Source organism: Juglans regia, chromosome 10, assembly GCF_001411555.2.
Source record: "Juglans regia cultivar Chandler chromosome 10, Walnut 2.0, whole genome shotgun sequence".
NCBI classification, from domain to species: domain Eukaryota; kingdom Viridiplantae; phylum Streptophyta; class Magnoliopsida; order Fagales; family Juglandaceae; genus Juglans; species Juglans regia.
Window position 1 is genome coordinate 12,660,328 of NC_049910.1, and position 72,089 is coordinate 12,732,416.

At 37.0% G+C, this 72,089-nt stretch overlaps 4 protein-coding genes and 1 non-coding gene across 5 annotated transcripts; all 5 read right to left on the reverse strand.

Moving 5' to 3' along the window:
* Window positions 1-11,789: 11,789 nt before the first annotated feature.
* LOC109011651 (2-alkenal reductase (NADP(+)-dependent)-like) lies at window positions 11,790-16,868 on the reverse strand. Its single transcript, XM_035694542.1, has 6 exons — window positions 16,336-16,868; window positions 14,170-14,353; window positions 13,872-14,038; window positions 12,720-12,802; window positions 12,484-12,610; window positions 11,790-12,350 (listed from the first exon to the last, which is right to left on the reverse strand). Exons 1-6 carry the CDS (start codon window positions 16,570-16,572, stop codon window positions 12,099-12,101), a joined length of 1,050 nt encoding a protein of 349 aa, XP_035550435.1. The 5' UTR covers window positions 16,573-16,868; the 3' UTR covers window positions 11,790-12,098.
* A 4,829-nt stretch (window positions 16,869-21,697) lies between these two features.
* LOC109011622 (NADPH-dependent oxidoreductase 2-alkenal reductase-like) lies at window positions 21,698-22,234 on the reverse strand. Its single transcript, XM_035694543.1, has 2 exons — window positions 22,114-22,234; window positions 21,698-21,980 (listed from the first exon to the last, which is right to left on the reverse strand). The coding sequence occupies exons 1-2, from the start codon at window positions 22,189-22,191 to the stop codon at window positions 21,729-21,731; spliced, it is 330 nt and encodes a 109-aa protein (XP_035550436.1). The 5' UTR covers window positions 22,192-22,234; the 3' UTR covers window positions 21,698-21,728.
* Window positions 22,235-35,489: 13,255 nt separating this feature from the next.
* LOC109011620 (2-alkenal reductase (NADP(+)-dependent)-like) lies at window positions 35,490-39,651 on the reverse strand. Its single transcript, XM_018992904.2, has 6 exons — window positions 39,299-39,651; window positions 38,157-38,337; window positions 37,900-38,066; window positions 36,391-36,473; window positions 36,155-36,281; window positions 35,490-36,021 (listed from the first exon to the last, which is right to left on the reverse strand). The coding sequence occupies exons 1-6, from the start codon at window positions 39,551-39,553 to the stop codon at window positions 35,767-35,769; spliced, it is 1,068 nt and encodes a 355-aa protein (XP_018848449.1). The 5' UTR covers window positions 39,554-39,651; the 3' UTR covers window positions 35,490-35,766.
* Window positions 39,652-42,605: 2,954 nt separating this feature from the next.
* Window positions 42,606-42,679, reverse strand: TRNAN-GUU. Its single transcript has one exon. It is a non-coding gene; the product is annotated as a tRNA-Asn (tRNA).
* A 23,829-nt stretch (window positions 42,680-66,508) lies between these two features.
* On the reverse strand, window positions 66,509-68,526 carry LOC109011619 (autophagy-related protein 8C-like). Its single transcript, XM_018992903.2, has 6 exons — window positions 68,495-68,526; window positions 68,340-68,387; window positions 67,438-67,493; window positions 67,309-67,361; window positions 66,722-66,840; window positions 66,509-66,637 (listed from the first exon to the last, which is right to left on the reverse strand). The coding sequence occupies exons 2-6, from the start codon at window positions 68,374-68,376 to the stop codon at window positions 66,543-66,545; spliced, it is 360 nt and encodes a 119-aa protein (XP_018848448.1). The 5' UTR covers window positions 68,377-68,387; window positions 68,495-68,526; the 3' UTR covers window positions 66,509-66,542.
* Window positions 68,527-72,089: the final 3,563 nt, after the last annotated feature.

The window sequence follows — 72,089 nt, forward strand, 5'->3', positions numbered from 1 at the left end:
AATGCATAAAAACATTACGAGTTTTAAAATGAACTCAATTAAGTCAAATCGAGTTTATACGAATTTTGTTTACGAATATAAATTAAGTCGAGGAACTTATACAAATTTGGATTCGAGCCAATATTAGTGTTTACGGATATTTTATTTATTTAACTAACTGAGTTCAAATCGAGTATATAAAAGCCAATCTCAAGTTGTTCATGAACTACTCTATCCATTAGCAGTCCTAATTAAGCGGATAAAAATGTTCTAATTTCTAAGTGTGGGTTTATTTAAGTTTAGATTAAAAGCAATGAACACGCAAATTCTTTTACAATTCATTTTACAATCGATTGATGGGACAATGTCAATTCAACACAATATTAAATTAGGTATTTATTTAGTGTCAAATATGATTTTTTTGATGAATGATCTCATCTCAAGATGGCCATCTTGAGACCATAATGCTGATTAAGAAAAACAAATTTCTCAATCTAATATAAAAAATTTGTAAGACAAGTTTAAAAATAAAATGTGTTATAAATTAAAATTTATCATGCAACCGGTATAAATCTTTTGTTCTCCACACCAGCTTACAAATAAAAGAACTCACTAATTAATGCTATAGACTATATTCTCTTGTAATTTTATTTTGATTTTATTTTTACCTTTCTTCAATATTTTGTATTACCACACCTTTAATTTAAGATTAAGCTTGAAAAAAGAGACATTATATATAAGAGCCCACAATATTAAAACATCAACACTAAGAATGTCATTATTTGATTCTTGCAAAACTCAAACAGAAAATAATGAATACCTAAGACATGATTGTGGGATGGTCAAGAAACAAGAAAAATTTTACACACTATCCACACACCACACTTCATACATAATTTTTTTTCCTCTCTTAGTAAATATGTGGTATAGGAATGATGAGTAAAAAAATTTAATTAATTTAATAGAAATAAAATTAAAAAATTAAAAATAAATGTAATGTATAAGGTATAAAATAATAAATAGTAAACCTCCAAATCCTAAGTAAATAGATGGATTACTTAGTCTCCAGGTTCCAGGCCTTTTTGGCCTTTTGCAATTATTTTAAGGATGTTTCTTGGAAATCCTAAGTAAATAGATGGATTACTCTAGTCTCTAGGTTCATGTGCCACCAACTTGTACTAGGTTGATTTATTCAATCGGTTCATGTGCCACCAACTTGTACTAGGTTGATTTATTCAATCTCACTCCAATACGCCAACAGATTTGATTGTTGCACCTAATCCTAATAACTATTAGCACAACCCAACAACCTTGATTTGTGGGATTTAATGGAGAGATAATTATTGAAGAAACAAGGATAAGAAAACTTGCAAATCATGCAATGTTGATGGAGAGATGTTGAAGGATAAGGAATCTCAAGTGGCAACGGATTCAATCCAAAATGGTAATTTAAAGAAGATAAGGATCTCCTAGGAAGGAGATGAGCATATCTCAGATTCAACTAAAAATCATCCACCGACAATATTTGAATTTCAAAGTTAATAACAAGAGAAAATCATGGATATCTCAGACTTGAAGCTGCCAGCACAGATTCGGATATCATGCAATCTTTTAGGATTTTTTACGTTATTTTTCATGCGATTTTTCTTATAACAAATTATTCATATTTAATAGTTGACGTTACTCTTCTATGAAATGAATTGTAGTCGAGTGTTCACGTTGAATAACAGAGCTACAGTATTTCCTTTACTATTTTTTTCATTTTCTCATCTTAGTATCAAGAGCTCGGCACAACCCAACAGCCATTTGCGACTATGACTTCACTATCTCTCAATGTTGGAAATTTCATTATACTCAAACTCAGTCCCACAAACTATCCCTTGTGGCGTGAACAAGCCTTGGCACTTGCTGAAAGCCAAGAACTGCTCGGCCACCTTACCAATGAAGATCCTTCCCCACCTAAATACACCACACTAGACATCAATAATACTTCAACTGCAGACACTTCTGCACCTAGGCTGACCGAAGCCTACATTACTTGGCGCAAGACCGATCGCCTTCTCTGAGGATGGATAATCGGTACACTCTCTGAAGAAACACTTGGTCTCGTCGTGAGCCTTGACACGACAAATGCAGTTTGGGAAGCTCAGAAAAGGGCCTATGCAGAAGATTCACAAGAACGTGAATTCACACTCAGATAACAAGTGACATACCTTCGGAAAGAAGATGACAAAACAATTGGAGAACATATTCGAACCTTCAAAGTTTATGTGACTTCTAGCTGCAATTGGGAAACCAGTCCCAGACAAAGAAAATGTATTTTGTCTCCTCACTAGTCTAACTCCTCAATATGAAACTTTTACCACTACTATGCTTAAACCACCAACACCATCATACTCTGAGCTAGTCTCAAAACTTCAAAGCCTTGAGCAACGACCCAATTGGTTCTCAAATCATACAAATGTCACCAACTCTTTCACTCCTCAAATGGCGTTCTACGGCCAACAACAACGCCAACTTCAACAATCCTCCTCAGGATATCAAGGCAACAAACACTTCAAATGGAAGGGGATTTCAAGCGCAACAACCAAAGGACCTAAATCGAGGCTACTCCAACTCCACGTCAAGCACTCAACAAAGACGCCATCCACCACTTGGTGAACGACAAATGACACTTGCTGAAAGATACCTTTACAGAGAAGAAAAATGCCAATATTGTGGCATGGTGGGACACATTGCAAAGATATGTTGGTGGGTGCCAAAAAAACCAACTCAACATGAAAACATACCACAAGCTCTGGCAGCACTCACCCTAGATAACACCATCACTGAAACTGAATGGACCTCCGACACAGGAGCCTCAAACCACATGACAAGTAAGCCAGGTATGTTAACTAATATTCAAAAATACTCTGGTGCAGATTCGGTTCTCATTGGTGATGGTTCTTCTCTACCAATTTTCGGTATTGGAGATTCAAGCATAAAACAAAGAGATAAAATCTTACCTCTTAATAATGTCTTGCTAGTTCCTCATTTGAAAACAAATTTGCTTTCGGTAAGTCAACTAACAAGTCAGTTTCCAATTAGATATGAATTTACTAATGTTGATTTTTGTATTAAGGATCGAAAAACAGGACAACCAGTGATCACAAGGAGGCGCAAGGGTGATGTTTATGTTCTACCCAATTCACCGGAGCTCTATTTTTCTCATCGTTTCAAATTTGGCTCCATAGAAATTTGGCATCAACGCTTAGGACATCCATAATCTTCTGCTTTACATTTTCTAAAAAATAAAGGCTTAATTGATGTTATTGGCAATATGAAACCCGATCATATATGTGATAGCTATCAACTAGGGAAGCTTAGTAGATTACCATTTTCTTGTTCTCAGCATTCAAGTTCTAGTATATTTGAAAATTTTCATTGTGATTTGTGGGGACCCACTCCTATTTTATCAATTGGAAGATTTCGATATTATGCTTGTTTAGTTGATGATTTTTTAAAATATACTTGGATTATTTCCCTGCAACATAAATCTGATTTTGGGAATGCTTATCTCGCCTTTGAACAATATGCTCATCGACAGTTTAATAAAAAAATCAAGATTTTTCACTCAGATGGGGGAGGAGAATTCATAAACTCTAAGTTATCTTCTCACTTTCTTTCCACTCGAGTCGTTCATCAAGTCTCATGCCCATATACTCCAGAACAAATAGGTATGGTTGAAAGGCGACATAGGATAATAAGAGAACTTGGAATGACTATGCTATTCCATAGCGATGCTCCTTTATTTTTATGGGTAGAAGCCTCTACCACGGTTGTCTACTTAATAAATTGGTTACCTTCATCTACTCTTCACTCTGAAACTCCATACTTTAAATTGCATGGCACTCACCAAGATTACACCTCACTTCATGTCTTTGGTTCTAAATGTTTTCCTTATACGTGGGATACATGGCAACACAAATTTGATCCAAAAACAATTCTATGTCTTCGTTGGATATAGTGATAAACATAAAAGATACAAATGCTTTCATCCTACTAGTAGGAAGTTTTTTATTTCTCGCCATGTGGTCTTTGAAGAATTATTTTTCCCTTATAAAACCACACGGAACCAAAGTATTGCACCACCAACATCACATGTAATGAGCATCTTTGATTCATGGTTACCTAACATTACCACGTCTTCTACTGCAGGAACTGGACAACAAATATCCTCACCACCATGCTCAAGTCCCTTACCTACAACATCTTTGCAAAACTCAACAGCCTTGAGTACAAATTCCATCCCCGAAACAACTGGAAGTCAGCAACTTCTATCTTAAACAGAGGCACAACAGTAGCCACAACACTCAAATCACTTACTACCTCAAATGCACACTGAAACAATTAATCAACCTATACATATACCTCATTCATGAATTGAAAACAACATACAACACACAACAGCTCAAGCTCAAATACCACACCAGCAACGCTCAACTCACCCACTACCTAAAATGCCCACCGAAACAAATCACCAACCCATACACATACCTCCTTCAGAAACTGAACAAACTGACATACACACACCACCCAGCCAACTCAAGTTCAAACATCACAGTAGCCCTTATGTAGGGGTGGGCTCCGACTCCGACGGAGTCGGAGTTGTCATTTCCGACCTCCGACTCCGACAAAAGTCGGAGCCAAAATTCCCCTCCGACTCCGACTCCGAACGTAGTCGGAGTCCGATTCCGATCGGAGGTCGGAGCTCCGACCTCCGATAGGAACTCCGAACGGAGGTCGGAGCTCCGACCTCCGTTCGGAGTTCTGAACTCAATTTCAGATTTTTTTTTTATTATTATTATTTAAATTTTGTTGTTCAATTTCGTTTCAGATAGTGGGCAACATATATATATTTTTTTTAAAAGTGAACCATCTACAAATATTTGGTTTATTCAAGAGTTTTCAATAATTTAAATATTCGTTCTGATTTTGTTACTGAATTTTGATTATATATTTAATTTGTTTTATGTCCGCCTGAAATTTAGCATTAAAAGTGCTCATAACTCATGAGTTGAAAATTACACAAATTTAAAATTTTATAGAAAAGAATGATGGTACGAATTTGTATAATTCGATTAATTTCAGTTGGATAATAAATTATAAACTTTTGAGAGAGGATGGATAAGTACTAATAGAAATTATAGAATAAAGAGTACTTATCCCACGTCTTTGCTCGGGATATAAGTACATAAATATAACTATATAAATAATTTAAAAAGTAAATAACATGTATGATGCAGCCATAAGTTATAACAGTCTCATTTATAACGTAATAACAATATGACTCAGTCTTGAAATATAACTACATAAAAATTAAACACGGGTTTCACTCAAACCCCAATGTTCCATTGGTCACGCCTGAAATAAAGATAGAAAGTAGCAATCAATAGATGAAAAAAAATTGATAATAAAAAAATGAATACGGTAAAAGAATAATTTGATTCTTACCAAGAAAGGAGGTTCTCTCAACTCCATCCCAACTCTCAAGTAGCGTCCGTTCCAAACTCTCAATCATCGGTAATTATGTTAGGGTTCACAATTAGATCTATAAAATCATAAAAAGTAGAAGTTAGAAACATTAAAAATAATTAAATCATCATTTAAAAGCATATAAACTTACCCGATTCAAGCCTATAGCTCTCGGCATCAACGCCAACGGTATCTAGTCCAATGGGCGTTTCACTTATCCAATTCTGTGTGCAAACGAGGGCCTCCACGGTTGACGGTGACAATGAACTCCGATAAGCATCCAACACGCGACCTCCAGTGCTAAATGCCGACTCTGAGGCAACCGTAGTGACAGGAATGGCTAGCACATCTCGGGCCACACGGGAAAGGACTGGATACTTGGTGGAATTAACTTTCCACCAAGTTAATAACTGAAATACATCACTAGGTGCCTCGACAGCTTCCATAAAATATCGTTCAACCTCAGATGTACAATGCATAATATTCCTTGTTGACATGAGTTGATGATACTGCCGTATAATACGATTGCCTCTAACCCCTACAGATGGGTCAGTATCACCTGAGGAAACTGTCGATCCTGTCGGCCTCGAATGTGAGGAGCTACCAACTGCGGATGAAGGCTGAGCACTAGTACTGTAGTGATGATATAAGTCATCAACATCACTTTTTAGCAATCTAATAAACTCTCCAGCCTTCACTGCCCCGAGGACGGAATTTACCCAAAATTCTAGAACGGCCAACTTAACTCGGGGGTCAAGGATCACAGCCACAAATAGCAATCTATTTATCTTCTCAATATTCCCCCAATATTTATCATATTTGATCTTCATCCTCGTAGCCATATCAGATAACAATCCAGCAGAGTCAGTACAACTATTTTCCAACTGGAAGTGAAGCTCCGAGAGCTCACTGAAAAATGAGTTCGCAGTCGTATATTTGGATCCAGATAGTCGCATGGTTATCTCATAAAAAGTTCTTAAAAATTCAACAAAATAACTCACACTGGTCCAATCATGTGCGTCTGGCGCACCGAGCCCCTGTCCTACTGGCTCCAACAAAGCATACCTCAGGCCCCCATCCTCGACCTCCATCCGCTCGAATGCTTTTTGGTACTTCTGTGCCACATCCAACATCATGTATGTAGAATTCCATCGAGTCGGAACGTCCAAGCACAGCATACTAGAACATTCAATCTTCAAATCTTCTGCTATTGCCTTAAACTTGGCAAGCCTTTGAGGGGAACCCCTCACATATCGTACAATGTTGCGGACTCGGGTTATGGAATCATGAACCTCTTTTAATCCCTCAACAACTATGAGGTTAATGATATGAGCACAGCATCGAACGTGAATAAACTCGTGGGCCCGAATGACATCATCTCTCACCGTCGTGTTCCGCTTAAACCAATCAATTGCTGTTTCATTCGCACTGGCATTGTCAACTGTAATACACAGCACTTTTCGAATTCCCCAGTCCTTTAAACAATCATCCATCTTCGCCCCAATGGATGCACCTTTATGATCCACAATTTCTTTAAAACCAATAATTTTTTTATGCAAAATCCACTCACTGTCAATGTAGTGTGCTGTGATACACATGTAGCAGACGTTCTGTATGGAAGTCCATGTGTCAGTCGTAAAAGACACTCTCTGGCCAGTGGTAATAAACATCTTCCTCATCTCCTCCTTGTCCTTCACATGCCTCTTCATACAATCTCGCATCACTGTATACCGTGATGGAATGGGAAATCGTGGCTCAACAAAATTTAGAAACTTTCGAAAGCCTCTTTTCTCGACTGTGGTAAATGGCATCTCATCAGTAATTATCATCTCTGCAAGCATGTCCCTCAACATCTTCTCACTGTATTGAGGGATGACCAATTTCTTAGTCTGTGTACCATCAGTGGCTGTAGAAGTTTGGTAACTGAGGTTCGTCTGATCAGTGGCTTGCAATCCCTTTGCTATCTTATATCGTTGGCAACCATTTAGATGTGCTATTAACACACTGGTACCTTGCTTCTTCGAATGGCATCCACAAAGTGATCCACAGTAATGGCATCTTGCCACTGGGTTCGCAATTTCACTAGGAATTTTGGTGAAATGCTCCCATGTCCACGACCTCTTTTTAGAAGGTCGTGGTGGTTGATCTTGCTCAATGGGCATCTCCTCCTCCTCGTTGAACATATCTTCATCCTCTATATCAACTGGGAGTGGGAGTCGACTACTCGCACAAGATGTAGCTGCTCTAGATGTAGCTGCCCTAGATGTGGCTCTAAGGGTGGAAGTACCCACCGGTGTAGGAGTTGTAGCATTGGCATCCGCCACATCCCCTTGTGGACGATCATCTCCACTATGTCTAGGATCCATATCACAATCAATGAAGCTGAAAAAATTAAATTAGAAGCAAAAAATTAGTTTAAAAATAAACTAGGCTATTGTATTATACAATAGGACATGTATTATTGTATCATAATAATACATGTATCGATGTATTATTACATTGAGGTTCGGTTGATGTGCGCTTGACTCAGACGAACCCATCTGGATGGGTTCGCTCGACGTGCGCTCGAGCAGAAGCCATACAGAGAGGTTCGCTCGACGTGCGCTCGACGTAGTGCTCGAGCAGAACCCATCCAGAAAGGTTCGCTCGATGTGCGCTCGAAGTGGCGCTCGAGCAGAACTCATCCAGAAAGGTTCGCTCGATGTGCGCTCGAAGTGGCGCTCGAGCAGAACTCTTCCAGAGAGGTTCGCTCGATGTGCGCTCGACGTGGAGCTCGAGCAGAATCAATCCAGAGAGGTTCGCTCGACATGCGCTCGACGTGGCGCTCGAGCATAATCCATACCAAGAGGATTGCTCGACCTGCGCTCAACGTCGCGCTCGAGCAGAATCCATACAGAGAGTTTCGCTCGACGTAGCGCTCGAGCAGAACTCTTCCAGAGAGGTTCGCTTGACTTCCGCTCGACATATCGCTCGAGCCAATGTTCAATACAACGTGCGCTCGACTTGCGCTCGACACCTCGCTCGAGCGCAAGTCTTCAAAACAATGTAAAATTCATGTTTTTGAGCGCCGTGTTGGGGACTATATTGAATATTCAATACACAAGAATCACAACTGCTGGCTCCAATTCATAAGAGACGTGCTTGAATTAAATTTAGGGCTCACCGTAGGTGGAAGCTGAACAGAGGGACGGCGGCAGGGAGGAGCAACGACGAACGGTGTTCTGAAGAACGCGAAGACGGAGGGTTCACACTTCACTGGTTCAGTCACTGGGACGGGAGACGCGAGAGAGAAGTGAAGGAGGAAGAAGAAGTGAAGAAGGAAGAAGAAGAAGTGAAAAGGAAGAGGAACGAGTCGAACGACGTTCTGAAGAAGAAGCTCCTTCAAGAAGGAACTTCCGAAACGACGCCGTTCCATATTAAGTGGAACGGTGTCGTTCAATAATTTTTTTTTAAACCCAGCTCCAAAACGACGTCGTTTTACAACTGGGTTTTTAAAAAAAATTCGGAGTCGGAGTCGGAGCTCCTTGGAGCTCCGACTCCGACTCCGACTCCGAATAATTATTCGGAGCTACTCCGAATTCCGACAACTCCGACTCTGTCGGAGTCGGCATCGGAGCGGAGGTCGGACGGAGTCGGAATTCTCGAAATTTTGCACACCCCTACCCTTATGTTTTATGGTGACTCGGTCACAAAGAGGAATAATTAAACCCAATCCAAAGTATGCCTTAACCTCCTCTATATCTTCAACCAATGTCCCTCGAGAATCTCATAACATACGATCTGCTCTTGCTCACCTTGGGTGGAAAGCAGCAATGGATGAAGAGATTGAGGCAATTCACAAAAATCAGACTTGGAAACTTGTTCCATGTACCTCGAACATGCATGTTATTGGGTCTAAATGGGTGCTCAAGCCAAAACTCAAACCCGATGGTTCGTTGGATAGACTCAAAGCTCGAGTTGTGGCAAAAGGATATCATCAAGCTGACGGGTTGGATTACACAGAGACCTTCTCTTCAGTCATCAAACCTGGAACTATCCGTATTGTCCTCACCATAACACTTGTTCAAAACTGGCCCATATGTCAACTTGACGTAAAAAATGCTTTCTTACGTGGTTTAATTTTGGAAGAAATTTACATGGAACAACCTCTAGGAATGGTTGACTCGCAATAACCAAAACATGTTTGCAAGCTTCAAAAGGCCCTCTATGGACTCAAACAAGCACCTCGTGCTTGGTTTGATAGGTTTAGTGCTTTTTAGTTAAAATATGAATTTTTTTGTAGTTTAGCAGACCCATCTTTATTTGTTTATCATTCTAACCTTGGGACACTAATTTTTCTTCTTTATGTAGATGATATGCTACTAACTGGTTCCTCTATAGCTCTAGTTTCGACCTTTATTCAACTCTTGAGCTCTAAATTTGCAATGAAGGACTTGGGGTTAATCCATCACTTCTTAAGCATCGAAGACAACAAATGGTCTTCATCTTTCCTAAACACACTATGCACTCACCATCCTTGAATGTGCCAACATGGTTGATTGTAAGCTAATGAGCACACCCCTTGAAGCAAGAACTAAGACCTCGAAAAATGAAGCTTTGATGGAAGACCCAAGTTATTTTAGAGGATTTGTTGGTGCTTTAAAGTACCTAACTCTCACACGACTAGACCTCTCATATAGTGTTAATTATGTGTCTCAATTCATGCATACTCCCACTCTTGTGCATTTAAAAATGGTTCAGCATATCTTAAGATATGTTAAAGGAAACTATTGATATAAGATTACACTTTACTTCCAATACAACACTTGATATTTGTGCTTTTTCAGATGCAGATTGAGCGGGATGTCCCTCTACAAGGAGATCTACCACTGGATACTGCACTTTTCTTGGAAAAAATCTCATCTCCTGGTGTGCCAAAAAAACAACACACTATCTCACGATCCAGCACTGAAGCAGAATATAGAGCCATAGCAAACAGAGCAGCTGAACTCACATGGATGACATTTATCCTCAAAGATCTTCATGTTTCGTTAGCCTCTACTCCGACTCTCTACTGTGACAACACAAGTGCTCTACATATGACAATTAATCTGGTGTTTCATGCTTGAAGTAAACACATCGAGTTGGATTCCATTTTGTGCACGAATGAGTTGCCCTTGGACTTCTCACCACTAAACACATCTCCACAACAAATCAAGTAGCAAACCTCTTCACCGAACCAATGTCTAAGGCTACTCTCAATAACTTTCAAAACAAACTCTGCCTCCAATCTCGGCACAGTTTGAGGGAGGGTATTAGCACATCCCAGCAACCCAGCTTGATTTGTGGGATTCAATGGAGCGAAAAGGTGTCTCAAAACTATTGGAGAAATAAGGATGAGAAATCCCGCAAATCATGCAATGTTGATGGAGAGATGTTGAAGGATAAGGAGTCTCAAGGGGCAACGGATTCAATCCAAAATGGTAATTCAAACAAGATAAGGATCTCCTAGGAAAGAGGTGAGCATATCTCGGATTCAACTAAAAATCATCCACCAGCAATATTTGAATTTCAAAGATGATAACAAAAGCAAATCATGGAGATCTCAGACTTGAAGCTGTCAGCACAATCTTTTAGGACTTTTTATGTTATTTGTCATGCGATTTTTCTTGTAACAAATTATTTATTTTTCATATTTAATAGTTGACGTTACTCTTCTGTAAAATGAAGTTTTGTAGTCGAGTGTTCATGTTGAATAACAGAGCTGCAGTATTTCCATTACTATTTTTTTCGTTTTCTCATCCATAACTAGTTATTCAAATTATCTAAATGACCATTTTAACGGCCTTGATGGCTACTTTGAACATTATTTAAGATCTTACATGATGTTTTTTTTTTTTTTTTTTGAGGAATAAGTTGTTTGAACATTTGTAGCATCAATTTTGCGAGTAATAATGAAATGATCTTTGAATAATAATGAAATAGTTTGAATTCAAATATTTTATTGAGTTTTGAGAAATGAGAAAAAAAATTGAAAATGGAAATAGAAAAAATTGAACAAAATCTCATTTTTTTGTTGTTTTTTGCCCATTAGGAGATTACCAGATTGCTCTGATATCAGATCTTGCTGGGTTTTCCGAGGAGCATAGAGATTGCAAGAATAAAAGAATGAATTAATCAATACTGGTCCATGGGGATTAATCTACAATCGAAAATTAAGAAATAGCAATTCTCTTTCAATTCTCTCATTTCCACACAATAAGGTATATATATGCATATATATATATATATATATAGATATATATCAACTCCAATGGTTCCCACAAGTAGAAGCATGAAATTAGATAAAAAAGAAGGCTGCAATCATAGAATTATTCCAATTACAATATGGAGAGCTCATAATTAAGGGTTTTACTATACATCAGTCACTATTCACCTCCACACCTCATACCTGACAGTTTTTTTTTTTTTTTCATAGGGTGTGGGGTAGTAAATAGTGATTGATGAAAAAAATTATTCCATAATTAAAAATCTCACCATGTTACAGAAACCCAATGATAGAAATTTTAATCTCACCATTTAATTATTTAAGCCAGAGGAAAATAGAGTTGATAATGTTCATATTATCATTTGAATTCAATCACAACTTTCCCAATATTAGTGCTTGTGAAGAGGGAGCCTAAGCTCTCCAAGTAGCTCTCGATTCCATGGTAGATTGTGTACTTGGAACTAATCTTGCCCTCTTTTATGTAGCTCTCCATTTCCTTTGCAAAATCCCCAAAACGATCCAAATATGAACCCACCAAAAACCCTTCCATCCTTATCTCTTTACCTACAATATTCAGGAGATTTCTTACCCCATCTCTGTCCGTCCATTTCTGCATCAAACACATAAGCGGGAAACTTTAATATAGAGAATCATAAATATTTGCATCTCAACTACTACATGTTCATCCATTTTAAAGGAATAATATATGGTGACTGCAATGGTAGCATATTCATATGTTTCACCTTCTTATATTGAGATATCATGCCACAGATTGGAATCCGTGCATGCTTGTTAACGTGGTTGAGCACAGCCTCAAGCATTTCGCCACCAACATTGTCAAAATATATATCGATGCCATCAGGGAAGTACCTATAACATTTAAGATGGATAATTATGTATTGTAGAAAACAAGATATGCTTGTGGTGATGATACCACTAATTTAATTACATACAGGAGAAAATGTTAAATACTACTTACTTTCTTAAAGTAGCATCTAAATCAGTTTCCTTCTTGTAGTTGAATGCATCGTCATATCCAAAATCATCCTTTATGATTTTTACCTAAGAATCACAAACAACAAAGATATCAAATGTAAGAAACTAGTAAGAACATCTTACACGTGAAGCGAAAAAAGAAACAACAAAGTTAAGACAGGACACATGTATCATGTTTTAACCCTTGATCTTTAGAAAATTTCATCAATCTTGGATTTGAACAAGCCACCAGTTCCAACCTCTAAAACCACATGCCACCTAATACCTTGTTTTCCACTCATTATTTCTCTAGCTTAGTAGTTCTCCATTAATAAAAATCCATGTGTATATTTTACCAAGTATTGCAGGATCACGAGTCTGATCATGAGAAACAAGCAAGCAATGCATATAATCCTAATGATATGGCTAAATTTGGCATACAATAACGAAATTCATGTATATGTGGGGAGTCAAGAGCATATCACAAGGATTCGTCATAATATAGGCCAATAATGCAAAATACTAAACATCAGAAGTAGTTGCAAATACCTAAAGCATAATAGTTCCAACAGAGAACTCCAATAGAAGTGCCTTGAAGACTAGACAAACAATATAATGATTGTATTTGTCTAGACTATTGTCGTTCTAGCAATTTGTCGGGTTTAATGCGTAGATTATGCTAAAAGCTTTTCTAGATTTCCTAGACTTTTACTTTGTCGAGATTGTTGATTCGAAACTTAACAAAGAACATTTATGGTTTTAAAAATCTTTCTTCCTCCTATATAAAGAGAGAACGGGTTCCAAGCTCCACTCTTTATTCAGCTACTTGGTAACAGAACGTAATTTAACTAATGTAAGGCAGTCAATTGTTTAAATGTAACTGGTAATATTATAATCTGGCACATATTAGAGTGCCCTGTGCCCCTTTTGTTTCCTGATTTGGTTATGACAGGCAAGTATCCAATAATAAGTACATTAATAACTCTTTAGACAAGCTTGGTGATAGAAGGGTTTTAACGCTGTCATTCATCTCAAGTGTTGATGCGTGATAAAACACCATGTATGGCCTCTAGTATTCTTATTAAACAGTCTAATATTCCAATTAACAACTAGCAGCACTTCACCAGATACTGGGGTTGCATAGCATAAGACATACCTTCTCATCTGACCCGGTGCTGCCGACAACCCTGCAACCTTTGAGCTTAGCCAATTGTCCGGCATACATTCCGACCGCTCCAGCCGCAGCTGAAACAAACACATTCGACCCTGCCTTTGGCTCTCCCAACACTTCTATCCCCACCCATGCGGCAAATCCCGGTACCCCTATATATGTAGATATATATACTCCATTTTTCATATCTCATTGTACTGCCTAGCTTGAAATATTAACATCAATGATTGAGGAAAAAAACTAAAAAAAAAAATAATAATAATAATCCAACAACAAGAGTTACCTAGAGAGCTGAGATAATCTGGCAGTGGAACCCCAGATGTTGAATCAATCTTTCGTATTAACGACTTGGACGGTACCACACAATAATCGGCAATCGGAGAGAACGGATTAAGGACAATGTCACCCTCTTTGTAATTATTGTCCTTCGATCGAATTACTCTTCCAATTGAAGATGCAGTGATTACCTGCGATACCGTTTTCACTTTTCACATTTATAACATTTAGGAAGAATATTTCATCATATTTTATTTTATTATTATATTTTTTTAAAATTTTTTACATAAAATATAATAAATAATTTAACTTTTTTAAATTTTAAAATAATGATAATATTATTAAAAAAAATATTCTAATAATATTTTATTCAATTTTTAATTTTCAGATCAACTTATCTTATTTCAATTCACTATACATACAACACCTTAACAACTTTGAATATATCCTTCCACCGCTAATAAGGTTACGACGTCCAAGTTTTGTGAGAATGAAAAATTCTATTCATCATTCTTATATCTTATATTACATATAAGTTTTTAATTTTTTAATTTTTTAAATATGTGGTGTATAAATGATGAATGGAAAATTTTAATTAAATTAGAAAGAATAAAATTAAAAAAATTAAAAAATTAAAATAAGTGTAATATATAGACTAGTAGGGATGATACGTAGCTTTTTAAAAATAATATTTTCTTCTTATATTAGATTCATAGAATAATTTTATAAAAAATTTATAAAATTGACAATTATGATATGCCGTATTTATTTAACTGATCACGTGAATTTATAAAAAAACTTCTATAAAATCTCTTTATACATCAAATATTTTTCTATCATTTTTGAAGGAAAAAAAAAAAATTATGTGCGCGCTTTAGTTAAAAATGACCAGAGTGGCAGAGTTTATGTAATTTTTCTTTTATTTTTAGAATAAAAATAAAGGAGAAAATCTTAAACTGTGTTTGAGTACTCAAAACTTAAGGTTTAAGAGTATGTCTTGATTCTTTGAAAGGATAATGATAAGGTTATTATTTTTCTATTATCTATTTACTATTTTTTTGTATTTTATTTTTTTTAATTTTTTATTTTACTTAATAGTTAATGAAGTGATTATTAGTAAAATTATATATATTTTTAATTTTTTTTAATGATTAAGGATGTTAAAAAAAATACTTAAAAAAATAATAAAAAAAAAACTTCAAATACACTATAAGTAATAAATAGGTAGTTATATGAGTAATCCTATCATTACTCTTCTTTGAAAACCCAATGATATCTTTTAAGAATGTGTAATTTAGAAATCATTTATGTTTCGTTTGGTTCCTAAACTCATCTCAACTCATTATTACAATTTTTTTTAAATTTTAATATAAAATATAATAAATAATTCAAAATTTTCAAATATTAAAATAATAATATTAAAAAATAATATTCTAATAATATTTTATCATCTCAGCTCAACTCAATTTAACATCCAAACTCAGTTTAACTTAATTGTATATCATGTATCAAAACTTTAGATCTAAGATACCAAAATTTTAGGGGGTGGCTGGGTCGTCACCTCTTGCTAGCCAGAGATCCACCCTAGCTATGGAGATGGCTGCTGCACATGCACCACCACACACTGAGGGTGGATCTAGCCACCCTAATGCGAGGTGCCAGCAAACCACCCTGCCCAAAGTCGATCTCATCAACCCGGCATAACAAACTACCTTATATATACCAAGGTGCATATGATCTCTTAGAGTAGGTAGCCATGCACCCTATATATATATACATCGATATAGAAAAAATATATCGTCAAAGTCAGTGTCTAGATTATATTTAATAAAATATTTACATGACATAATTTTGATATATTTTACTTATAGATTTAAAGAATAAAATAATTTTTATATATATTTAAAAGAGTTAGTCAACATACAATCTTCATTTGGAGACTGTTCATATAAATTTATACAGTTATTTAAAAAAAAAATTAAATTAAAATAATATTTTTTTTAAATAATAATATTTTTTCCTTTTTATCTCAATTTATCAATAAAACTGCACATATAGTCTATGCAGTCTCCAAGCAAATAGAATTTCTCTATTTAAAAAGATAGATGTTGAGTTTTTTATTAGAAGGTGTAAATCTCCGATTTAGTTGTAGATAGGTTACGTGCGTACGTACCTCGTCAAGGTTGAACTGGGAGAAGTAAAGCCCGTCTTGCATGCCGGTCATTCTGGTTCGTTGGTAGGGATCTACGGAGATAAATAGGGTCTCGATAACGGCATGACCATCTGGTATGGAATCTCCGGCAAGGGAGAGAGTGACAGACCGGAGTTTGAGATGATCGGAGGTCAGAACTCCTTCTGGTGCATAGGCTGCCATGTACCATTCTTTGCTCTCTACCACCGTAGTAGCCATTCTTCTCTCTCCCGTCTTTGAGCAGCTCTTCTTATTTTGCTTTCTGTGTTAATTTGTGTGCATGTGTTTTGTCGTTGGGTGGGTGTTCTAACGTCGATCAGCTCTCAAAGTTAATTTCCATCAACTGTTACCGGAGGATGATGGACACAATAAAGTATATCCTTTTATTTTAACGGCGACCGATCATTAATATGATTAGGCTGCCATTGAGCTGCTAACGAATTCAGTGGAGACTAATTCAAATAAGGATATATATATATATATATATATATATATATATATATATATTTCGAGTTCTTCAAATAAGATTTTAGAGAATTGATATTTATAATGATAGAATATGCAAGTTTCGCGCATTCTCTTTAAAATAATTAGATAAATCTGGATCACCATGAAAAAATCAAATTTTTAATTGTAAATTCTATTTTTTTTAAAATGAGTACGCGAGACTTGCAAACTCTAAAACTGTATCTAGCATTCCTCAAAATTTTAATATATTTATTTGAATTCGGCTTATCGAGCAGTTTTTATTAAAAAAAACTAACTTATTTTCTTTTAATCAATATAAAATATTTTTAATTTTGCAATAAATTCTAAACATTTAACTATTCATCAATCAAATAGTTTTATTACAACCAAATAGTTTTTATTAAAAATAAATCTTATTAATGGACATTTTATAATATAAATTAACTTGAACTTTTAAATTGAAAAAGTAATATATAAGAACTTAATAAATTAAACCATTTAATATATATATATATATATATTTATGGATAGATCATAACATGATAAGTCATAAGTCCTGGTTAAGTAATATATCATTGTTAAATATAAATATTTATGAAGATATTATATATAGCATACATTACTAAATAGAATAATGCTAGATATAGTATTAATGTGTGCAAGTCTCCCACATTTTTTCATGTAAGTGTTAGATTTATCTACTTCTTTTAAAGGGGCGCATGGAACTTGAAGACTCTAATACTACAAATATGATGTCATTTCTCTAATAAATATTATGTTTAGTGTATTACAAGTGCCATATGACATAACTATATAGTTATAGTGTATAAGTTATTCTACATATATTGCAATATAGAAATATAATAATATGCAACTATAAGTTATAAATAATAAATACCGAAGACATTGTGGGATGGTCAAGAAGCACAAAAGAAAATTAATAAAATTACGATGACCACACAACACAAGATCAAAATTTGTGAGTCAACCAAGCAACATGTTTCTCGTTCCATCCACTTTTTGGCGTTTTTCAATTATTTTAAGGATGTATTTTTCTAAATTTTAAGGATGTTTTTTTTTTTTTCTAAATTCCAAGTAAAACTAGGTTGATAACTTACTACAATACGTCAACAGATTTGATTGTTGCATCAAACCCTAATAACTAGTTATTCAAATGATCGAAATGACCATTTTAATGGCCATGATGGCTACTTCGAATATGATTTAAAATCTTACATTTTTTTAGGAAGGACTCGTTTCGATACTTTTAAGTAATTTAAAATTTTGTTATTAGTAATGAAATGGCTTGAGTTAAAATGTTTTATTGAACATTTGAAAATGAGATAGAAATAATTTCATATTATTTTTTGTGAAAGAAAAGAGAAATGACTTAATATATATATATATATATATATTTTAAAGTTTGAAAAAGTATATTATTGATATTATTGATGTTTGTATCTTATTGATTTTATGTATTTTTTATGTATATTATTGATGTTTGTATCTTATTTTGAAACTTGTAAAAGTTATAACGATTAGGTAACGATCAGATGAAAATTTTGAAAATTTGAAATTGAAAAATATTTTGTATTTGAGCAGAGGTGTAACTAGTTCGGTTCAGTTAGGTTTTGAACATATTTTATAACCGAATCAACTGGAAGTCAGCAACTTCTATCTTAAACAGAGGCACAGCAGTAGCCACAACACTCAAATCACTTACTACCTCAAATGCACACTGAAACAATTAATCAACCTATACATATACCTCATTCATGAATTGAAAACAACATACAACACACAACAGCTCAAGCTCAAATACCACACCAGCAACGCTCAACTCACCCACTACCTAAAATGCCCACAGAAACAAATCACCAACCCATACACATACCTCCTTCAGAAACTGAACAAACTGACATACAACACACCACCCAGCCAACTCAAGTTCAAACATCACAGTAGCCCTTATGTTTTATGGTGACTCGGTCGCAAATAGGAATAATTAAACTCAATCCAAAATATGCCTTAACCTCCTCTATATCTTCAACCAATGTCCCTCGAGAATCTCATAACATACGATCTGCTCTTGCTCACCTTGGGTGGAAAGCAGCAATGGATGAAGAGATTGAGGCAATTCACAAAAATCAGATTTGGAAACTTGTTCCACGTACCTCGAACATGCATGTTATTGGGTCTAAATGGGTGCTCAAGCCAAAACTCAAACCCGATGGTTCGTTGGATAGACTCAAAGCTCGAGTTGTGGCAAAAGGATATCATCAAGCTGACGGGTTGGATTACACAGAGACCTTCTCTTCAGTCATCAAACCTGGAACTATCCGTATTGTCCTCACCATAACACTTGTTCAAAACTGGCCCATATGTCAACTTGACGTAAAAAATGCTTTCTTACATGGTTTAATTTTGGAAGAAATTTTCATGGAACAACCTCTAGGAATGGCTGACTCGCAATAACCAAAACATGTTTGCAAGCTTCAAAAGGCCCTCTATGGACTCAAACAAGCACCTCGTGCTTGGTTTGATAGGTTTAGTGCTTTTTAGTTAAAATATGAATTTTTTTGTAGTTTAGCAGACCCATCTTTATTTGTTTATCATTCTAACCTTGGGACACTAATTTTTCTTCTTTATGTAGATGATATGCTACTAACTGGTTCCTCTATAGCTCTAGTTTCAACCTTTATTCAACTCTTGAGCTCTAAATTTGCAATGAAGGACTTGGGGTTAATCCATCACTTCTTAAGCATCGAAGACAACAAATGGTCTTCATCTTTCCCAAACACACTATGCACTCACCATCCTTGAACGTGCCAACATGGTTGATTGTAAGCTAATGAGCACACCCCTTGAAGCAAGAACTAAGACCTCGAAAAATGAAGCTTTGATGGAAGACCCAAGTTATTTTAGAGGATTTGTTGGTGCTTTACAGTACCTAACTCTCACACGACTAGACCTCTCATATAGTGTTAATTATGTGTCTCAATTCATGCATACTCCCACTCTTGTGCATTTAAAAATGGTTCAGCATATCTTAAGATATGTTAAAGGAAACTATTGATATAAGATTACACTTTACTTCCAATACAACACTTGATATTTGTGCTTTTTCAGATGCAGATTGAGCGGGATGTCCCTCTACAAGGAGATCTACCACTGGATACTGCACTTTTCTTGGAAAAAATCTCATCTCCTGGTGTGCCAAAAAAACAACACACTATCTCACGATCCAGCACTGAAGCAGAATATAGAGCCATAGCAAACATAGCAGCTGAACTCACATGGAGGACATTTATCCTCAAAGATCTTCATGTTTCGTTTGCCTCTACTCCGACTCTCTACTGTGACAACACAAGTGCTCTACATATGACAATTAATCTGGTGTTTCATGCTTGAAGTAAACACATCGAGTTGGATTCCATTTTGTGCACGAACGAGTTGACCTTGGACTTCTCACCACTAAACACATCTCCACAACAAATCAAGTAGCAAACCTCTTCACCAAACCAATGTCAAAGGCTACTCTCAATAACTTTCAAAACAAACTCTGCCTCCAATCTCGGCACAGTTTGAGGGAGGGTATTAGCACATCCCAGCAACCCAGCTTGATTTGTGGGATTCAATGGAGTGAAAAGGTGTCTCAAAACTATTGGAGAAATAAGGATGAGAAATCCCGCAAATCATGCAATGTTGATGGAGAGATGTTGAAGGATAAGGAGTCTCAAGGGGCAACGGATTCAATCCAAAATGGTAATTCAAACAAGATAAGGATCTCCTAGGAAAGAGGTGAGCATATCTCGGATTCAACTAAAAATCATCCACCAGCAATATTTGAATTTCAAAGATGATAACAAAAGCAAATCATGGAGATCTCAGACTTGAAGCTGTCAGCACAATCTTTTAGGACTTTTTATGTTATTTGTCATGCGATTTTTCTTGTAACAAATTATTTATTTTTCATATTTAACAGTTGACATTACTCTTCTGTAAAATGAAGTTTTGTAGTCGAGTGTTCATGTTGAATAACAGAGCTGCAGTATTTCCATTACTATTTTTTTCGTTTTCTCATCCGTAAGTAGTTATTCAAATTATCTAAATGACCATTTTAACGGCCTTGATGGCTACTTCGAACATTATTTAAGATCTTACATGATGTTTTTATTTTTATTTTTGAGGAATAAGTTGTTTGAACATTTGTAGCATCAATTTTGCGAGTAATAATGAAATGATCTTTGAATAATAATGAAATAGTTTGAATTCAAATATTTTATTGAATTTTGAGAAATGAGAAAAAAAAATTGAAAATGGAAATAGAAAAAATTGAACAAAATCTCATTTTTTTGTTGTTTTTTGCCCATTAGGAGATTACCAGATTGCTCTGATATCAGATCTTGCTGGGTTTTCCGAGGAGCATAGAGATTGCAAGAATAAAAGAATGAATTAATCAATACTGGTCCATGGGGATTAATCTACAATCGAAAATTAAGAAATAGCAATTCTCTTTCAATTCTCTCATTTCCACACAATAAGGTATATATATATGCATATATATATATATATATATATATATCAACTCCAATGGTTCCCACAAGTAGAAGCATGAAATTAGATGAAAAAGAAGGCTGCAATCACAGAATTATTCCAATTACAATATGGAGAGCTCATAATTAAGGGTTTTACTATACATCAATCACTATTCACCTCCACACCTCATACCTGACAGTTTTCTTTTTTTTTTTCACAGGGTGTGGGGTAGTAAATAGTGATTGATGAAAAAAATTATTCCATAATTAAAAATCTCACCATGTTACAGAAACCCAATGATAGAAATTTTAATCTCACCATTTCATTATTTAAGCCAGAGGAAAATAGAGTTGATAATGTTCATATTATCATTTGAATTCAATCACAACTTTCCCAATATTAGTGCTTGTGAAGAGGGAGCCTAAGCTCTCCAAGTAGCTCTCGATTCCATGGTAGATTGTGTACTTGGAACTAATCTTGCCCTCTTTTATGTAGCTCTCCATTTCCTTTGCAAAATCCCCAAAACGATCCAAATATGAACCCACCAAAAACCCTTCCATCCTTATCTCTTTACCTACAATATTCAGGAGATTTCTTACCCCATCTCTGTCCGTCCATTTCTGCATCAAACACATAAGCGGGAAACTTTAATATAGAGAATCATAAATATTTGCATCTCAACTACTACATGTTCATCCATTTTAAAGGAATAATATATGGTGACTGCAATGGTAGCATATTCATATGTTTCACCTTCTTATATTGAGATATCATGCCACAGATTGGAATCCGTGCATGCTTGTTAACGTGGTTGAGCACAGCCTCAAGCATTTCACCACCAACATTGTCAAAATATATATCGATGCCATCAGGGAAGTACCTATAACATTTAAGATGGATATATATATATATATATATATATATATATATATATTTCGAGTTCTTCAAATAAGATTAGGGAATTGATATTTATAATGATAGAATATGCAAGTTTCGTACATTCTCTTTAAAATAATTAGATAAATCTGGATTACCATGAAAAAAATCAAATTTTTAATTGTAAATTCTATTTTTTTTAAAATGAGTATGCGAGACTTGCAAATTCTAAAATTGTATCTAGCATTCCTCAAAATTTTAATATATTTATTTGAATTCAGCTTATCGAGCACTTTTTATTAAAAAAAACTAACTTATTTTCTTTTAATCAATATAAAATATTTTTAATTTTGCAATAAATTCTAAACATTTAACTATTCATCAATCAAATAGTTTTATTACAACCAAATAGTTTTTATTAAAAATAAATCTTATTAATGGACATTTTATAATATAAATTAACTTGAACTTTTAAATTGAAAAAGTAATATATAAGAACTTAATAAATTAAACCATTTAATATATATATATATAAATATATATATATATATATATATATATGTTTATGGATAGATCATAACATGATAAGTCATAAGTCCCAGTTCCGTAACATATCATTGTTAAATATAAATATTTATGAAGATATTATATATAGCATACATTACTAAATAAAATAATGCTAGATAGAGTATTGATGTGTGCAAGTCTCCCACATTTTTTCATGTAAGTGTTAGATTATATAGCATACATTTTTTCAACCAAGCAACATGTTTCTCGTTCCATCCACTTTTTGGCGTTTTTCAATTATTTTAAGGAGATGTTTGGATTCGAAAATGACTTAAGATAAGTTGAGATGAGTTGAGATGGATTGTGAATAGTAATGAGATGAGTTGTGAATAGTAGTGAGATTTGTGAGTTAAAGTTGTTGAATAGTAATGAATAATAATGAGATGAGTTTAGATGAGTTGAGATGAACTGAGATGACTTACGAATCCAAACAAACCCTAAGGATGTTTTTTTCTAAATTTTAAGGATGTTTTTTTTTTCTAAATTCCAAGTAAAACTAGGTTGATAACTTACTACAATACGTCAACAGATTTGATTGTTGCATCAAATCCTAATAACTAGTTATTCAAATGATCGAAATGACCATTTTAATGGCCATGATGGCTACTTCGAACATGATTTAAAATCTTACATTTTTTTTTAGGAAGGACTCGTTTCGATACTTTTAAGTAATTTAAAATTTTGTGATTAATAATGAAATAGCTTGAATTAAAATATTTTATTGAACATTTGAAAATGAGATAGAAATAATTTCATATTATTTTTTGTGAAAGAAAAGAGAAATGACTTAATATAAATATATATATATTTTTTTAAAGTTTGAAAAAGTATATTATTGATATTTTTGATGTTTTTATCTTATTGATTTTATGTATTTTTTATGTATATTATTGATGTTTGTATCTTATTTTGAAACTTGTAAAAGTTATAATGATTAGGTAACGATCAGATGAAAAATTTGAAAATTTGAAATTGAAAAATATTTCGTATTTGAGCAGAGGTGTAACTAGTCCGGTTCAGTCAGGTTTGAACATATTTTATAACCGAATCAGTATACACCAGTTTTGAGAATTGAAGAACCAATATCGGACCAATTCATCTCCAAAACTGGTACTTTCGATTTTATCGAGTCCGATCCGGTTCGATCTAATTTTACCAGTTTGCCCAATGTACTAGCAAGGTCGAGCACTTAGGAAGTCAAGCTCGGAACAACAAACCAATAAATTAAAAAAATTGTCTAGATATAAAAATTATATGCAACAAAAAATTAGAATTCTAGTAAAGCTATTATAGTATATGTACATTATTTATAAGAAATCATATTATCATATGACGACAAAGAACGTATGGCGACAGATGATAAGGATAAAAAGTTTACGCTGTCAACATTCTTAAGGGGGCAGTTGGCCCCAAGATCATTTTCATGACGAAGTTGGTGAGAAAGACTCTGACAACACTGCGATAGTTCATGGACAAGACTGGTGGTTTCATCAATGCCAAAGATACACTTAGGGCCTTTATAGCCGCAATGAAAATCAAGTTAGAGCAGGCAAAACGAAGGTCCAATAGACCAGGTAGCGAAAAAGCCTTGGAGAGAGCTAAGAAGAGCCTACACGACCTAAGGCGAGACGGGAACACATCCTCAAGAGGGCAGGGCGCCAAGCACACACACGCCAGTTTGAACGAGTAAGTGGAAAATGATTTAGGCACCCAAGACAATAATGACCGCAACTAGAGAAGTTGCCGCTTTTATACCTACCATCGGTTTGAAAGCCTTAGGACTGGAGACCAGTGTTTTGGATTTTGTACCGTACCAGCCGGTATGGTCGAAATTTTCGTACCGTACCAGCTGGTATGGCCGAAATTTTTGTACCGGCCGTTTGAGGCATTTGTGGTGGAACTTTTTAGAAAATGATTTTAGAAAGGTTGACAAAAATTACTGTTCTATTTAAAAAATTTTACTTCCATACCCAGGGTGCAAAACTCTACATTATAAAATAAAACATGCTTTGAGAATAAAAGAGATTTACAGCAAAAAATAGAAAAAATAAAAAAGGTCTCTCATACATTTAAAACTCTCATGCCTAGACTTTTGTGCTCTTCTCCTTGGGCCGTGTCCTTCATGACGTGTTCTACTCATTTAATTCCTGTGGGGGGAGGGGCATACATAAAAACTAAAATGAGTCGAATACTCAATAAGCATTACTTCATACCGTAAAGATATAGCAACATAGGATTTCAGTTATGCATTCATCACTCATACGTACATACATACAAGACAATAAGCTCACACTCATTTTGGAAATGTCACTAGGTGGGGATTCTACTAAAAGAGACGGTTTTCTTTTCGTAAAATATTTCTCCTGCCAGTGCCTTCATTTATTAAAAAGTCTGAAGACTCGTGCATTCTTTTATCACTTTCCATCGACTTTTACACACTATTACGCCTTGTGTGTTAGGATTAGAGGATCTATCTTTGGACCCTGATTTCGCTCGTGGCCGTGGATTGGGAATCCATCGATCTAGGAGCAGTATTGGGTGCATTACTAGCACTAGTTACCTGGCATTGCAATCTGCCCATTCATTGGTACCCTCATGCATTCGTTCGTTCATCATGGTTGTTACGTATTTTCATACATCATAGCATTCATTCATTCAGTGTTTTCTTCCATTCTTTCATTAGTAAGTTCATTCATCGAAAAACATCATTTAAAGGCATAAGCATAAACTTAAACATCATATCATCGAGACATCATTGGAACCATCAGTCCATGGCATCCATAAAGCATACAGTTCATAGGGACATTTTAAAACACTTTCTTTGCATCGCTTAAAGTATTGGTTCGTAAAAGCATGAGGCACAAGCCTCACGTTTTCATTTTAAAAAGGCTACATCCAATATCTACTATATATAGTCATCCATCACATGCATACAATTAGATACTTAGTTTGCATAAAAAGAGGCTACCAAGAATCGCCATTACGTATATATACTTGAAGACTTATACTTAGCATGTTTTCATAAAAGCTCGTACATTTTGTAAAGCGTTGTAAAGAGAAATATTTTCTTTTGGTTTCTTTCATATATTTAGAAAACTATAGAAGCATATGACCATAATACTTACCTAGTCTCCATGCAGTCCATTCATGTGCGTGCCAGACGGCAACCAACCTACATGCATACACATAACCTTAGGGTCATTCTCTATCTAGTACGTAAGCAACTAAACTAGAAATATAACTACACTTCCCTTGGAAACACTCTCCTTCTATCTCGGGCTCTTACGTGTCCTTTACTATGCTAAAACCTTCGGGAATCCACTTACGGTCACTACCTTTTCCAAACTCAACGTCCTACTTCGAGTGCTTATCCACTAGAGTGAACCCTATAATTCACCTTAGAATTAAACACTAGGACATTCATCTTATTCTTCTTATTAACTTCATCCCGATGCATGACTCAGACCGACTAAGTCACACATTCCAATCATAGACAATACACACGTCACTTCATACATTTGAGCCTATGCTTCCTCATCATTATCATCATCCTCATCCAAGCATATTACACGACTCTAAGCTAACTCTGAGACTCAAACATCGTGTACCTATGCTTAGAACAGATTACCCATTACATATGATAAATCCGTCTGGCACATGTGTTTAACCAGATTACACATGTACCCTACTTTTTAACACCTACGAGCAACATATAATCCACTAATGTCCGCCTGTGTAAACAAGCTCCATATTCCGATACCAGCCTTATCTTAAACTCAACTAGCATGACTCTTCAGGCTACTCATCCAACCACATAGTTCAACCCAACACTTAACACGAAAAGATTCCATTCACAACTACACTTTACGTCACGTCACATAGCTTGAGACTACTTCCAAGCTACACCGTGACCTTGTCATGTCACCTGGCATCCCGAAACGTCAATTCTATGTCAACTCCTTACTCATCACAAGTACAGTTCCTCACATACTCTTGCCACATCGTGACATCCCGTCACATTCCCGCTACGTCACTCTTACACAATTTCGTCACTTCACACGTACAACACCCATAACACTGCTACACGATGACACCCATCATAGGGACTACCTGTCACATCACAACTACTCCGAGACATTGTTCCACAGTTCTCGACACTTCACACGTACTCCCAGACATAACACGGCTACACGGTAACACTAGTTACTAGGACTATCAGTCACATTACAACTACTTTGGGACACTGTTCCAAAGTTCCCGACACTGCTTATCATGCTCTTCAACTATGCATCCATCCATATCTTCACGAAATGCCACACGACATATCACAACACCACATGAAGTACACCACGTGTACTCCTTTCACATCACACTACGCTACGAGTACACTCCACGAATACTCTTCCCATTCCACACCATACCCAGAAAGCACACTCCACGTGTACTCTTCCCATTCCACACAATCTCATGAGAGTACACTTCACGTGTACTCTTCTCATCCACACTACGTCACTCAGAGAACATTCCACGTTAACTCTTTCTATTCTACACAACGCCATGAGAGTACACTCCATGTGTACTCTTTCCAATCCACACCATGCCACATCACCACTACAACACATACTTCACAAACACACTTCACCGCACAGTCCACAACATGACTACATAGCACACTTCCCAACTACCATTACTGCCCATTTCCCAACAGTATTACACAGCACACTATGCAACTACGCCCAAGACTTCACATACACGACCACACTTCACATCACCACACTACACATCAAACTCCACAACACAACAGAGTTCATAACCAACTTCACAATAAAGCTAACGAGGGATAGGGAAAGAGAGTTATAACATCGTCGAGATAACTCGTGCGTTGCTCACTGTCCAGGACAGCCAGTGGCATAAAAAGCCACTAGCTTAGGCGGTGATCGTTCCGTCGTGGTCACTATTGTGACCTTACAATGGCACTATCTTGGGAACCGGATTTAGGGTTCTAGTGGGTGGATCTAGGCTATGCGAGGGTGGCTGACATGGTGGACAAATCGCGAGTGGCTGAGGAAGGGCCATACGTGGCTGCTAAACCTATGTACGGTGGCGGTTAGCCACTAACAAGGGTTGTTTTGGGCATTTGGGGGTTGTTTGGGCATTGGCTAGGCTATTAGGCGTTGGGTTAAGGTCCTACGGTGGTGGCCTAGTGGTGGTGCTAACGTGGCACACGGCAGAGACACGATGGCTAGTGGAGGAGCTTGGGTCGTGGGTCTCAACTATGGAATTGGAAAGGGGAAGTTAAGAGAAGCATGGTTGAGCATGGAGGCTTGAGGGAGGTGTGATGGAGCTGTGGTGGCAAGGGGAGGTGACACGATGGCTGGAGGGTGGCAGATCTAGGCTAAATGGGTGGAGAAACTCATGAGAGAGTGAGGGAGCGTGTGGGGGCTCGACTAGACATGGGGAGGCTAGGGGGCGGTCGCTGGTGAGAGAGAAGGCTGATGGTGGTGCGGTGGCGCGGTGGCATGGGGGTGGCTAACGATGGTGCTATAGGGAGAAACTTTGTGTGTGGGTCTAGGGAGGAGCTATGGGCTTTGGGTCAAGGGGAAGAGGAATGAGGTGGTCATGGTGACGTTGTGGTGGTGCTCAATGGGGCTGGAGGCTGGCGACAACGACACATGGTGGCTGGATGGGTAAAGAACCCATGTTGAGAGAGGTGCTCGCGTGAGGGAGAAAGAGCTATAGTGAGGGGCTGGGTTCAGTCGGGGGTGCTTGCTGGCATGAGGGGGAGCTGTCGTGGTGTTCGGTGGCCAAGGGTGGTGCACAGATGCGCTAGGCCGCTTAAGGGAGGAGATCGGGTGAGGGAGAAGGGTTGTTGCCCGAGTGAGCTGAAGGAGGGAGTAGAGAGAAAGAAAATGAAAAGTGAGAGGGAAAGCTAAGGGCTAGGGTTTTAATCCCAACCCTTTACCTTAGGGTTTTCAAAACGATCTAACGATGTGATTTAAATACTGATTTGAAAATGCATAAACACTAACTTAACTGAAAAACACTGAGAGGAATTAAGATAGAATATTATATCATAAATTTAAACTCAACTTTAGTTTATAAAATAATATTCTTTCATCAATAAATAAATGATGAAGTTTTGCTAATTACTTTTAAGAGAAGAAAACCATCTAATTAAATAGAGTTTTCAACATAATTTAAATCTCATAGTATTTTAAATAACTAAAATCATTTGGATAAAATGATCTTCTACAAGTATAATATTTTTGGAGCTCTTCAAAAATATTATAATTGTCTTACTTAAAATCAAATTAGGTCAAATAATACTAAAAATACCTCATATAAATATTTTCAGGACATTTAAAATATAAGAGGGTTTTGAAACACTGGCCGTACTTTAAAAATCAACTACTAACATTAAAAATACGCCTTTGAGATTCGGCACACAAGACGAGACTAGCGATTATTAGAGAGAAGGAGCGGACTGTTACATCCTCCCCTTATTATAATAAATTTCATCCTCGAAATTTCCTAACCATTAGAGATAAGGAGGAGTAGGATGTTATACCCTTTCCTCCTTATAATAAATTATGTCCTCGAAATTTGCTTTGACCACACATTAGAAACCCTAACATTTTCCCGATTTCAACCTAAATAACTGCCTAACTTTTAGGACTCAAATGTGCTTCAGGAGTCAGCATGTATACATCCTTATTTGATATAAATTTGTAGTCCTTTAAGAGATATTTACAATGCATCAAGAATCACATCAATTGGATGTGTGAATAGAAAGTTATGATCAAAACACTAAGGTATGTACAGGTTGTCCCCTAGCGGACTTGGACTTCATGCAGTTTCTTTTTGTGATTTATTTCTTTTTTTCTTGATCCAAATTACTCTCAAACCCTGCAAAGAAACATATTTATGCATTAAGACTCATTTTAAGCACAAACTTAAGAAAAAAAACTTTATTCTAAAACAACCTATAATATGCATGAATTATTTTACTAAAGAGATAAATGTGTAAAACTAAGCTATTGTCACGCTCCTAAGCCGAGCAGTGCAGGGGGAAGCCTTAAACTTATACTTATCAATCTCCCCTCATGCAATCTCAGCAGCCTTAGTAAGGGAGGTGAAGGGTACCCAGAAATCGGTGTACTACACAAGCCGAGCCTTTCATGGAGTGGAGGCGAGATTCTCCCGAATGGGTATGTTGGCCTTCACACTAGTAACAATAGTCAGATGCTTAAGGCCATATTTTCAAGCTCACCGGATCACGGTTGTGACAGAAGCTCATTTGAAGAAAATACTGCAAAATCCAGATGCCTCTAGTCACCTAATAAATTGGTTGATCAAATTAGGCGAGTTTGACATCGAGTACCTCCCCCATAACACTATGAAAGGGCAAATTCTGGCCGAGTTCACCAAATTCCAGGAAAAATTCCAAAACGCACCAATAGGAAAGCCCTAATAGGTCTTCATTGATAGTTCATCCTACCATTCTGGTCGGGGAGCCAGAGCACACATCACAACGGACTTTGGGGAAGAACGCCACTGCACCATAAGACTCACTTTCAAACCAATAATGAAGTAGAATATGAAGCACTCCTAGTTGGGCTTTCCATAGCTTTAAGCGATAGGAGCTGTGGAAGTAGAAGTAAGAGTCGACTCCCAAGTGGTCATTAACCAAGTTTTAGGAGAGTTCGCAGCGAAATGAGAAAGACTAAAAAAATACTTGCGGCTAGTGTGGGAGAAGCACGATCATTTTCAATACTTCAACATCCAGCAAATACCATAGGGAGATATCTGGGAGGCAAACAAACTAGCACGAATTGCCTCTGGACAAGAAAAGTCCACCCTACCAGAAAAAACGATTATTAGAACAATAAAAGTTCCTACCATCGGGATTGGAGTTTCGAAAGTATGGCCAGAGGTGTGTCTCGCTGGAAGAAGCTCAATACATACTGGCCAAAACCACAAGGGAGTGTGTGGAAATCATTTTGACGGGAGAGCCTTGACAAGAAAATTCATGAGAGCAAGTTACTATTGGTCACACACCCTCAAAGATAAAGAAAAATTCGTCAAGAAATGCGTGAAATACCAATTGTTCTCACTAGTAACACACTACCTGACGTCAATCATGTCGCCCTGGTTGTTTGCACAATATAAAATCGATCTCAGTGGCCCTTTGTTCCAGAGCAAGGGAGGCATGAGGTTCATGGTGGTCATCGTAGATTACTTTATCAAATGGGTGGAGGTTGAAGCATTGGCGACCATCACAATAAACAACATCACCAAACTCCTATCGAAGGTTATCATGTGTCGATTTGGCATTCCTTGGAGTATAATCTCAGATAATGGATGACAGTTTGATTTAAGCCATTATCGTGACTGGTGGGCAGAACTAGAGATCAAATTCAAGTACTCCCCAAGCCACCCACAAGCTAACAAACAAGTCGAGGCAACCAACAAGTCATTACTCGGGATTCTAAAGAAAAAACTGACAGATAAGAAAGGAAATTGGGCAAATGAGCTCCCAGGAGTCTTGTGGGCATACTGAACCACCGTCAGGACACCAACAAGAGAAATCCTTTTTGCCCTAACCTATGGAAGCAAGGCGATAGTTCCAATGGAAGTGGTGATGCACACCTACAGAGTCTAACACTTTTATGATGATTCCAAAATAATGAAAGGCTAGAAGAACACCTGGACTTACTAGAAGAAAAAAGAGAGGAAGTTGAGATTCGAACAGTGATTAACAGGAGAAATGTGAAACACTATTTGAATAGGGGTTAAGCCCAAATTCTTTAACTCAGTGATTTGGTTCTGAAAGAAACGGGATCAACTACACAACAGGAAGGGGAGCTTGGCCCCCGGTGGGAAGGACCATTTGTCATCATCGCCAACAACCGACCAGGGTTGTATCGCCTCAAAGACGCACAAGAAAATGAACTACCACACCCATGAAATACTTCGCTTAAGTGTACCGATGAATGTACCTATTAAAACGGAAAGCCATGAATAAGACTGTTTGTATTCCTCAACTGTGTGTTTACTATTACAGTATGCTTGCTTCCATATACGCAGGCTACAAGTGATGACAGTTTCTTGACTGCTAGACCCTCGCTCTCAAAGCTGAGTCCCTTAACTCATGACGAACTATTGGTGATGACAATCCCTTGACTACCCTGCCTTCACCTTCTAAGTCGAGTCCCTTGACTCGCGGCTAACTACGAGTGAGGACAATCCCTTGATTGCTTGACCCTGCACTCTACGTCGAGTCTCTAGACTCGTGGCAAACTTTAGACGACAACAGTCACTTGAATACTCGACCCTCACCCTCAAAGTTGATTCCTTTGATGCGTGTCGAACTATGGGTGATGATAGTCCCTTGATTGCTCGACCTCGTCCTCAAAGTCAAGTACCTTAACTCGTGGCGAAGTACAAGCAATGATAGTCCCATAGTCCCTTGACTGCTCGGCCTTCACCCTCTAAGTAGAGTCCTTTGACTAGCGGCGAACCACAAGCGATGACGGTCCTTTGACTGCTGAACCCTCTCCCTCTAATTCGAGTTCCTTGACTTACATCAAACCATAGCCGATGACAGTCTCTCAATTGCTTGACCCTTGCCCTTCGAAGTGAGTCCCTTGACTTGCGGCAAGTTACGGGTGATAACAGTCCCTCGACTATCTTGACCCTTGCGTTGGAATTCGAATGTTCCATACTTGAGCAACCGAATTACCCATCACTCGGGGCAAACAAATGCGTGACCAAATGAGAAGGGGAAAATATAAAAGGGATTGGTTGAGCCTATCTCCCACCTAGTTCTCAAAAACAAACTCTGTGCTCGCCCGACGATAAAGGAGGAAACAACTTCCTTAATCATTTCCCTCTTTGCCTCCTAGAGCAATTGGATCTGAGCAAGCGAAACGAGAAAACTAAAAAGGTAAGAAAAAAGCATAATCATGAAAGCCAGGACCATCCAAGGTACTCACATTCAACAAAGCTCGAGTTAAAGAATAGAGCAAGTTACAAGCACACATAAATCAATAGAAGTAACACAAAATCGGTGAAAGTATAAAGTTGCACTTATTATAATATTGTTCATGACATCAATACATCCCTATAAAAAATGAAAATAAAATAAAAGAATAGCAATGTATATACAAGTCTAGGATTAGGAGCTGGATCTCGAAAGGCATTGGGCATCAAATATTTTCCCAAGGAGTTAAGGAATTGGAGTGACTGGCAGTCGGGCTTGAGGGTCTTGAAGTCAAGGGTATTCAGGCCAGAGGATTCTCCATTAAATGGTCCCTCAACCTCTCCGGGCCCTGTTATGGACCACCTTGGCCGCCATAAGTTGAGGAGAGAGCCAAACCAGGTCTTCCTTGAAAGAAATTAGCTCAGATTCCAATGCGGCTATTTGTAGTTCCCGGGAAATCACTTCCCCCTAGCAGAGGCCAACTTGGATTCCAAGGCAGCAATTCGTTGGTCCTGAAATCTAACCCTCTCCTGTTTGCACAGCCAGGATTCGCTGAGCTTCACGTACTTCTCCACCAACATCTTGTGCCTCCTCTAGTTTGTATCATTCTATTTAACCAGTTTTTCCTTCTCGCCCCTAAGACAATCACAATTCAAGCTCAGATCTAAGTAGGACTTCTCGGCCCGTTCCGTCGAAGTAGCGTAATCTTGACAACGCCTTCTAGTCTCCTCCAACTCAACTTCCTGGCGAGCTAGCCGATCTCGCTCGGTATCCCGCTCCTACAAGAATCTGGTCTTGAGATAATAGTGAGCTATCTCGTCCTAAGAGTTTTCTAGGTCACTCTGGAGGTATGCCACATCGTTGTGAAGAGCAAAGACCTTCTTCTTTTAATGACAGGCACGACCGTGAGCGTAGGACAAGGTTGTCTTCGCTTTATCCCTCTCAGTTCGTACCTTCACGACCTTATGATGAGCTTGGACCGCTAAAGACTGCAACACGCGAACCTCTTCTTCGAACTCGCCCTTCTAGTCAACGATCCAAGCTACCAATGAGTCAACTCCCTAAACAGCCCAATGCAAATCAGTGAATGGAGGAACAATAAAGGAAACAGATCAGAGACAAGAAAAGGGAAAGCTTACCGAGGTCAGGAATTTTTTGAGCTTATCAAACGTAGCACGCATGGACTCAACCTGGGCTTGATCAACTCTCGGACCAGATCCAGAAGATCGGGAGCCAGAGGGCCCGAGCATCCCTGTAGCATCAGGCCAAGAGGCTTGCCTCAAGTCTTCCAATTGTTTGAATGGATAAGAAGAAGGGGGAGATGGAGCCCAAGGAGGAAGGCCCAAGCCCGATTGGTCACCGATTCAACCGGGGGGCCCCAGAACATCCCCATCGATCACCAATTCAATTGGGGCCTCGATAGCACCCCCATCAGCCGTCGGTTCAACTGGGGTCTCTACGACAACCACATCAGCCAGCTGCTTTCTCGAAGTCCCTACACCTCCCACGGGAGGAGTAAATGTTATGATCTCCTCCAAAGCCGTCGACGAAGCAACCTTAGGCTTGGAAGAAGTGCTGAAAGGAGAGAAAGTTATGGAGATTTTGTCCTCGCACAGGTCTACAACCAAGGGGTTGTATGGAAAATAACCCTTGGAGTCGAAGGGAAGAGGCGACATCTCGCCACCAAACGCAGTAGATGAGGTGGAATGAAGAGAGTGGGCGCCGCCATCATCGTCATCACGAGGAGCGGGCACGTCCACAACATCCTCAAAGGGCAGACTGGTTTCGTTAGAACTACTCGGAGCAGATTCAAAAAGGCCATCTCAAGCTCATCCTCATCCTAATGAAAAGCCTCGGGCGATCCCTGATCGACTAGAGGGTTAGTGGACGGAATCAACAAAGGCAACGGAGCAAAGCGCGAATTGGACAAAGGACCTTCAGAACCCTTTGTCGTTGCCAGGTCAAACTTTGCCTGCACCAAGATTCTATCAACACTATCTAGACTTGTGGGTTCACATTGAGTCAATCCACCAACCCCCATTGAAGGTCGAGCCCTCAGAAGATGGCTAGAGCCACTAAGAGAGGGGGGACTTATGGACTGCCTCATCCCTAGTACGAGGCTTCTTCCCTTCCCCTCCTGGACTATTGGAAGGCCTCTTTTGGCCGCGAGACACGAACGGCTCCCTTAAGAAGTGTCAGCCACTAACACGTGATCAATCTGGCATCACCAAAATTCGGTCAATGTTAGCCCTCGTTAATAGCGCATTAGTCCAAACTTCCTCTTAGTGCCCCTCAACCTAGAAGTCAACCCAGCAATCGGTAAAAGAGAAGAGGGCGCTCAACGTAGAAAGAAAGGACAACATTCACATAGGCATGCCTCTATTCGAATAATTCGCAGGGAGTCACACCATATTAAATAACCAGATTCGGGTCATTGACAAGAGATCCAGGCAAGAGATTATGTTCCAAATAATGTAAGGTCGCACTTCACCAACTATCACAGGAGACATGACCCAAGAGATAGGCAAGTACAGTAGAATTAAATGCAAAGGCACCTAGAACAGTCAGCAAACACCCCAAGCACAAAGGAAACAAAGGCTCTACCAGGCGTCATATTATAAAAGCCTAATTACAGGTACAATTCAGACTCATGTATTATCACAAACTCTCTCTCAAGAGATAAAACTAACTTAGGCATCGAATGTGTCATACGCCCACCGAGCCTTCACGTTTCTTATATTGCAGGTTTATTAAGTTCATCGACCATGGCGCGAAATACGTCCATAACAGTTCCCACAAGTAGAAGCAGTGGCATACTAAACAAAATTAGATCATAAATAAGGCTACAATCCAATAATTATTACAATATGGAAAGCTCATGATTAAAGATCTTAACATCGCTCAAAAACCCAAAGATAGTAATTGCAATCTCACCATTTAATTACTTAAGCCAGAGGAAAATAGAGTTGATAATTTTCCAATTACGATTTAACTTCAATCACAACTTTTCCAATATTCGTGCTCGTGAAGACAGAGCCTAAGCTGTCCAAGTAGCTCTCGATTCCATGGTAGATTGTGTACTTGGAACTAATCTTGCCCTCTTTTATGTAGCTCTCCATTTCCTTCGCAAAATCCCCAAAACGATCCAAATATGAAGCCAGCAAAAACCCTTCCATCCTTATCTCTTTACCTACTATATTCAGGAGATTTCTTACCCCATGTCTGTCTGTCCATTTCTGCATCAAACACATAAGCGGGAAACTTTAATATAGAGAGTCATAAATATTTGCATCTCCACTACTACATGTTCATCCATTTTAAAGGAATAATATATGGTGACTGCAATGGTAGCATATTCATATGTTTCACCTTCTTATATTGAGATATCATGCCACAGATTGGAATCCGTGCATGCTTGTTAACGTGGTTGAGCACAGCCTCAAGCATTTCGCCACCAACATTGTCAAAATATATGTCGATGCCATCGGGAAAGTACCTATAACATTTAAGATGGATAATTATGTGTTGCAGAGAACAAGATATGCTTGTGGTGATGATACCACTAATTTAATTACATACAGGAGAAAATGTTAAACACTACTTACTTTCTTAAAGCAGCATCTAAATCAGTTTCCTTCTTGTAGTTGAATGCATCGTCATATCCAAAATGATCCTTTACGAGTTTTACCTAAGAATCACAAACAACAAAGATATCAAATTTAAGAAACTAGTAAGAACATCTGACACATGAAGTGAAAAAAGAAACAAGAGAGTAAAGGCAGGACACATGCATTATGTTTTATCCCTTGACCTTTAACAAATTTGGTCAATCCGGGATTTGAACAGGCAACCAGTTCCAACCTCTAAAACTACATGCCACATATACCCTGTGTTTCCACTCATTATTTTTCTGGCTTAGTTGTTCTCCATTAATAAAAATTCATGTGTATTGTTTACCAAGTATTGCAGGGTCGCGAGTCTGATCATGAGAAACAATGCATATAATCCTAATGATATGCCTAAATTTGGCATACAATAACGAAATTCATGTATATGTCGGGAGTCAAGAGCATAACGCAAGGATTCATCATAATATAGGCCAATAATGCAAAATTTTCAACATCAGAAGTAGTTGCAAATACCGTAGACATAATAGTTCCAACAGAGAACTCTAATAGAAGTGCCTTGAAGAGACAAACAATAGAATGATTGTATTTGTCTAGACTTTTGTGGTTCTAGCAATTTGTCGTGTTTGAATGTAACTGGTAGTATTATAATCTGGCACATATTATAGTGCCCTGTGCCCCAGGCCTCTCTTGTTTCCTGATTTGGTTATGACAGGCAAGAATCCAAGAATAAGAACATTAAGAACTCTTTAGACAAGGTTGCTGATAGAAGGGTTTAAGCTTTCATTCATCTGAAGTGCTTGCATGCGTGACACTAAAGCACCATGTATGGTCTCTAGTATTCTTATTAAACAATCTAATATTCCAATTAAGAACTAGCAGCACTGCACCAGACACCGGGGTTGCATGGCATAGGACTAGGGGTGTCAAATCGTGTTAACGGGTCGTGTCAAGACATGTATATTATACTATATAGGTCAACCCTAACCCGACCCGTTAAGCTTATTGTGTCAAAATCTCAAACCCTAACACGACCCAATAACATAACGGGTCGTGTCGTGTCAACCCGTTTTGACCTATTTATGTAAATGGATTGAAACAAACCCAAAATTAACCTCTTTAATCTAATTAAGTTTAACATAAATTTATATAAATATTAAAATCACAATATCTATAAAAAAATATAAAACTAACTACAAGTCTAAAATTACAATCTAAACAATAAAAATATTGAAATTAAAATCCCAATATTTTTTTTTAGGTATAAGGGTATAATTGTAATTTTAACTTTCTTAACCGGTCATAACGGATCATAACGGGTCATAACGGGTTGACCCGTTATCAATCCGTTAAGCTATCGTGTCTTAACGGGTCAACCTGTTTTGACTCGAACCTGTTAAGGGTAAACCCTAACCCGCTTTTATCGTGTCGTGTTCGTGTTGGGTTAATTGATCGTGTCATATATTGACACCCCTACATAGGACATACCTTCTCATCTGACCCGGTGCTACCGACAACCCTGCAACCTTTGAGCTTAGCCAATTGTCCGGCATACATTCCGACCGCTCCAGCGGCAGCTGAAACAAACACATTCGACCCTGCCTTTGGCTCTCCCAACACCTCTATCCCCACCCATGCTGCAAACCCCGGTATCCCTGAAAACACGAACATCAATGAAAAAAGACACTTCAACAATTAATGGAAAGAAAAACAAAAAAAAAAAAAAAACCCAACAACAAAGTTACCTAGAGAACTGAGATAATCTGGCAGTGGAACCCCTGATGCTGGATCAATCTTTCTTAAATGCAACTCGGAAACCATATAATAATCGGCAATCGGAGAGAAAGGATTAAGGATAATATCACCCTCCTTATAATTACTGTCCTTCGACCGAATTACCCTTCCAATTGCAAATGCAGTGATCACCTGCGTACGTTACCGCATTCAAGATATCTGAATAATAAATCATGAGGAATAGTCTTCACACCCAGAGCAGGAACGAAGCAAAAATGTTATGTTTATACTATATATATTTAATATTAAGTTCTAAATTAAAAATATATATATGAAATGAATAGAAGTCATAGATATGAAGGAAAAAAGTAAATAAAAATCATCAACTATACATTCGTAAAAAAAGAAGATATATATATATATATATATATTTTATAAGTTAAAAAAAAAAAAAAAAGATATATAAAACGATCACATTTAATTAATAAAAAATGGCCTCTTTGTACATATAGATATGTGGCAGATCATCACGTTTCACAAAATATAAAATACATAAATGATTTATAAAAACATAAATAGTTCATATCGAATGATTAGATATAAATTATAAGCTTTAGTTTTAGATATTATTTGGTCTCGAGTTTTTAACTTGAATGGTACTTTTAATATTTAAAAGCTCTTCAAAAAAAAAACAAAATGGAAAGAACACTTGTGCATTTATAAAAAGTGACTTATGCATTTTGAGAAAAAGTTGAAAAACACTTCTAAAAAAAAAATTAAATTGAAGTTTTTATTGGAAAGAACCTCTAAAAAATGTTTGAAAACTATCAAGAAAATTTTAAGATTGCTTTAGATGTATGTGTACTAAACTTTAAATCACTTCTAAATATCCATCAAAAAAAAAAAAATCACTTCTAAATATTATAATTTTATAATTAAAAGCTACACAACTCAAAACTCTTTTTTGATAATTATAAAGAGAAATATACTGAAATGATTCTCATAACCATCTTTACACATGTTTTAAATGGTGGGGGTTTTTGTAAATTAGTGATGCTTTATAATTATTTTATAAGTTGTTTTACAATAATATCTTTCATTAACACAACTCAAAACTCAATGAGGCAGTGTTTGTTTTCAGTTACGTCGGTACCTCTTCGAGATTGAACTGTGATAAGTAAAGCCCCTCATCAATTCCAGTCATTCTGGTTCGCTGGTAGGGATCTACGGAGACAAATAGGGTCTCGACGACGACATGGCCGTCCGGTATCGAATCGACGGCAAGAGACAGAGGGAGAGACCGGAGTTTGAGATGATCGGAGGTCGGAACACCTACTGGTGCATAGGCTGCCAAGTACCACTCTTTGCTCTCGACGACGCTAGCCTTCTCTCCGTTGCCACCGGCCATTATGCTCTGTTTCTCTCTCACTTTTTTCCGCGGCTGTACGATGCCGTCTCTCTGTGTGTGTTTATTTTGTGGTGGGTTATCAGGACTCGGGAGAGAAAATGGTCTCAGTTTATAATATTCGGGGATGACGTACACAATCAGATAAGATTATTTTATTTTATATTTATATTACACATTACACATTATTTTATTATATATGTAATATGTAGACTATGGATAGAAGAAGTTTTTTAGTTTAATAAGAATAAAACAAACAAAAAATAAAATAAATTAGGTGCAATTTGTTTTTCACGATAACTTATTTCGAAACCGTAATGACTTTTATACTTGTCTTTCACGATTATTTTAATACTTAATAATTTAGGTACAATTTGGATAATGAGATAAAGTGAGATGGTTATTTTTTTAGAAAAAAACATATTGCATTTATTAATAATAGATATTACAAATTGGACCTGAAATATACATTATAAGCCAACTACAATATTAATAACTTTTCAGTACACAACCATGATTGACATAGTCTAATGCAAACTAGAAACCTCTACAGATCTAAAATATACAAGACAGTACAACTCTGTCAAAGATAGAGTTAATCAAACCACATATACCGTCTAAAACGAAGTAGAGTTAAGTCAAACCCCACACTCTGTCTAAAACGGAGTTGAGGAGACACTCTACAGAAGAAAGTCCAAGAGATTATGAGTTTTTTTTTCTTAAAAAAAAAGACATTACAGAATTTAAAAAACATAAAAAAATAACGAATTACATCTTGAAAAAATATAAATCTACATTTTTAACCTTAAAGGAAAAAAATTACACAAATAGCGGCTATGATGGTGCGTGAGGGCTATGCGCCACTAGGTCTGAAGTAACCAATGGTCTTGGACCCAGAAAGGTCGCGCATGGCGGAAGAAGGGCACCCTGAGTAGTGGCGCGTGGAATACATGCGCTCTCTTTAGGTCACGTGTGTGGCTAGGGGTGTAACCAGTTCGATCCGGTCCAATTTTAGATAAAATTTAAGACCGAACTGGTATGTACCAGTTTTGTATTTTTCAAAACCGATTATGCACCGATTACCCTCCTAAACTGGTACTTCCAGTTTTACCAGTTTCCGGTCCGGTCCGGTCCGGTTTTCCGATTTTTTTAAAATGTAAGTTTCACAATTTGTTATTAAAAATTTATTTATAAAAAAAAAAAATTGATTTAAAAAAACTGTTTTATACTTTTATTAATATATTAGACTATATAATAGTATTAATATTAGACTATTGGTATATTTATAAGTTATATATTAGTATTAGTTATAAATTTTTAGTGATTTAATATTAACATTTTATGTAATAATTTATAAATTATAATAAGAAGTTATTTCATATATGAATATATATTATATATATTATATATAAAATTTCACATAAAAATTTATAATTATATATTATATACAAAACTTATAGATATTAATATTTAATATATAAAAAATATTTTGTATAAAATTTATATATAAAAATATTATTTTTTATTTTTTTTAATCAACCCGTCTGGTCCGGTTCGGTCCGGGCCAAAAAATTCCGAAACCGGAACCGGACCGGAACCTGTCGGTTTTTATATTTTAAAAACCGGTTCCAGACCAGACCGGTTCAAAACCGGTAAAATCGGTCCTGTTCGGTCCGGTCCAATCCGGTTTTCCGATTTGAGTTTACACCCCTATGTGTGGCTCATGCGCCATTCCGTTCTGCGAAACTCTTCGCCGATTTGAAATATCGGCTCCTTAGGAAGCCTGCAGTAGAAAGTGTGGTGGCCATCGGACACCGGAGAGCAATAGATCAACCTTCCTCCATAGGTAGCCCTGAAAAACATCCAAAAATTAAAAAGAAAATGAGAAAACTAAAGATGAGAGAAAAGAGAGAGGAGGGAGGAAGGAATTGCTCCTCCTCTTCCGCCGTTTCTAATCTGGAGTGTTTTTAGAAAGAATGAGGACTCTCACTCTCTCAAATGCTAAGGTCGGCTTTGGTTGTTTTGAAGTGAGATGATTTTGTATTAAATTTAAAAATTGAATAAAAATTATTATAATATTATTTTCTAATAATATTATTGTTTTGATATTTGAAAAAATTGAATTGTTTATTATATTTTGTATTAGAATTTGAAAAAGTTGCAATTATGAAAAGAGATAAAATGAAACACTTTTACTATCCAAACTGAAAACTTAAGAAAAAATATTAATGTTTAGTTTTTTTTTTTAATTGTTCTCGTTCTAATAGTAATTAATGTGTTTATTCCATTATTTTTCTTGACAATTGATACAAATAAAATTTAGAAAAATGATTCATACAATCTTAATGTGTCTAAGATTTGTGCACTCCCTCTAAAAAATAAATTAGTCTGAGATTCACATGAAAATATTTTACTTTTTAATAATGGGTCCTACTTTTTGTTTTTAAAAGAATATGCGAAGATTGAATACCTAAAATTGTATCTAACATTGCTATAAAATTTATACTTACAATTAATAGACCAACACGCTATTGATAATATAAAATAATAATTATATTTTAAACTATTTTTATAATTGTTCAAAGTCTCAAAATAAGTAATTAAATATTTTATTGCTCATGAAATCTAGCATTACTAGTTTATACAGGTACAATGAAATTTGTTGTGATACAAATAAAATTCAAAATACAAATGAAAATTAAAATTTAAAAAGTTTACACATAAAATAAGTACATTTGTTTCTCACTTATTAATTATTGTTTTGGGTACCTACTCACTCCACACCAATCCCAATATAAATAGAAGAAAAAAAAATCTTTTCATTAACTACTATTCACTATCTCACGCTCCACATCTTATGAAAAAAAATTATAAATATGAAATGTAAAAATAAATAGTGACTGATACATAAAATTTCTCTAAACAAAAACACACATGCAAAGACAAAGCACTCAAAAACCAGAGAGGCTAGCTGAAATGAAGAATAAACATATGATTTCCTTTTATAAACATTTAGAAATTAATAAGGGTTGGTAAAAATATTAAACACAAAATGCGCTAGAAGGAGGGCTTGAACCTCCGACCTTGTGGTTAACAGCCACACGCTCTAACCAACTGAGCTATTCCAGCTTTGTTGACATTAACATTAATTGCTATAAGAAATTATAAGAAAAATGAATGCGCATTGGAAAATTAGTATTCATCCGAATCACATGGCAGTACAACCTTCTTTTCCAAATATTTAACTGAGATCTCGTGTTTTCTCACGTATTCTAAGAAGATGAGTCTTACAGCCAAATTGTATAAAAATAATTTGTTATCCGTTAAATCTACTTTATAATAAAAATAATTTTATAATTTAAGGAATCACATCCAGCAATGTTCTTCTATATAATTTGTTTATATCTAGAGTATTTCTCTTATAATAATCTTATGGCACCTGCCTAAAAATGCAAGAAAGCTAAGAAATAAAAGTAGCATAAATAAGCTATTTCAATGATAAGAAAAATTTTACTCATCATCTTTACATCATATATCTATTTTTTTTTATCTTTTTTTATTTTATTTTATTTATCTTAATATGTATGTGGTGTAAGAATGATGAGTAGAAAAACTCCAGTGACAAGGTGGAAAGAGAGATAACCGATTGCGCCAAAATGGTATTAAAAAAAGCATACATATACGTCACATTGGGGCATGCGAGCTTTGCTACTCATCATACCTCACACACCGCACACCATATTTTTTTGTTTTATTTATCTTAAACTAATTGAGTTATTCTACTCATCATCCATATACCACACATTTAGTAAGAGAAATAAAAAAAAAATATGGTGTGTAATAAGTGAAGATGATGAATATAATTTTCAATCCCGCTATGTACAGGTGTATGGACGTGGAGTCCCAGTGCATCATGCTGACGTGACGCATTTGATTAAAAAAAAACAAAAAAGACAGTCGAAGAGAGAAAATGGTGACCATATAGGGTTCCAAAATTCTAAAGAAAATGGAGAAGACACTTGGCTTGCAATCTCAGTCTCTCCAAGGATTAGATAGTCTCTTATCTCACCTAAGTAAGCTCATTTTTTTCTTGGTAAAGGTTGTCAATTATTTCTTTGTTCTTTTCTTGCTTTCGGTGAAGCCTCCCAAAATGTCAAAAAAGTAATAAGCTAGGGACCCACTTTGGAGAGTGGGGACCAAAGCCTGAGGGTGGGTGAAGAAAAAAATTGAAAAGATTCAGAAAGTGGGTTCAAGTTTCTTGGATACTACAAAACATATTTTTGAAGTTGTTGGATGTATTTGACACCCAACTTTGGAAGCTCATAATAATGTTAGCACATTCAACTTTTATATTGTATCTGGTATTTTCTTTCTCTTATATAGCTTGAAATACTGTTGTACTTTTTTTCCCATATATTTTATATCAACTATCTATTTCAAATATAACTGAAATGATATTTTTCTTAAGAGACACGATAGTACACATTTCACACATTTTAGTAAATATTCTTGTTTCTATTTGAAATTGTGAAGATGAAGAAAGAGAAAGAAGATGCATCCCCCATAACACCTCCTCTCACTAATCAATAAACCTAGGTATTGTACACAACACACACAATTGGCGTGTGTTTATTATATATGTATTCACTGCCCATCTGGGTTGATTAACATTATGCTCCTATATGTTAGGACGGGTCAAGACCACTTTATCCAAAATTTTCAAACTACATACGAAGTTACTAAAGTAAAATGCCTCCTACGTGGTTACCACCTTTTGTGCCTCCTCCAAGTGCCAACCCACACCCATGGAACTCTACTTCTGCTGACACATCAAGTACTGTTGCCTTGAGTAGTTATGCTACCTTGCATAGTTTCGCTATACCAATGATGGAACCTCCTCCAATTGCGTACTCATATCTATGGAACAACAGGTAATCGTTGGATGGTAAAGTAGTTCATGTGCTTTAATTTTATGAACTTGAATATTTGGTCTAATTATTTGTTTTTAATTTTCTTTTAAACTGTAGTAACACACATGGAACTCTACTTCTATTGTTGTGTCAAGCATTACTGCCTTGAGTAGTTCTGCTAACTTGTATAGTTCCGCCATACCAATGATGAGACCTCCTCCAACTGCATACCTATATCTATGGAGTAACTAGGTGATCGTTAGATGGTAAAGTAGTTCATGTGTTTTAATTTTATAAACTTGAAAATTTGGTCTAATTATTTATTTTTAAATTTTTGTTTTTGAAAAACTGCAGCAACACCCATAATCTACTTTTGCTGCAATGGATACTTATGTTGCCATGTTTACTTCTACTCTCATGTGTAGTTTTGCAATCAGTGACATCTCTAGTGTAGTTGTTAGTTCTAGTGTAGGTTCCAGTTCTAGTGTAGCAGTTATTCCTCTAACGGATGCCAAATTAGATCCATGTGTTGGCAAGGTGATGTGATGGCGGTTTCACATGTTGTGTTTTTTAAATTTTCAGAAGATATATTGTCATACAATAATTTTTTCTTCTAATTTGCAGGAAAATAAAGTGCAGCAAAGTAACTCTATTGAAAAAATTAATGAGACCACACTAGAGAAGTTAATGAGTCTGTTAGGAGGGTATTGGATACAAATGATCAAGCTGGCATACAGTTGAATAAGAGTTTCTATGATCTTATGACTGAGGCTGGTGGGTTTGAGAACCTACCGTTTAAAAAAAAGATTGTCGTAACTATATTGATAAGGTACGACATCTATGCCTTGTTAAAGGTGGTGCTCAAGCATTATTTGAGTACTTTGGAAGGATACAGTTGAAGAATGATGGTTTTTTCGGCCTCATGGATTTGGATGATGATAATAGGATGATGAATGTATTTTGGGCGAACACCTATAGTAGAGGGGCATACATCTACTTTGGAGATGTTGTAACATTCGATACCACATACCTGAAAATAGATATGGAACGCCATTTGCACCTTTTGTGGGTGTAAATCACCATAGACAATCAATCATTTTGGGTGCAGACCTTATTTCAAGTGAGGATACAGAATCATTTGTATGGTTATTTAAAACTTAGCTTGATTGCATTGGTGGCAAATCGCTAAATACTATTATTGCAGATCAAAATCGCGCAATAAAAAATACAATTTTCATTGTATTTCCCAACACACGACATAGATATTGCTTGTGACACATATTGCGAAAGGCCCTTGAAAAGCTTGGTTTCCATCCTCAATACCAATGTGCCTAAAAAGTAAGTTACTATCTTATGTCTATAACTCCCTTACTATCGATGAGTTTGAGAATTCTTGTAACGTCGTGAAGGATATGTTCAACTTGCATGAAAATGCATAGTTGCAAAACTTATATGCAAAGAGAGAATTTTGGGTGCCAGTATATTTAAAAAACTCATTTTGGCTTGGAATGAGTGCAACTCAGCGCAATGAAAGCATGAACGCTTTCTTTGATAGCTATGTGCTTGCCAGAACAAATCTTAAAGAGTTTCTTGATCAGTTCGACAATGCCTTAAAGAAAAAAATTGAGAACGAAAACCAAGCAGATTTTCATTCATTTAACTTCACAATTCCTTGTATATCACACTTTGCTCTTGAGAAGAAGTTTCAAAAGGTGTATACAACTACAAAATTTAAAGAGGTTCAACAAGAGATAATGAGAATAATATATTGTCATTTTCATTTCCAAAAAATGGATGGAGTTAATCACAACTTACTCGGTCGATGATGAAGTTAAGGCTGAAGATTTCATCAAGGAGGTTACTTATACTATTTACTTTAATGAGGCCGAGTGTGAGGCGAAGTGTGTTTGCGGGTTATTTGAGATGTGAGGGATAATATATAGACATATTCTTGCCATATTTTCAGCTAGGAAATTTTGCGGGTTGCCAGAAAAGTATATATTGGACCATTGGAGAAATGACATAAAACGCAGGTATACTATTATTATGATCAATTATGACATTGTTGATTAGAGGCTTGAAACTGAAAGGTATAAACATCTATTGAAAATTTGTTATGAGGTAATAAAAAATGCAGTGTCTTACAATGAGCATACTGAGGATTTGGTATCAAAGTTGTATGCGATGAATGACGTATACCGCACCTCGAAGCCCCACCACAAGGATTCTAATGCTAGAGTTAATAATGTAAATGCAACCACGGAAGAAAGTTCTAAAATGGTGCAAAGTCTCCATGTTGTTAGAGACAAAGGAAGACCCCTGTGTAAGAGGAGAATGTTGATACTGGAGGAACACGTGATGAAAATAAAAACTAATGCTGCTAAAAAAAAAAAAGATACGGGAAAAAGTAGACTAGCGAGTGCTTGTTAATTTTTAAGTTATTTTCATTATTACCTGATGTTTTTCTTTGAGTATTTGATAATAACGTACATTTTACCCATAAAAAAATTATTTGATAATAATGTACATTTCAACTCGTTTTAAAAATTATAATTATTTTTTATGTTATCAGAAGCTTGGATTGGACACTGAACTATTGGCTCAAGAAAGTGTACAAACTTTAGTATGGGAACACAAGAAAGTGTACAATTATCACTTTGAAGAGTTCATTGTATTTGTATGTTTTTTTTGTGAGTCTTGCTTTATCTATTATTACAGTCACAAATACAACTAGGAACAGATGGAACACAACCAGAGATGGCAAATGGAACGCATCCAAAAAAATCCTCTTAACAAGAATTTCCGATCTATTTATTGGAGTATGGTGTGTGTTGGTTGTGGATTGTTGGAGTATGTTGTGTGTTAGCTATTTGTTGGAGTAAACAATCATGTGGCGTTGGTGGTTTGTTGGAGTATGTTTTGTGTTGGTGGTTTGTTAGAGTAAACCTATGTTGTTGGTGGTTTGTTGAAATTTTTGTATTGGGGGTGGTTTCTCTTGTTTTATATAATTTACTCATTAATTAATATGTCCAAACTGCTATGCAAACATCTAACTCTAGTTTTATTTATCGTATCAAGTACAACAAAAGAATATTGTTTTGGGTGTCACACCGACATTTCACATGAGCACGAGAAGATTCCCTTGTGCATATAGATATAAAAATTAAGCTCACGTTTTGTATCCTAGTATTTGAGCCTACATTTTGTATCCAAGTACTTTATTTGTGTAAAGTTAACTTTGTATCCAAGTGCTCGATTTATGTGAATGATATTTGTTTTATTTATTTTTGTCACTGGATTAATGTATTGAGTATAAATTATATATATACATATGTATGTAGATATATTAAAGATCAGACAAAATCTTGATGGCCAAAATGGAAGTATTTCTTTCTCTGTCATAAAAATGACAGACAGGCTGCATGCCATCACAATGCTGGAAAGTTTAGAATCTGATTCCATAAACTTGTAATTTATTGACAATCCATAAACTTGTAATTTATTGACAATCCATAAACCTGTAATTTTTTGACAATCCACAAACCTGTAATTTTTTGGCAATCCACAAACTTGTAAATTATTGACAAGTTCATTTCACGCAGATACATATTTTGTTAAAAAGAAGTGGCACATTAAAGCACAATAAAGTCTCAGGATTGAAGATCATTAATCTCAAATAAAATCTCCAGCACAAAACAACAAAATCTCGACTTACAAACGCTAAGTTCCTATGAAACACAAAAACAAAGTCGTCTTCACTTCGAGCGTATCAAATGCAAGTAAATAACTATGTAGATTAGAAAATAGGCACGAAAAAGTGTGCGTGCATGCCGCATGTCGGCTTCTTGACTACAATGCTGAGCTTGATTTTTGTGGAGTGCCAACTCCCTCTTCTCAATCTCTTCTTCTCTCTTTCGAAGTTCTTCATCCCTCCTTAATCACGTTGTAAATCTGGAAATGAAGCCAGGACAAACTACCTTAAGAATATGCGATTGTATACAAAGCTAAGAAGGAATGAAGAGAACATGTGTTGAGTATTATAATCATGCATGTGCTGAGTATACAAAGAATGTGAGATTCTCTAAAAAAGAATTTAGCTTTCTTCACCAGTGAAAAAAAACAATTGTTACAGCACTCTACATTCTTGTAACATAAACTGAAATGGTTGCTCCTCAAATTTGGAGAAAACAAGAAGTTAGAAGCACTCATAAGTAAATAAATAAATAAAAAAGAGAACAAAATAATCAGCATTTTTTGGCTCAACCCAGCTCACGATTGGGTCATTATCACCTAGCTTAAATTGTGGGTTTATCATCTTTTGCCTTGAATACTCATCACATGCATGATTATAATAGTTAACAAAAGCAAAGCCTCTGTTATTTTTGGTGTTCTTTACATCATGTGACAGAGTTTAATAACATCAATACACGATGCTTGTAACACAAATAAATTCAAACCTCAAGCTATTTTTAAACATAATGCTTTCCAAAGCAAGCAAAATTCAGATAATAAAAAAACAACATGAAGCAAAAATTAAAAAATAAATTGAAAAGAAAATAGATAACATCAACAGTTAATGAAAATTACCATAATTATTCATAACTACTACATACTGACCTTAACCAGTTCCACAACAGTAACTCCATGTCCAATCTCAGTGACAACTTTCCTCAGATCCTCCTCTCCCCAGCTTCTATGAACATTACTTCAGCATATGTAAATACTAGCAAATAACCATAATGTGATGTTTGCGCTAAAAAACAAAACAAAACAACAAAATAACAAACAATAAAAAGGGTTTAAGAAAGACTTGTCTTAATATTTTAACAACCAATTATAATTGAAATTAAGTTCAAAATCCAACTTTTCACCAAGTCATTCATTGCCATCTCGTTTTTATCCACTCTACTAAATGATTTCTACTTTGTAGTACTGACTCCCCAGATCAAACCATCAAGTATTCTTCATACATGCATATCAAATATTACTTGTGTATCCTGTCAAAAAACAAGAGGGAGACGTGTTTGCTCAATAATTTGATATCTTTGTATTCAACTTTTTACAAATAAATAGATGTACAAGAGTCTAATTATAGAAAGTTATACATAAGATAAGTAGACTAATTTGATTGAGTCCTAAAATTAGGGTAATCCCTGATTTTGTGCAAGCTAAATATCTTATATCAATACTCCCTCTCAAGTTGGCGCATGGAGATCCGGAATGCCCAATTTGCGTGAGAAATGATGAAAAAGTTCTTGTCCTAAGGTTTTGGTTAAGATATCGGTGACTTGCTCATGTGAAGAAGTATGAACGGCTTTGAGGAGCCTTGAGCTAATTTTATCGCGAATAATGTGGCAATCAACCTCAATGTGTTTGGTACGCTCATGGAACATAGGATTGTATGCAATATAGAGTGTAGATTGATTGTAGCAATGAAGAGTGAAAGGCTCGGGATGAGAGATGCCAAGATCAGTGAGATGCTACTTCAACAATATGAGTTCGCAGGTGGTAACGGCCATAGCTCGATATTCGGCTTCGGCAGAAGATCGAGCAATGGTAGTTTGTTTCTTGGCACGACATGAGATCGGACTGATGCCTAATTGAATGAAGTAGCCTGTGGTAGAGCGGCGTGCGATGGGGTAACTTGCCCAATCAGAATCAATATAAGCTGTAACTTGAAGACTGCTACAGGAGGAGAAGAAAATGCCTTGGCCAGGATTCCCTTTGAGGTAACAGAGAACACGAGTAGTGGCCAATCATGTAAGGGACACGAGGAGAGTGCATGAGCTGACTGAGAATGTTGACTACATAGACAATTTCAGGTCAAGTGATGGTCAGGTAGATGAGGCGACTAACTAGACTACGATAAAGACAAGGATTAAGGAGAAGCAATTTCCAGTCCAAGAAAATATTTTAGAGAGCCAAGATTTTTTGTTTTAAAATGAGTAGAAAGAATTCGCTTGAAAACTTCGATCTGAGAAATATCATTGCCAGAAACCAAGATGTCGTCAACATAAACACTAACAATAGTGATGCTGGTGTGGGTAACAAGAGTGAATAATGAATTATCTGCCTGAGATTGATGAAAACCTGCATCAAGAAGCACAGTAGTTAGTTTAAAAAACCAGTTGCGGGAGGCTTGCTTGAGGCCATATAGGAATTTTCTGAGCCGACAGACCTGGGTCTCCCCCTTAGTAAAGTATCCGGGTGGTGGATTCATGTAGACTTATTCATCAAGATCACTTTGCAAAAATGCATTGTTGATGTCGAGTTGATGAATAATCCAATTTTTTGGCAGCAGCGACTGCCAATAAATCACGGATAGTGGTCATTTTGGCAACCGGAGCAAAGGTCTCATAATAGTCAAGACCTTCAACCTGAGTGTAACCCTTGGCAATTAGCCAAGCTTTGTACCTCTCAATAGATCCATCGACCTTTAGTTTGGTTTTGAAAACTCATTTACATCCAATGGGTTTCTTACCAGGGGAAGAGGTTCAAGAGTCCATGTGGAATTATCCTTTTCGGCATGGATCTCAGCGGACATGGCCTCATGCCAATGGGAATGGCAGATGGCATCAGAATAGCAGGAAGGGTCAATACAAGAGGTAAGAGTAGTTAAATAAATAGTATTTGAGGAAGAAAAAGAGAATATGAGAGGAAAGTAGATAAAGGATGAGCAATACCTAAAGCCGGTGTAGCAGATGAAGATGTTGTGGGCTCTGTGTATAAGGTGGGGCATATGTAGTCGTGGGGATAGGCAAGTCGAACAATGGTGCAGCGAGGACGCGAAACGAGAGAGTCAGATGGTGGAGAAGTACTAGGTAAGGGTAAGGAGGGAGGAAAATCAGGAGAATCAAGAGCGTCAGGTAGTAGAGAAGTAGGGACAACAGGTTCATGAATGGGAAGAGGAATGATGGGAGATTGGGAAATGGAAGTGTCTGGGAGATCTTGAAAAGGAAATTGTTGTTCATGGAATGTAACGTCACAAGAATAGAAAATGGACTTGGTGCCAAAGTTGTAGAATTTGTATGCTTTATGAGTACTGGGATAGCCAACAAATACACATGAAAGTTGTCACGAGGAGAAAAATTGTCACGATGAGCACTAAGAGTTTGTGCATAATAGAGACACCGAAACACATGAAAGTGTTTGTAGTTGGGTGTTTTATAAAAAAGAATTAGGGGTGCTACCTGCCCCTGCAGGGCTGGGTAGCCCCCACCTCACCCCCAGCCCCCACATGGGCGGGGTCTTAGTTTTGCTCCCCGTTCCCGGGGTAACTCATCCCGGATAATGGGGTGTGGGTGGTGGGGTCAATCCGTCTGCCCCTGCCCTTACTGGGCCTTTGGCATAAAGCGATTTATGGGTCATTTTTGTCCCATAAACCGATGAAATGGGCTTAAAATGGTCCAGAAACAGCTTCTGAGACATTTTGGGCCCATAAAATTAGAATATTTAAAAAAAAAAAGAGTTAAAAACCTGATTAAAAAAAAAAAGTTACTTGAATAAAAATAATATATACATGATACAAATTTACTAATTTAGACTCTAATAAAGTACTACCACAGACTACATGTCTACTACCTATTACATAATAAACTAATAAATAATAATAATAACTAAACTATTACAAAAATAAAATTGAAAGTCTAAACAATTATAAAATTACAAATATAAAAGTGTCCAAAGGACATTGTATCAACATTACAAAATTACAAATTAAATACATAATACTTACAAATGATTCAAATTTCAATATTCTAAGAAATTAAGAATCTAAAGATAGAGGCATAGAACTATTTGGGTCTTTGACTGTGACATTTGGGGCAGCCTGGATGGGTAGTCTTTTAAGACTTGAGCACATATTCATATTATAATGGAGGTAGACATTGTCTGAGTCATCTCCTGTGTTGCTACAACGATAAATATTAAAATTAATACCGATGAAATCGAAATGAATATAAATAAATCAAAATAAAAAAATAAAAAATAACAATTACTAGATGGTCCAGATCCAGACTGATCACCACCCTCTTCGTCGGACTCCTTAAAATCTAAAACATCTGAAACGTAAATATCTTTTCTCATTGTCCAACTCTGTGTGCATATCAATGCCTCCACAGTTGTAGGAGACAATGAACTAAGGAAATGATCTAATATGCGTCATCCAGTACTAAAGGCTGACTCCGAGACAACGGTGCTAATAGAGATGGCCAAAATACAGCGGGCTATCTCAGAAATGATTGGATATTTCTTTGTTGCCGCCTTCCACCATCCTAATATATCGAAACCATCATCATCTTGAATAAGATCCCCTAACAAAGAGTTTGTCTACCTCAGAAACCACCTCCGTAAATTGACGGACTAATGTGTGATTATGTGCGAGGGTCTTAGTTCATGCCAATCTGCGCTTTTTTATTGTCTCGGTGTCTGGAGGAGGTGTTGGGGTAGGTGTAGTTGTAGTTGTAGTAGATTCATTACCACCCTTAACTGCATTAAACTCATCATATAATTTAGCCAAGGTATCTCGGAAATGTGACACCATAAAAAAGCTCGAGAAAATCAGCAAAAGTATAAACTACTTCCCAATCATCATCATTAGGCTTTCCTAAGCCCCTGCGCTCATCAGAGTATTTGACGTATTGAATGTCTTCATCAGTGCAAAGAACTTTCTTTGATGTTACCCCACAGTCTTCGCAGCAATCTTGAATTTCTCCAATTTAGAAGGAGAAGACCTCACAAATTTTCCAGCCATTCTAACTCATGCAACTAAGTCATCAACATCTTTCAACCCCTCAGTCACAATTATATTCAAGATATGTGCAGAACATCTAACATGCAAATATTCACCACCCAAGAATGTCTTATTTGCTTCTCTAAGATAAGTCTTCAGATATTCCAAGGCGACATCATTAGACGAGGCATTATCAATCAAAACTGTCAAAACTCGTGCCAACCCTCACTCATTTATTAAGGCATCCAAGGTCTTCCCAATCGTCTCACCCTTGCGATCAGTTATTTGACAAAACTTAATAATCTCTTTATGAAGAATCCAATCAGAATCAATAAAATGAATAGTCAAAGACATATAATTGAAATTTTGGATAGAAGTTCAAGTATCGGTAATAAGGCAAACTACCAAACCCGTTAATTGGCCCCTCAAAACATCTTTATCTTTCCAGTGTTAATATCCTTTGCCACAGTGTGGTGAGAATGAAGCGTAAATCTAGGTTCCAATTTAGGGGTTCAATCTGAAATCCTAAATAAATTGATATAGGGGTTTCAATTGAAACACCTAAATTGAAATCAATTCAGGGTTTCAATTGAAACCCCAAAATAGAAATTTCAGGGGTTTCAAATTGAACCCCTAAATTAATTTAGGGGTTCAATCAACCCCTAAATATATTTATTTAGGGGTTTCGTTAGGATTTCGAATTAGTTCCAAATCTGAACACCCAGAAACTACAAACTACAAAAAAAAAAATAAAAAAAAAAATAAAAACACAATGACAGAGGTGATATCAATTTCAAACACATGCACAAATCAGACTCTACAGCACACAAATTCACAATCATTCTTATCCTCCATCTTCGATTCAACCTATCATTCCTTCAATCTCCAATCAAAAACGAAAAAAAAAAAAATAATCTAGGGCTAGGAGTCTTACCTTTAGAGTTTGGCGCAGTGAAGTTGCAAAGTTCAAAGTTTCAAATGACAGTGGTGCTCGTGCAGTCGTGCGAGAGAGAGAGAGAGAGAGACTGAGAGAGACTGAGAGAGAGAATGAGTCTAAGAGTGAGAGACATCGCCCTTTTTTCATGCGTTTCACTTACTTATGGGTTATATATATATAATTTTAATTTTAATTATACATATATATTTATGTGGGGCGGGGCAAAAGAGGAGTGGGGCTTAGCCCCCTCCGTCCCCAGCCTCCGCTGGCCTCCAGGGGTGCGGGCGAGGCCCCTGCACCCCGCTCAAGAAGGACGGAACCCCTGCGAGGGCATGGGCAGCGGGGGGCCCCGCTGCCCATGCCCTTTGGAGAATGTGACTAGGAGTGCAATTGATGGGATATGCTGCAATGAGAATAGAATCGCCCCACAAAGAGAGGGGTAGGTGTGCTTCGAAACGAAGATTGTAGGCAACATTTAGAAGGTGCATGTGTTTACGTTCCGCAACACCATTTTGTTGGAGAGTTTCAACATAGTTAAGTTCATGAATGACGCCATGATTATGTAGGTATGTTTGAAATTGATGAGAAATAAATTCTTGTCCATTATCAATTCTAATAATTTTAACGATGGTGTTAAATTGATTTTGGACAAGAGCAAAAAAATACATTAAATGAGTATAAGTTTCAGATTTAAAACGCATAAGATATATCCAAGTTGTGCAAGAAAAATCATCAACAATTGTGAGAAAATAATGAGCTCCACAAAAAGAAGAAGTATGATATATGCCCCAAATATCACAAAAAATGCGATTAAAGCGAGAAACACTTTTATTAGCATGATTGGAAAAATGTAGTCTTGTGTGCTTAGAGCGAACACAAACATCACAATTAGAAAGAATACAGGGAGAATAAAAAATATTGAGAATGATAAAACTAGAAGGGTGACCTAGACGTTGATACCATAAGGTCTTATTAGCAGTGGATTGAGCAGGAAAACCACAGGGGGTCGGGACGGTACACGTAGAGCCCATTGCATAAATCACCTGCTCCAATCGGCTCGATTGTGGGTCCTGAAATAAATAAGTATTAGAAGAAAAAGTAATAACAAGAATTGTGAAGAGCAATTTGGGAAACAGATAATAAATTAAAGAAGAACAGAGCAATAAAATAAACATTAGTTAAAATTAAAAAAAGGGAAAGGACACAAGTGCCCAACCCTTTGACTGGGACATCTTGGCCCGTGGGTAAGTGAATAAAGTGAGGAGAGGCTAGGGTTTGTAGATTGGTGAAAGCTTCTCTATGATGGCAAATGTGGTGACTCGCGCTACTGTCTACTATCCAATGGAGGCGCCAATTGAAGGAGAAAGTAGATTGAGGGGAGAAGAGGTTAGCAACAAAATTGGAAGAGGAAGCAATCGGAGGGGGCGACGAGTTGAGCAGATGAAGGAGCTTGTGGCACAACTCTGGTGATAACCCAGGGACTGGACTGGAATCTGAAGGTGTGATTGTGGTATGATTCACACTCGGTGGAGGTGGACCGAGAATGGAGGTCCGCAGCTTGGAGCGGAAGTCACGATCGGGTGGGTAATCCACCACAATCCAGCATCGGTTGTGGGTATGGCCCTCCTTCCCGCAAGCCGTGTACTTGAAAGGAACTTTAGAACGCCCACTGTTGAGCACAACCATGGCAAGTGTTTCTGTTGAAGAGGTCCATATGTTGAGTAGCCATTGTTGTTCTTCCTGAAACAAAATAGAGAAAACTTTGCTTATGGGTGGGAGGGGATCCATGGCCAAGATTTGGGTGCGAAGAGGGGTGAATGAATCATTGAGGCTGAGTAGGAATTGGAACACGTGCTCATTGTCAGCTTGTTGTTGTAAAGCTTTGAGGTCAATGTTATTTGTAGATGGCCAAGTTCATTCCAACTCTGTTTGATTTGGTTGTAATAGTCATGAACTAAATTTGTGGTTTGTTGTATGGAGGAAATGGCATGTTTGAGTTGGTAGATATGAGCATTATTGCCATGACAGAAAAGGGAGGAGAGATCGACCAAAACATCACGAGGGTCGGTATGATACTCGAGAGAATTGGCAAGGGAATGACAGATGGAGTTAAGAATCCAGGTAAGAACCATGTCTTTGGTTTGGTTCTATTGTGTGTACTTGGGTGTGGTAGAATCAGGGGGCTTGAGGGTGCCATCAACAAAACTATGTTTTTGGCATTGAGAGCTCTTGTCATGGCTTTTTGCCACTTTGGGTAGTTGTCGCTGGTGAGAAGACTATTGACAAGGATTAGGTTTGGTGAATCTGAAGGGTGAAGCAGATAAGGGGAGGGAGGAGGGGGGTTGGACAAGGTGGCCATGGGTAGGGTGTTGGAGGATTTGTATAAAGATTTTGAGAGTAACTGTCTGACACAGTGATGACAGAGGAGAGCTTGTATTATATAGACCATTACAGTTGACTTTACAAATAAGGAAACTAATACAAGAGAAGGTAAAAAACATATACACGGAAATGTAAAGCTGTACATGCCTAGAATGTAGAGGTCATAAATGAAATATAGAAGGAATGTACACAAATGGAATGAGCACAGATCACGGGCTGATGCCTTGGTGATTGCCTTGTTGTTTGATCTTATCATCCCTCTTCAAACGAAGCTGCACGTCAGAACAGAGGCCAAGTTTGGATCGAATTGTGTGGAAAGGTAATTTGGCAAGAGGCTTGGTGAATATGTCTGCAAGCTGTAATGAAGACGTGACAAATCGAGTTTCTAGAGCACCAAGTGCGACTCGCTCACGCACATAATGAATGTCCAGTTCAATGTGTTTGGTCTTAGCGTGGAGTACTGGATTGACAGAGAGATGAAGGGCACTTAAGTTATCACAATGAAGCACTGGGGGTCTTGAAAGTGGCAGACGAAGGTCCCGTAAAATAAAAGTAAGCCAAGCGAGTTCAGCAGCTGTTGACGCCATGGCCCAGTATTATGCTTCGGCACTGGAGCGAGAAACAATTTGTTGCTTTTTGGCACTCCAAGAGATGCAGTTAGCTCCAAGAAAAGTGCAATAGCCAGTTGTCGAACGTCGAGTAAGTGGATATCCTGCCCAGTCGGCGTTTGAAAACGCATAAAGGTCAAGTGTGCTTGCTGCAAGGATACGGAAGTTGAGATTGAGAGTGCCATGCACGTAGTATAGTATTCGCTTGACGAGTTGGAAATGCTCCACAGTTGGTGCATGCATGAACTGACATACAAAGTTCACACTATATGAAAGATCGGGTCTGGTGTAAGGTATTAGAGGCCTCTGACAAAACTCTGATAATGAGTTGGATCGCAATATGCTGTAGTTGAGGAAGTTGTCCGTCCTTTAGATGGCATTGGAGTTGTTATGGGTTTGCATTCACCCATAGAGGCACGATCTAGTAGCTCACGAGCATAACGTGCTTGTGATAAAGTCAGACCTTGACTGGTGCGAGTGACTTCAATAACAAGAAAGTGGTGAAGAGCACCCATGTCTTTGATGAAGAACTCGGTTGCCAGTTGGGAAATTAGCCAATTAATCTAACTTGATGTATTACCAGTAATGACCATGTCATCGATGTATAACAGAATAATAAGAACGCATGATCAGAGTGGCAAACAAATAAGTTTGGATCAGAGACACTGCAGTAGAAGCTGAGTTGGAGGAGAAAATTACTTAGGCGATCAAACCAAGCATGCGGTGCTTGTTTGAGGCCGTAGAGTGCTCGACTTAATTTGCAAACATGTGATGGTTTGTCTGGATCAGTAAAGCCTGGTGGCTGCTGCATATATACTGGAGTTGAAAGGTGGCCATGCAGGAACATATTTCTCACATCTAGTTGGCGGATTTCCCAGCCTTTTACCACTGCAAGAGTAAGAACAATTTGTATACTGGCAGGCTTAATTACTAGGGAAAAAGTTTCATGAAAATCTAATCCATCCACCTGATGAAAACCTTTGGCAACCAAACGTGCCTTGAGACGTTCAACAGATCCATCGGGTTGGAGTTTAACCTTGTAAACCCATTTGCAATCGATAATGTTTAGGGCATGATCCTTGGGAACTAGTGTCTAGGTTTGATTCTTGTGAAGAGCAATAAGTTCTTCATGCATAGCTGCCATCCAACCAGGGTGCTTTTGAGCTGTGATAATTGTTCGAGGCACTGGTGGGATCGAATAAGATAATGCAACATGGAGATTGACGTACTTTGGATTGGGTTTGTGAATCCCAACTTTGCTACAGGTCTTCATTTGATGAGAGGGAGGTTGCGCCTGCAAAGATGAAGGAATGATGTCATTTAGGCCAGTAGAGATTGTAGAGCCAAGGGAGAGGTCAGTTGTTGGTGGATCCACAATAATGGTTGCTGATGTTGCTGCAGCAGGTTCTGGATTGAAGGATTGCTGAGATGGTGTAGCCATGAAGTTGGGAGTTGCATATGCGGATAGTGGTAAAGTAGTTGATGTAGGAGAAGTAGAGCTTGTATCCCAATTTGAAAAAGATGAGATATCTCTAGCGATGGTGGCATGACCATATAGATTTGTTGGTGAGGAGTATGGAATGACTGACTCATCAAATACAACACGCTGTGAGATGTAAATGCGGCTAGTAGGAGGGTACAAACATTTGTATCCCTTGTGCTTATTGGAGTAGCCGATGAATACACATGGAATCGACTTAGGTTGAAGCTTGCGATCGCGATAGTTGCCAAGAAAAGGGAAACATCGAGTCCCCAATATCCGAAGGCTGAGATAATCTGGATGTTTATTATGGAGTCTGTAGAAAGGTGACTCCATGCCAAGTGTTTTTTAGGGTAGCCTGTTGATGAGAAAAACTGTTGTGGAGAAGCAATCTGTCCAAAAACGAGAAGGGAGATGGGCATGAAACATCATTGTGAGACCAAGTTCAGTAATGTTGCGATGCGTTCTTAAGCCTTGCCGTTTTGTTCAGGTGTCCGTGGACAAGCCGTTTAGTGAAGAATTCCTTTAGACTGTAAATAAGATGTAAAGATGTTGGAGGAAAATTCACCACCCTCGTCACTTTGAAAGATGTGAATTTTTCCATTAAATTGACACTCAATATGCTTGTAGAACACATCAAAGCAGTCAAGTAGATCAGATTTGCGCCTCATTGGAAAAAACCATGTAAAGTTAGTGAACTCATCAACAAAGATAGTGTAGAACTAAAATTTTTCTCTAGACAAAACTGGGTCAAGTCCCCAAACATCACAATGGATCTTGTGAATAGGAGATGTTATTTTATTATCTCTTGGAAGAAAAGGAAGTTTACATGATTTTCCTTGTTGACAACTAACATAGATTGAAGAACTACTAGATTTCAAAAATGAAATCAATTTATTGGAATGCAAGAAATCCAAGACTTGTTGGTGAGGGTGCCCAAGCCATGAATGCCAACTTGCAGAATCTGTTTTCTGGAATCGTGAGGAAAACATGCAGTAGGAGCTCCATCAAATGCATATAAACGACCATGCCTATGCCCCTTCGCTAGGATTTTCTGAGTTGCCTTGTCCTTGATCATAAAACCATCACCATCAAAAACAATAATAAGTGGATAACCTGTTGTGAGTTTGCTAACAGATAATAAATCTTTGGTGATATGCAGCACAACAAGAACATCATTTAGTTGGACATGAGAACCTATGGACACTGTCCCAGTATGTGTGATAGGAAGCGTGACACCATTTCCAACCATGAGACCATCAGATCCAGTATAAGGTTTAATGTCATAGAGATTACCTGGATTGTTGGTAACATGATCAGTGGCTGCCGAGTCTGGGAACCAGTCCGAATCCTGAGAGTTAGCAAGTTTCATTGCAGCAAGAGCTTGTGGTATATTGTCGGCTTCAAAAGAGTGATTAAACCAATTAAAACACTTGAGTGCGGTGTGATTGCGCTTGTTGCAAATTTGGCATATTGGGAGATCATCTTTCGGAGTTGAGCCAAAGTATGACTGAGTCCTTGGATTCGCATTCGAAGTTTTTGAGGTAGATGAGTTACCTTGATGAAAACCATGTCCCTTTGAATTGAACGTTGGAGTAGTCTTTGTATATTTGTTGTTTTTCTGAGTGAAGTATGCCATTTGAGGAGGGGTAGCATCCAATTTGTTACGCTCAGTATAGTTCTCCGGTAAGGTAACAAAGTCTGAATAAGAGGGCATTGGCGGACGCATTATGGTTGTGGTGAACACTTGATACTCTTTACCGAGACCATTAAGGAGCCACCACGATTTTTTATGATCTGAGACAGGCTTGCCAATGGCTGAGAGATCATTACAAATAGTCTTGAAGCGGCATAGATACACTGATAAAGTGTCAGTGACCTGCGAAATGGAAGTGAGCCTTTGCTTTAGGGAAAGGCTACGATTGGATGAGTCACGTGCAAAGGAATGCAGCAGAGCATTCCAAACTTCAACGGCAGTGTTGAGACCAACAACTATACTGAGGACTTCCTCCGAGAGTGTGGCGGTGATCCAACCTTTAACAAGCCGATCTGTTTTCCACCACTGTAGGAATGCAGGATTTTGATTCACCCCAGTTTGGGCACCTTCAACATTTGAAGGAGGTTGGAGTGTTTCACCAGTTACAAAGCCCTGGAGATCGTAACTCTCCAAAATGTTGAGCATTTGAGTTTTCCAAAGCAAGAAGTTGGTTGGCGTGAGTCGAAGAGAAACAAAGTTGCTAACATTTTGGGTAACAGGATAGGGGTATTGGGTACTTGAGGATGAAGAAGACGAGTTTGCCATGGGAAAAAAAAATTAGCTCTCTCTGAATGTCACTGTATGGGCTCTTGATACCATAAAGATTTTGAGAGTAACTGTCTCACAGAGTGATGACAGAGGAGAGCTTGTATTATATAGGCCATTACAGTTGACTTTACAAATAAGGAAACTAATACAAGAGAAGGTAAAAAACATATACACGGAAATGTAAAGTTGTACATGCCTAGAATGTAGTGTTCATAAATGAAATATAGAAGGAATGTACACAAATGGAATGAGCACAGATCACGGGCTTATGCCTTGGTGATTGCCTTGCTGTTTGATCTTATCTTTGTATTAGGCTGATACCATGTTAGAAAACAAGAGGGAGATGTGTTTGCTCAATAATTTGATATCTTTGTATTCAACTTTTTACAAATAAATAGATGTATAAGAGTCTAAGTATAGAAAGTTATACATAAGGTAAGTAGACTAATTTGATTGAGTCCTAAAATTAAGGTAATCTTTGATTTTGTGCAAGCTAAATATCTTTTGTCAGTATATCCCGTGCACAACAACACTTAACCAAGCAAGCATATTATAATGCATGTGTACTGAGGCTATAAGTCTTTCTATGATTCAACAAGATTTAAGTTTTACTCATTAATGAAACAAACACAAACGCACTCCATAAATAAAGGAAATGGAACAAAAATGAAAACCTAGGTTTCATTGCAAATTCGAAATGTAAATGATGGAGAACGTACGGTAGTGGAGGCCCTGGCCATTTCGATGGAGAATGGTCCTGTTATTTTGGTCAGGATCAATAAAAATATTTTTCTAATATCTCCATTTCCTTTCAGTGAGAAGGAAACTCAAGGAAAAATCCTCAAACATAGCAAAATCTATGCAAAAATGGATTGAGATAGAGTAGCGAGTTACCTAGGATGAAATCGGAACCAATGCGTTACAGAAGCTCTCGCGCCTTGTAGAAGATCCAGCACATCTCTGCACTGCTGAGTTTCTTATTGCATACCATACTTTGTTGGTAATGTGTTTGGTATTGTAAACCAAGAGAAGTAGAAGGGGGAGAAGGGAAATCAAAGGGGGAGAAGAGGAAGGAGAAATTCAATTAGAATGGGGAGAACAGAAATCGAAGGGGGAGAAGGGAAATCGTACATTTGGCAAAGGAAGAATAAGTTCAAAATGCACCATTTTATTTCTTCTAAACGGTGCGTTTTGAATCCAAGTATGCAGTAGTGCACGGGGAGCTGTGGACGACGCCTGCATCCAGACTTTTTCTTTATTAAAAGGCTTCCGATCACCACCTATATTCTATGTTTATGCCCCAAAAAAATTATACAAAACGACCAAAAACAGCATCGACTCATGCCACTTTTGCGCACCTAAAACAACCCACCAATCCCACCTCGGTTAGAGGTTATTTCTGAAAGAGAGAATTATACATTTTTTTTATATTTTTTATAAAATAATATTTTAAATGACTGATATTTTGATAAAATAATTTATAAAAATAATTTTGTCTATACAAATATCTCCATTTTAAAACATTATTTTATAATAGATTATAAAAAGAATTATACGTGTATTATTACTTGTATTGCACAATGCTTTCACTATTAAATAATAAATTATTAGTTTTTAAATTTATTTTTAAGTATTACTTTGAATTTTGTGTTTTGAATTTAGGATGCGGTCTAACTGTTAGAGGCCTGTGCAAGAAGCCCAAAGGGCCGATCAATCCGTGAGACCCGATTACACCCAACCCGAAAAAGTCGGGTTGACATCAAAAGTCGGTTTCGACTCTATCGGACGGGCCGTCATTCGGAACCCGGCTATTAACCTTCACTTTCACTTCTACTTTGCACTAGCCCCTGCCCCCGTCTTCTCCTTGACGTTCATGCTCTGTTCCCCGTCTTCTAAAACAACGACTCACTACTGCTCATATTTTATGGCCTCCTCGATTTCTTTTCTCATCAGTGCTTAATCGGTTGCCATTATAATTTTCCTCCTCTACAGAATCTGGCTTCTCTTTTATCTGTGAGTTTCACTTTCTCTTCTTTCCATTTTTTGTAACAGGACTCTTTATCTCTTTACTGGGGTACCAGATTTTTCATTCTCACTGTCTTCCTCTTCTATCTTTTCAACTTCTTCTTCTTCATCAATTTCATCTTTTAGAGATTTCTGTGGTCATCTTTTTCTTTTCTGTGTCAGATTTTTCTCTTCTTCACCACTTCTAGAATCGGGGGTGGCGTTGGGTTTACTCTGTTTTCTGTGTAATTGTGATATGAGAAATCTTGTAATTGGAGAGAATGGCGATTGGTTTTGTGAATTTGCTTGGTGGGAGAAATGGGAAGATATATATATATATATTATATATAATGTTAAAGGAAAGAAAATGGGTGTGGTGAGAGAGAGATAGTGGGTTTTATGGATTCGGTGGAGTCAAAGAGAAGGTAGCGGAAGGTTCAAACTGGGCTTCTCTGCACATCTTTACTTCCGAATTATTGTTGTCTGGTGAATGCCCGTCTGGTCCTTCTGATCATGACCGGTGAGGGTCTCTTTGCATGTCTATTGTGAGCTGAGCAAAACAGAGAGAAAGGGATAGCGAGAAATTCGGGGAAAAAGTCCCTTTCTTAGTTTTCATTATTGGGTTTCCGACTTTCAGAAAATTGAGGTCCTAGAGGTTTAGCAAGGTAGGTTTCATGGAGCCTCTTTTGGTAGTTCTGGTTTCTGGGCTCTCTCAGATGTCAGTGTTTTTGCCCCAACTTACCGTGTCGTAACTCGCATTGCGATTTTTTTTTTTTTAATAAAGAATGTCCGACCCGACCCAATCCAAATGGTCCGGGTCGTGTCGATTCGAATTGGTGATTCACTATTCATCAAACCGGGTCGGGTCGGTTCCAATCCGTTGGCATGATCGGGTTGCAGGCCTAACTTATGATTGATTAGTGTAGAGCTAATGGGTCCCTTAAATGTGGTATCATAAAGTAGTCATATATATCTTTGGTGGATCTCTCACACTAATTTTTCACATACTAGTACTATGTGGGTTATGAATTACCGTTTGCCTAAACATGAATTTGACAAATAATACTCAGATGTCAGGTGGATTGTTATGAGATCTTACTATATTTGATTGTTAAACAAAATTTCCAAAAATGGGTGGATACTTATGATTTTAGAAGTGATTTTCTGGATTATCCTCTTCTCCATCTCTAGATGCCAATCTTATGGACTTTAGGTCATTTCAAGAGTCAACACAGAGAAATGTTTTAAATTCATAAAAATACCAATAAATATAATATTAGTTAGTTATAAACCTACATATGAGTAAGAGCATCCTCATCCGCATTCCTAAATGCTTATATTCTCCAAAATATAGAAGAAATTTTGGAAAGAAACTTCTCTTCCCCCCTCACATTCGGTCCCTAAGTTACAGATTTCATTTGCGGATGGTATAGTGATTCCCCAAATATGGGGGAGCCATTGTACATCCCCAAAGGCATTGTTTATTGTTTTCTCGCTCTGTTACCCTCATTCAACTTTCTCTCACGCCCTAGTTGGTATCGACCCTCTCTTACACTGTTTGTGTCCAACGACGACAATCCCTTCGATTGTCTTCGATAGGTAAGTTTATGCCCTTGTCACGCACAAACTAACAGCCACGCACACTTTCAATCTCTCTCATGGGTTTCATCTTAGACAAATGATCTCTCAAATCACTTTGTACTCACTATCTCGCATGTCTTTGTTTGAGCTTCTCTAGTGTTTCACGAACTGAGATTTTGTTAGACATTTGGAAAGAAATTTAGGAAAAATCAGTTCGGTTGCCATTTGAACTTCTTTGATTTATGCTTTTTGTGGTTTTCATACTCCAATGAAATATTTGTGCCATGTTCTCTGAATTGGATTTTCTGTGATTACTGACTTTGCGTGATTTTGTGAGAACCAAGCAATTTGGGAAATGTCATACTTGAATTTGCAAAAGCTATTGCTGTGATATTTTTCTTCCATAGTTGCTATGCTATTTGACTTCCACATATGTCATTTGTGATCTCTTGATTAATGTTTTATGTGGTTGGTTTATTTGGTTCTTGTTATTCATTGGTTATTTGATTTGTTGTTCAGTTATACTTTTGTTCTTTAGCTTTTGATGTTGAAGTAGGGTTGTCGTTTGGGTTGCATGTGTAATGTAAGGCTATGATGATAGTTGAATTTTGTATTGAAAGTGTAAAATCACAAGTGCTATGAATGAGGCTCGATCGATATGGCAAGGTAACTTTGATGACCATCTTTATTGTGAAAGTCTCACAAAGGCGACTAGGGTTAAATGTTTTGCAGCCACTCGAGTTTGGGCTCCTTTCCTACTCCAAAAAAAAAATAAAAATAAAAAATTATGAGCCCCGTGGGAAAATATTTATAATACTTGCCTATTACTTATTCCTTATTTACTTATCCTCAATTTGTTATATGTTGTGTTGTGGTCCCTGCATCAAGCTATGGACAAATTGTATAAATAGGCATGCTGTTTTTCAAGCTTGGTTGGTTCCATGCATTATCTATCAAGCAATGGACAGATTGTATAAATTGGCATTATGTTTTTCGAGCTTGGTTGGATTTGTTTGTTATTTTGCCTGTTGCGCTGTGATGGTTCCATGCCTAACATCCCGAAATCTTGAAATCAGCAGTTGTTTTTATCTTACTTTAATAATGAAACTATTTCTAGACAAAAATATTACCGATAGATCTCATACAAATGATTAAATGATTTTTATCTGGTTAAATGATTAAAAAATTACCAGTTGTTTTTATCTGGTTAAATGATTTTATTGATCTGAACATGAGTTTCCTTTGGTAACATAATATTCAAACGATGGGAAGCAAGCTGCAAGGCACCGCACTGGGATGGTTTTGGTTTAAAATAGGTTTAGTCTTTTTGTATACGTTTGTTTATACTTTGGTTTTATGATGCCTGGGATGGTTTTTCATTGTTTTTCATGTAAATCTCATGTATCCGGCTTGTTGTCACGGTTTTCCTCCGTCATAAATAGGGGTTTTTAATAAAATTGAAGTATCGTCATCTTCCTGAAAAAAAAAAAAAAGGCACCGCGCTGGGGTGATCAAACTGAACAGTTCCAACAACCCTACTCCTTGTGCCCAAACATACTTTGATTCTATGACAGTTCCCACAACCCCCCATTCTTGTTTGCATAATAACTTGACACTGCATGCATGATAGGTAGGAGATTTCTACAAAATTATTGTAACTCTTCATGTTGATACTAAAACGGATGCAGAATAGAATTCTAGACAGTACAGAGCAGCGCGCACACATCCATAAAGCTGTACAAACATTTCATTTGCGTAAACTACTCGTTCAGACCAGTCACAAAAGAGGTTAAGAGTAATATATAAGTAATCACCAATCCAAATCGTGGAGAACTTAAAAAGAGAAGATCAGGCTAAACAGTGGTCCAATTAATATGAACAAATCATCGATCCAGGTCATTTTGAAAATAACATCAAACTGAACAGTCATCAAACTGATATAAACAGTCATTGATCCATGGACATTAAACTTACATACAGCAGAGAATTTATATAACTCCATCCTTTGTTATTTTTTTAGAGTCCTATTCACATTGATGCAGATTAATCACGTTTCAGCACATCCCAAAGGTATTCTCGCCACTGTAGGTCATATAGAGGAAACCATCTTCTTCCTTATTTTTCTCATAAATTGCAGACATCATAGCCGCTGCAATTACAGACCAATACTACAAATCAACAAAGCTTAATGATGTGCCGTAAATTGATAAATAAGAGAGGACTTTTATCGTACCAGTGGGTGGTAGAATGTTCTTGACAAAAATGAAAATAGCCTTCTCAGGACTTAGCTTGATTCTTTTCCGAACCACATACACGAACTGGCCAACGGTCAAATCAGCAGGAACAAGATATCTAGATTCATCAAAAAGGGAAATATTTAGAATATGATAGACTAAAAGGAATTGCAAGGTATAGAAGTGATCTATATATATATATATAGACATAACCCTCCAAATCCACACTCAAGGCTTAAAGAAGAACTGAGAATCAAACTACAAAATTGTATCTTTTGTTCTCGCTAGGAAACTCTAGAAATATATTCAACATGTCCATATTTATTTATTTTTTGATAAGTAGGAATGGACCTGAGAAATACGGCAATGAGTACATTAGAAATAGGTGATAGTTACACAATTAGCACACAGAAACAGCACATGGAAAAATCATTCACTAGTATTAAGAAATTTTCTAGTATTACTTAAACTCCAAGAAGCACTCAAAAAGGTAAAAATATCAATCCAGATGAAAGTATTTTGTGATTGAATAACATATGATGATTATTATAGAAAAGATGTAGAATAAAAGCAAAGAACAACTGACTTTTTCTTATCGATGTCAGGCACATCACTCTTTTCAGCCCTTTCAACAATCACCTAAACAAGACCAACCATTAAATTGTAATAAACCAGAACTCTCATACACATCAACACACAAAATGAACAATCATACTGGTATTCTGTCTGGGTACTTTTCACGGATCCGAGCAGCTTCTGCCTGCCTCCTTTCTGGCATATTAGAAGAACACAAGCATTAACATAGTGCAAAGGATAATCTATTCTTCTCTATGTACATTGGGCAATGTTCTTAACATTAATAACCAAGCATCATAATTATTTTAGGTTATCCTCTTGGGTGCAAACAGTTTCTAGGGCCATTGGACTAGGGGAACTTCCCCTTGAATTACCCAAGCGCACTTGCGGGAAACTCCTTGCTAAGGGCTTGTGCACACCCAAGATTAGTTGGGACTTTGTGCTCGGACACCCAGTGCCAATCAAAAAATAATTTTTTTTAGGTAATCACTAAGCATAACATTACAGAACAACCAACACAATGGTTGCCCGAAATAAGCTATATGACACACTTAAAGAAAAAAAATACAATTCTCATTCATAACCAAATGCCCCTAGGTTCTACAGAGTGAAGATGCAAGATTCTACTCCCGTAGTTACTGTCACTGTTACACAATAAAGTCAAAAACCTTGATCGATTCTTTTTTTTTTTTTTGTAATTTCTTGAGCAAAACCTTCATTGGGTTGATCTGGAATCTAATGAAATGAAGAATCCCTAAACTCTCATTCACCCAAAGAAACAAAGTATGCATTACAATGACGAAAGTTCAAACCAAAATTGGCAACTGCCAAAAAAACCCAGAGAAAAACTGGAAAAACATATAATTTAAAGCGAATCAAGTTGATAAATATCTTAATCAAATAATCAGCCAACCAATAAACTAGAACGCCACAAATCAAACAAAATAACTATAAATATTGATTTAATTTTGTCTGTTGTAAATTCAAAATTAAGGAAACATTCAGTTTTCTAAAAAATGAAAGAAAGAAAGAAAAGCGAACCGAGAGGGTGTTCCATCTTAAAGGAACTCTTGGCCATGTCGGCAAATTCTGCAACCAAAGTAATAATTATAATAACATCAACAAAATAAGTGCAGAGTTGGGGTTTTGATCGGGGGATCGTAGGATCAAATAAAATTATTAAGAACAAATTTTACCAAATTGAAGAGAGAGGAAGGGTTTGGTTGAGATCCCAAAAACACGGTCGTGAGAGAAAATGACAAATTGCCTCGTTGCCAATGGGAATACCCTACAAACTGTTGCATGGGCAAAACGCAGTCGTTTTACTCTTATGTGTTACAAACGATCATTTCAACAAGTTCTCTCTTTATGGGAAGAGAAGTACTTTATATAAAAGAATTACGTAAAAGTAAATTTGTAAAGAGATATAATTTGATATAGTATATTAGATTGTAAAATTATTTTTATTATAAAATAGATTTAACAATTCACATAAAATTATGTCACTTTATAAATTTATTTTTATATAATTATTGTGTATATAGCACATCTCTTTTTTAAAATAAAATAATTCATAGATCATAATAAAAATGATTTCATTTCATCTCATCTCATATTATCATTATAATTTTTTTAAATTTTTACATAAAATATAATAAACAATTCAACTTTTTTAAATATTAAAACAATAATAATATTGAAAAATAATGTTTTAATAATATTTTATTTAACTTTTAACTTTCATTTAAAGTCACATCATCTCACTAGAGCCTAAAATAATAGTGTAATATCTAACCGTACTCTTTCTAAAAAGTTTTTTTTTTTAATTTTCTTTTCCACTTCCTAAAGAAAAAACATAAAATAATTTTTTCATTCCAAAGTGCCTCGAACAAATAAAAATTTAAACTATCAATTGATACCTCAAACTACACTTTTTAGTAATTTGTACCGTCATCTAACTACGAACTTTGATTTTAAAAAAAAAAAAAGTGATATAATATTCACGTTCAAATCACCATTTGAATGTCCAAGTTGTTAAGAATATTATATTCTAGACTCTAGAGTTCAAATTGTCGAATGTGAAACTGATTACTTGACTGGCTTTGTGCTTCAATTGGTTTTCTGAATATATCACATGTTGATGTCATTTTCAGTCTGCGGCCTGCCTAACGACCTAAAATCAAAGAGAATTTGGGGAATGTAACGGGGATGCCTTAATGCTTAAGTTAACGAAAAATTATGCTCTTGTTATAACCAATGAATCTATCTCCCAATAGTATGTACCTTGTAAGCTATTTATAAAAGTAAATATGACTTAATATGGCAACAATTCTCCATAGATACGATTCTCAATGCCCAGTTTGGGTTATTACCTTCTAGAATATGATTCAATCGTTGATAATGTCGATCTGGCGTGGATATCTTGCTCAAAATTATCTTTATAGATCTCTCTCTCGTCGGGATATAAGTGGTTATGTTTCCATGATAGTTATGCTCTTCTAGAGCTTATCTCTATGGACTGGCCTCGATATTATAGGGATACATGTGGTTGACTTTTATACCTGAACTCATATTGTGTGTTTGATATAGTTTGATCATTTAACCGCCCTTTGTCACGTGAATCTTGCATAACCATGGCCTTTAGTTGTCTATGGCCCCTTCTTTGCCTACTAAACATAATTACACCTAAAAGTTATCTCGTAAATTCTTGCCACACGTAGCAGGCAAGAATTTTCTCTTTTTTAAATTCTCTTCTTCTATTTTTTATTCTATCTTTCCTCTAAATTTCATCCATTTATATCTTATACATTTCTTCTAGACACGTGTTCTTCCCTTGTAGCGCATGTAATTTGTATATTCTCCATGTCTGACGGTTCACCTTTAACCCCATGATTCACTTTATCGTGCAACATGAAATCAATCAGCCCATCTGACACATGTTTCCTTGTGCAGAGTAGAATACGGTATTTGTTTGGTGTGTTCCCTCTACTTTGGACACATGGCATCTCTCCTTTGGCTTCAACCACTAAACCCTTTTGTCATTCTACCTTCTCATAACCATCATTATCTTCTTTCTTTAACCTATTTAGTTCTCCTTTCTTGCTCTTAATGTCTTCTGCGTTTGTTTAAGTTCTCTCATTTGTCTGCCTTTACGTTCTTTTTGCTTGCATGAGCCACTCTTTCTTACTTTCGAATCATTTCATTCTCTTTCTTAGGTGGCCCCCATAAACACTTCCCACTTCGCTCTTCTCGACCACGTAGGTCCCAAAACGAGTCCCTTAAGGATGAGTCCTCATGACTAGTTGCTTTCAACGGGAGTTGTTGGACTGCTACTACTGCTCAGGTGGAGTTGGACTCTGTGAGGGATTGGTACAATATCTCCAATTCGATGAACATGATCCTTCCTGACTCACGTTGTGGCATTGTCAACTCTAAGGGGATCGCTAAGCATGTTGGCCTATACATAGGCAAGTTTCTGATGGGGCTAAGACTCCCATTTTGTCACCTCTTTTGCGACATCTTGGACTTTTTGGGTATGACTCTTGCCCAAATTTCTTCCAATGCTTTGATAATCATATTGTTTTGCTGCATTGTTTAGAGGTTACATGATTTTTTTATGTCCATAGTGTTAGAGAACCATGACCTTATCCTCGCAAATTCTTTTATGTCCATAGTGTTAAAGGTCACGACGAGAACTAGTGTAGGTTCCATTCATAGATTGGCTATATAGAATTGTACATTTGGAGTCTCATTATTCCTAAGTCAAAAACTAGGATAGGAAGTTAGTTTTTGTTTCTGGAGTTGGGTGGGAGTTTCCCATTGATGAAGTTGGCCATCGTGAGTTTCTAGAGAGGGCCTTGAGTCATCATGCTTCCTATGACCATGACTTTGATGTTACTCCTACCAAGGGAGAGAGGTGATGTTTGGATCGTATTTGTTCATGGGTTAGGAAAAGTCTAAACTCTATTGATTCTAACATGATCCTTACCCGAGAAAATATTGACCATTTCTTGGTGTCACCAGATCAGTCACGAGTTTTAGGCTATCAAACACTTGGTTAGACATGCCCAAGACCCTTTCGTATGGGCAGAAGAGGTATGCCCCTACTCCATCAGACCGTAAAGGAAAGAGACCCTATATTGAGGGTATCGATCCCTGTGGTGGCTCATGTGCCCGTCACAACCCCGCTAGCTAGAAAAAGGCACAAGGCATCCTCAACCATCAACCGTCCCTTCGTTTGGGGGTCGCTGAGAAACTCCACTATTGAATGCTACACTTTTCGACACGATTCCTGATGTCTTCCCAGGGTCCTTTCCCAAGATGATGTCTGAGAGATTCGAGTTGTCTTCAATAGCGAATCAATATGTTGAAGTGTTGGTGGTTGGTGGGGAAGAGCCTGGTCCTGTCGCCCCTGAGACCGTGGCGGAGGATGTTGAAGTTGTTGTTAGCTCGCCCTCATCGATGGGGAAACTTATGAGATTGTTGGGGAGGTGACCACTTCTCCTGTGGGTGAGTCCTTGCCCATTGTTACTCCTAAGTGAGGAAGCTCATGATTCTGTTAAGCTTTCGGGAAACCAACTTATGGTTCCCTCGCCAAGCTTGAGGGCATCTCCTGCTATGTCCTCTTCGATTGCTTTGCCGACATCTCCTGCCGAAGGGACAAACCATCATTTACCCTTTTGTAGCTTCTCAAGAGCCCTGTCCTTGCTTAAAGATGTTCAGTCCAAGGTTTTTAATTTCGTACCGTACCGGCCGGTACGACCGAAATTTTTTGTTTCGGCCGTCCGGCCG

What these genes read in the sequence shown, in the direction of transcription:
- LOC109011651 (XM_035694542.1), bottom strand. Translation starts at nt 16,572, where the DNA reads ATGGCTACTACGGTGGTAGAGAGCAAAGAATGGTACATGGCAGCCTAT. An exon ending in AGATTATCTCAGCTCTCTAG is followed by an intron (nt 14,039 to 14,169) that starts GTAACTCTTGTT and finishes CTACATATATAG; the next exon opens with GGGTACCGGGATTTGCCGCA. An exon ending in TTAGATGCTACTTTAAGAAA is followed by an intron (nt 12,611 to 12,719) that starts GTAAGTAGTATT and finishes TAAATGTTATAG; the next exon opens with GTACTTCCCTGATGGCATCG.
- LOC109011622 (XM_035694543.1), bottom strand. Translation starts at nt 22,191, where the DNA reads ATGCTTGAGGCTGTGCTCAACCACGTTAACAAGCATGCACGGATTCCA. An exon ending in TGATATCTCAATATAAGAAG is followed by an intron (nt 21,981 to 22,113) that starts GTGAAACATATG and finishes TGTTTGATGCAG; the next exon opens with AAATGGACGGACAGAGATGG.
- LOC109011620 (XM_018992904.2), bottom strand. Translation starts at nt 39,553, where the DNA reads ATGGCCGGTGGCAACGGAGAGAAGGCTAGCGTCGTCGAGAGCAAAGAG. An exon ending in GCACCGGGTCAGATGAGAAG is followed by an intron (nt 36,474 to 37,899) that starts GTATGTCCTATG and finishes TGTGATTCTTAG; the next exon opens with GTAAAACTCGTAAAGGATCA. An exon ending in TTAGATGCTGCTTTAAGAAA is followed by an intron (nt 36,282 to 36,390) that starts GTAAGTAGTGTT and finishes TAAATGTTATAG; the next exon opens with GTACTTTCCCGATGGCATCG.
- LOC109011619 (XM_018992903.2), bottom strand. Translation starts at nt 68,376, where the DNA reads ATGGCCAAGAGTTCCTTTAAGATGGAACACCCTCTCG. An exon ending in AGTACCCAGACAGAATACCA is followed by an intron (nt 67,362 to 67,437) that starts GTATGATTGTTC and finishes GGTCTTGTTTAG; the next exon opens with GTGATTGTTGAAAGGGCTGA. An exon ending in GAACATTCTACCACCCACTG is followed by an intron (nt 66,638 to 66,721) that starts GTACGATAAAAG and finishes CTGTAATTGCAG; the next exon opens with CGGCTATGATGTCTGCAATT.